We start from the raw sequence: 70,410 nt of genomic DNA on the forward strand, positions 1-70,410 counted from the left end.
GGTGGTATATTTAAAAGTCACATAAGGGCAGCCTGGGTGGCTTAGCGGTTTGGTGTTGCCTTAGGCCTAGGGCGTGATTCTGGTGACCCAGGATGGAGTCCCGCATCGGACGCCCTGCATGGAGCCTGCTTCTCCCTCTGCCTGTGTCCCTGACTCTCTCTCTCTCTCTCTGTCTCTCTCATGAATAAATAAAAAATAATAAATAAAATAAAATAATAAAATAAAATAAAATAAAAGTCACATAAAAAGAACACCTGAGTGGCTCAGTGGTTGAGCATTTCCCTTCGGCCCAAGGCATGACCCCGGGGTCCTGGGATCTCCCACATCGGGCTCCCCTCATGGAGCCTGCTTCTCCCTCTGCCAGTATCTCTGCCTCTCTCTCTGTCTCTCATGAATAAATAAAACCTCTAAAAAAATAAAAGTCACATAAAAAGAATAAATGGGAAAGATAAAGAGGTAGAGGGACGCTATGAGCTGTGCCCCCAGGACATGCACAGGAGTCTGAATGGATGGGCCACACACACAGTGAAGGGAGCCCCCGTTACAAGTAGAGACACCCAATAACAGACGGTCCACATGTCTACATTGACATGGTGCCCCTGACACACACACACACACACACACATACAGAGTCACAGGAGCACATGGGGTCTGCCATTGATATGCATGCAGACATACAGGTGTTTGTCCACCAGGAAGCCTTTATTGGGGGCCTTCTCAGTGGCAGGCAAATGCTGCACTGAGCCTGTGGGGACAGAGGGATGGAGAGCAGCCCAGCCTCTCGGCTGAGAGGACCAGAGGAGGGTGGATGGTGATGTCCAGGGCTCAGCGTTGGGGACACTGAGTGGCACAGCAGCAGTACGTGCAGAAGCAGAGAGGGCAGGGGAGTGATGGGGGGAACACTGTGGCTGCTTCAGGGCCGCATCAGGAGGATCAGCCCAGGGGCTTCTTGCGCGTGGGGTCCTGGGTCACAGCCAGGGCCACAGAGCCTCGCCCTCGCTCCCAGGCATACCTGTGGAGACACAGGTGGGCAGGGGTCAGACAGGTGGGCCCTGAGGATCCCAGGGAAAGGAGGGTGGTCCCACAGCCGGGGGAAAGAGAGGGTCCTTCTGTGCACTCACGCATTCCCAGCTGGCACCAGAAGGCTGTCATCTGGGGCCAGGCTCAGATGCTGTTCCCCCATCGTCACCACAGAGGAGCCCTCCTGGGAAAGAGGAACAGGAGAGTAGGAATGAAGGCTGTTAGACCTCAACACCTGTCCAGGTGTCCCTGAATCTTGACAAGGAGGCCCTGGGAACCACATCAGGCTCTGGGAGTCCAAGGCCCAGGAGCAGCCTGGGCCCTGTGGGCAGGAGGACATGCCACCCTCTCCCAGGGGTCCCACTTGCCAACTGCCACAGCCACACATCCACGTCCTGTCCCGGGTGTTTGCTGCTGCCCTGTCCATGGACGATCACCTGGTAGGAAGTGACATACATCTTTCTGGTGCTTCAGCCCCACACTGGAGATGGCCTTGACCCTGGCGCCCAGACACCAGGCCCATAGCACCAGGCACAGCCTAATCTTCATGTGTAGATTGAATCAAGACCAGGACTTGGAGAGGAAAGCTGCCAGGCCACAGGCCTCCCTGCCACTCCCATGATGAGCAGTGCTGCCTGCCTGCCTTCTAGGACCACGCATGCCTGCCCTACACGCACATGCACATCGGATTGCTCTGCTCCCATCACTACAACTGCTGACCCGACCCATGTGAAGGCATGACTGCCAGGGGCACACTCAGGACACAGGCACTTGTGTGTGCATGGCTTAGTGTGGCCTCATGTATCACAGACACACATAGTTTCCCAAAGAGTGCCCACCTGCCTTCTTCCATGAGATTCTGGCCTGAGGAGGAGGAGGGAGATGAGAGGGGATGAGCCGCCTTGATCTGCATCAGCCTGGCAGTACTGTGTGGGCGGCGTTCCTGCTGGCCCAGAGTGGGACTCAGTAGGTATCTGTTTGCATAAACTGAAGCAGGTGGGAGCAGGTGTGTGCAAGAGGCAGACGGCAGGACCCCGAGGCCAGCTCGGGGCTGAATGCCATGGCTGTGAAGGGCTGGGAGGGGCTTTGTGGTGTGTACCCACTTTCACCACCCTGTGTAAGCTCAGGTGTCTACAGGCCAGGCCTTTCAGGGCAGGTGTGTACCCCATGAGCATCCCTCCGTGAGGGCGTCTCATTCAAACTGCAAGGGATGTGCAGTGGCAAATAGTAAAGTGCAAGCAAGCCCAGGAGAACCGTTGGAACCTGTCAGGACCTGGGCACTGCCTGCTACTCCTGCCATCCAGCAGTGGTGCCTGCTGCCCCCACTCCCCTGCCCTGGCTCCTGCCCACCTCAGCTACTTGCAGTGCCAGGCTATTTCAAGCTTCCATGCCTTTACTCATGCTTCTCTCTTACCTGGAATGTTCTCTCAGCCTCCTTTTCTTCCTTTTGCAAATCCCTATTATTTGCTTTAAAACGCAACTTATACATCACCTCCTCTAGGAAGTCTTCCCTGACTTCCCTCTCAGCCTCGGTTCCTCCTCTATTATCCTATGGCTTTCTGAAGCTTCTCTTACCAAATAACATGCCACATGATTGTGGTAATTGTTGATTAACTTGTCTATTTTTCAGACCATACACTCTTTGAGGCAGTGACTCTTATTTTCCTACCAAAGCCTGAAAGATACTAGGCATTCAATAAATGTTGAATGAAAGCAGGCCAACTTTGTATGGGTGGGTCTCTCTCTGTGCACCACTCTACCCAACCTTCACCCCAGGCACCTCTCTTCCTTCTGGTTCCCCAGGCTAAGATTGGCCAAAAGTTCAGGAATTCCTAGTAGAAGGATAACTCTAGACTCCCAGGAATTGGTCAGCGGATGGGGGAACCCCCTACTCTGAAGGCAAAGAAAGCCTGCTCGAGACCACATAGCCTCCACACATAGCAAAGCCATCACTTTCTGAGTCAGAGGAAACAGGAAGGCCTCTGCTGGTGACACAACCTCTGAAACTGTGTGTGTGTGTGTGTGCTCCTGCGTGTACGTGTGAGTGATTAGTTCCCATTTCTTAGGGCTGCTGGGTTGATGCCCAGGGTGGCCCAGGGCCTAATTACCTGTGTCTCATAGTTGTCCCCAAACAGGCTGAGGGGTGTGCCTGCCTGCAGCTGTCTGCGGTGGCCATCCAGCCAGGCTTCCAAGGACATGGGCTCCATGACAGATCGTGTGCTCAGGGGGAATGGTGGTTCCTTGAGCAGCTGGTCTGCACCCACAGCATAGGCTGAGTCAGTGGCCTCTGGCCCAGCCCACCCAGAGCCCCAGCAGACCCAAAGGGCCCAGTTCTGAATCACCAGGATGGGCTCTGGATCCAGCTCAAGCATCAAGCAGCCACGTGGGGGATGCTCTTTGGTATCATTATCTCATACCTTGAGTACTAGGCAGGGTACTCAAAAGGAGACTGGTACCTTGGGCCAAGACCCATGCTACTCTGGGAAAGCAGAGTAGAGGGAGGGGGAAAGGAGGTTTCCAGGGAGCTCACCAGGGATGGGTTTTCCTGTTTTGTGCTGCTCAGAGCTGAAGAACCTGCAGGGAGAGATAGGGAGGAGGACCAGTGGCCAGTGTTCCTGAATGAGTGGCCAGAGAAACACACAGGGACATGCACACTCATACACTCTTAGGTACAGGAGCCCACATACTCATGGGGCCCTACACAGCTCCATGTAGGTCCACCATCCCCCCCCCTCCAGCCCCATGGAGCAGTCCCCTGTCCTCTCACCCTAGGAGGGGCATGCTCCCCTCCCTCATCCCAGGCCCCAGTGTGGGTGGTACTGCCACAGAGCACTGCTGGGATGGGTCTGCCCCCCACCCAGCCAGGGCAGGGGGCATCAGAGAGCAAGCGGAGGGGCTGGACTGGGGGCTCACTCCTGGATGATGGGGGCCAGCTGTGTGCCAAGATCCTCACAGTAGAACCACTTCTCAAACAGGACATCCATGGTGTCTCCAACGTAGTACCTGCCAAAGCAAAGGACAGGCCACCCAGCTCCCCACCTGGGTAGCCTCAAGTGGAAGTCTGGACCCTGGCTAGCCCCACAGAGCTGGCTGCTTGCTTCACCCTGTTAGCATAAGCTAGTGGCCAATGCTTGCTCACCCCCACCTGGCTCTCCCAGAAGCACTGTAGGCCCCAAAGTAGGGGGGCTATTATCAACCCCATATGCATTCTGGTTCCCCAAACTTGATCATTTACAAAGTGGATAGAACTCTGAGGTTCAGAGAAGCTGGGTAACTTGGCAGGGATTCCACAGCTTGGAAGTCATGGGAGTAGGATAGACCCAAGACAGTCTTAGAAACACAGAAGTCAGTAATGATGGTCTTCGTTTCCCCAAAGAGGAAGCTGAAGCTGAGCCTGAATATAGGGTCTGTGGCTGGATGCTCCACCTGCCTGCTGGAGCTCTAGATCAGAGGGCAAGGAATCTTACAGAATCTTCATGCAGAAGATAGCCCCAGATGACAGATCCTGTTCCTTTAGGGGTCATGGGTGCCTTCAATAATTGGAGCAAAGTGCTAGGGCCTCGCCTCTGGATGAAAGCCCATGTGCATGTACACATAGCCTCCAGGAGACTCTCGGAAGCTCACCCAAGCCCCAGCCTGGCTCAGGGAGTTCCTCTGCTGGCAGATGGGGGCCATGCCTCAGGCCCCTGGGGTGTGCAGCACTACTGTTGACTGAACTTCAGCTCCCAGGGCCAGGCCCGCTTCATCTTTTTCAACTCCTCCCCTCAAAAAAGAAGTGGTCTTGCTAATGGGACATAGTTTACAGACATATAGCTCATGTTAAGTTCTATCCAGGGATGGAGCTGGCCGCCAGAAAGCTTGCCTTCAGAGTGGCATTTTAATGCTGAGTCCCTGGCTTTTATTGAAGGTCAAAAGCAGCCAGGGACTCCTAGCTGGCTGTCACTGGAGTGTGTGACTCTTGATCTCTGGGTTGTGGGTTCAAGCCCCACACTGCATGTAGAGATCACTTAAAAATAAAGTCTTAAAAAAAAAAAAAAGGTCAAAAGCAGCTAGTGAAATTCATTATTGAATTTGCTGTAAAAATGTTACTGAGGACAGGGGTGGAGCCTGGGTGGCTCAGTCAGTTGAGCAACTGACTCTTGATTTTGGCTCAGGTCGTGATCTCGGGGTTGAGATCAAGCCCTGCATTTGGCTCTGTACTCAGCGTGGACTCTGTTTCTCTCTTCCCTTCCCTCTGCCTCTCTCCCCCACTTGTACGTGTGCACACTCTCTCTCTATTAAGAAATGAATGAATGGATGAATGAATGATAATAAATATCTTTTTAAAAAATGTTATTGAGGATAGTGTCCACTCTGTCACTAAAGAGTCCTTTCATAAAGCCCCATGTGAAAGATTTCTTTTGGAATTGGGCACCAGACATCTGTTTCTACAACAGTAGGTTAGTTTACCATGGTGTTTTTGAAAAGCACTGAATTGTATAAGAAATCCTCATGAGTTTTTTAAGGAAAAAAAAAAAAAAGCAAAATTCAACCCTGTGCTTGCTAACACTGCAGTGCTGCAAGATATGGATAGAAAAGAGGCAAGGGATCCTTGGGTGGTGCAGCGGTTTAGTGCCTGCCTTTGGCCGAGGGCGCAATCCTGGAGACCCAGGATCGAATCCCACATTGGGCTCCCGGTGCATGGAGCCTGCTTCTCCCTCTGCCTGTGTCTCTGCCTCTCTCTCTCTCTCTGTGTGTGTGACTATCATAAATAAATAATTTTTTTTAATAAATAAAAATTAAAAAAAAAAAAGAAAAGAAAAGAGGCAAGATGGAGGTTAACAGCTTTGTTAGGTTGAACTGGTAAGATGACAGGGTTTTTTGTTTGTTTGTTTACCCTTTATTATTGTTCATTTTGTTTTATTGAGATATCATTCACCTTCCACAGCATTGTCCCTCTTCCTAACAGTTTTAACCTTGTTTATTTGCTTTCTTTTACTTTTCCTGATTTCAAGATGGAATGTGCATGGCTTTGGTGATTAGAAAGAAGGCAAGTGTTAAAAAATATCCATCATAACGGGAGATCGGGGGCAAAGGATTCTGATCTCAGGAACTTGGCGAGAAATTTTAATTTTCTTAATTTTAAAAAAATACAAAAAATAGTTTAGCTTTTGGGAAAATCCGTGTCCCTTGGAGCCACAGGCTGCATCAGATAATAAGTGGGTGACTGATTGGAACCCACTGGGAACTCAGCCCTGGAAAGAGTGCCCCTGCTAACCCACACTGATGCTCACCCACACTCCTATCTAGATTGTCCTGACCCTGACTCCCCATTTCCCTACAATGCTGCTTTCTAGCAAACTCAACATCTCTGTGCCCAGTTTTCCTATCTGTAGAGATGACAGCAGTGCCTGCCCCTCAGGATCCCTGTGTGGGTTAGATGGATAGATGCACTGGAAGCATCTACCTGGTACCCTAGCCAGTGTCATACTCATGTTAGTGTTGTATGTGGAAAGATCTGGGTTAGAGGAACAAGTTGAGGGCCTCCTGGCAGAGACTGAATAAGCCCTGGGGTCAGAGGCTGGGAAGAGCTGCAGGGTTCCCGGCTGCCCAGGCCAGGGGGGTCTGACTTTGGCGCTCCTCCACCACAACTCCCTGCAGACCTCGGTGCAGGAAGCCCAGGTTCTGGTCCCAGCCAGAAGGCCTTCAGGCTGAGTGGGCTTCTAGGGAGTCACAGAGGACATGCCTCCTGACCGCCGTCATCAAATCCATGCCACCGCTGCCCCTAACCGTCCCCGTTAGCCGGCAACCACGGGATGTGCACGGCCTCCCACCCTGTCCATGGCCACCCAGTGCTTCCTTGGGTCTATCTGGGGCCTACTGCTTGCCCCTGTCTCTGCCCCAGGCCCCCCAGACAAGGCACGTTTACCTGAGCCCATCCAGCTCCGTTTCCAGCCGCCTGCGTTCAATGACCAGTCCCACGGTGTCAGCAAACCTCTGTGGAGAGTGGGGTACACCAGCCGGCAGGAGGAATATCTGCAGGGGTGGGGACAGGGCTGCGACCCCCTCCAGACACCTTGGTGCCCGCAGCGTCCTGGCCTCCCCGGCCCACCCCGGGGTCCAGCAGCCCAGCCCGCCTCTCTGCTGGCCTCGAGCCCAGAGCCGGAGGGGACACCAGGGTGCCAGGATGGCCAGTTCACAGGAGGACACAGTCCACACAAAGCCAGCGCGAGTGGACAGCAGGTCCCCACTCCCGGGTCCTTCACCTCCCAGCAGGAGGCCCGGCCTCACCTCCCCCTGCCGAATGGTCACGTCCCGGTGTTGCCCGCGCTCCAGGACTCGGAGAACCATGTCGCCCTTGAGCTGGTAAAACACCTGGGGGACAGGACACCGGGACAGGCTCAGGCCCTGCGCCCTCTCTCTCCCTCTTCCATGTCCTGGGCCTGAATTCTGACCCCGAAACCGAGAAACTTCCCGAAGGCCTTTATGAGCACTTCTGTCACTCGGGCTCTGAGACCCCAGCCTCCCCTGTCACATGCTACAGGCTGGAGTGCTGGGGACACACAGGATCACATCTTGACACGCGAGTGATGACCGGAGTACCCAGGACATAACGCTTGGTACCTGGTGAGGGGGCAGGAGGCTGGCTGAGATGCCCGCTGGGAAATTCAGCCAGGCCCTCCGTCAGGTAGGGAGAAACGCCCCTGGGTCCCAGGGGCTGGGGAGCACCCTCCTCTACATTATCGGAAAGCTTAGCAACAGCCTCTAAAGGTATTATGAGCCCCGTTCTGTAGAAAATTAACAAACAAACAAAAACCCCACCGAGGCTCAGAGTAAAACAACTTGTCCAAGGTCACACAGTTAGTCCTGGAGCTGCACTTGGGACTGGAGTCTGGTGTAGCTCAGGAGCGTGTGCTGGCTCCTCTGGCCACCGGGAAGCCCTGGCCGGGGCAGGGCGGGGTCTGTCCAAATACCTTTGGAGGTGGGCTGCGTCAACGGTGGCCAGCTGACCCTGGGAGCGGGCTGGGTGGGGACCGCGGGGCCGGCAGTGCTGGCCTCCTGCTCTCTCCCTGGGGATCCCCATATGTTTTTGCTATTCCATCCTAAATTCCTAAATAAGGAAGTTGAGTGTTTACTGAGATCACCCCACGGCACTGCCAGGAGGCAGACACACCATCTCTCCACCAGTCACACACCGCATGGGTGTTCCAAGCTCCAGCCAAATAGCTGAAGGGGTGTTATTAATAATAATCATTATTATTAACCTCTAAGGAGTTAGAGGTTCTTGTCACAGTTACCTACTAGGAGAAATCAAGCCAAGCTCCGGGAAACTAGAGAAATGTGGCTTTACGGTCTGCCACAAGGGGCAAGCTGACACAACCCCTGTGAAGGGCAATGTCGCAACTGGCAGGAAGAACTTCCTGTGCTCCCACCCCGTGGGGTGGCCTGAGGGGCTTCTAGGGAGGCAGGCCCGTCAGTGCTGAAACCAGGCAAGTCCAGGGCAAACCGGGACAACTGGCCACCTTGCACTCTTGACCTTGCGTTTCTATCTCTGGGAAGGCGGCTGCAGCGAACCAGAGATGCACCTGCCTCCTGGAGTGGAGGCATATGTGGCTGTTTGATCTCAGTGCATCATAGCTAAATGCACAGACCGCAGGGTCGCCTGGCCCTCAGCTCAGCCAGGACCCCATGTACCCCTGGTCAATTCAGTTAGTCTTTCTGTGCCTCCAATTCCTCCCCTATAAAATGACAGTATCTACTTAGAATGTTGCTGTGATGTCAGCCTGGGACATTGAGCAGCGTGTACCTGGCACATAGCACTCAATAAATCTCTAGCTATTAATATTAGCGATGGCAGGAGTAGCAACAGTAATGCTAACAATAGAGGAAATGCCACTATTTTATGATTGAGTCCAAATGCAGAACATTAGGTAGCTATTAAAACTACATTTTTGAGTGACTTAATAAAATGGAAAAATGGGAAATGCTAAATTCATGTTAAAGCAAGATTCAAAACCATGACCCCGCAGGATTCTAATTATGCAGGGATACGTGTACAAATGCGGACAGTGTTCACAGTGGGTCTCCTGAGTGTTGGTATTATGAATACAATGTCTTTTCTATTATGAATACATTTGTTTTTTCTTTATTTTCATGTTTTCTACAATAGACAATATTTACTTTTATTAAAAAAAAAAAAAACCCAGGCAAGTTATTTAAAACAAATGAAAAAACCTATTATGCTCTCTTAGGGAGCAATTCTGTGATAATCATGCTCCACCCCACTAGTTGGGAGAAAGCCATCTGTGCTGGGGGGCAGGGAGGAGGTCCTTCCATGGATGAAGGGAAAGGGCCTAGAGAGTTCTAAGGAGAGGACCATAGACCTCTCCATAGACCATTGTAAGCCCTGCAAATATCAGGGACAGCTGGGATGAAAGTGGGATCTGGAGTGATGGTGTGGGCCAGATGCAAGCCCTTTCTAGGCAGGCTGCAAGGTGTCAGTAGCCCTCAAGAAAAAAAAAAAAAACACAGACAGGAAGTGGTGCCTTGCCTCTCTGCCCAGAGGCATTTCCTATGATGAGGGACAGGCCCAGCCTGAGCAGAGGTGCGTTTCCTGAACAGCAGAGCATTCCCAACAGTCATGGGCCAACCAAAAGGAATTATGTTCCATTTGGGAGTAAATGATGTTTGGGGCCTGGGGCTGGTTGGAAGACTCACCAAACCAGCTCAGGCGGATGTTAAATGGAATCTGGCCTCCAAGGCCTTGCACACAGGGTCCAGAGAGTCAGTGTGTATGAAGCACTCTGACTGCCCCAGGCCCCAGGCCCAGTGCATATGCTTACTCGGTGCATGTTGAATCCTTCTACCAGGCAGAGGCCAGTGTCCCCATGCGCTGCAAGGAAACAGGCTCAGAGAGGTGGCATGATGTGACCTGCCTGAGATCACATGGCAGGAAGAGGTCGAGCCTTCAGCCCAGGTCTGGTGGACTCCCTGCCCAGGTCCCCTTGTATCTGTGCACCCCAAGAGAAGGAGGTAAATGGGGTATGTGTGGTGGGTGAAGCTGGGGAACCTGGAGGGCTGTTGTAGAAGCTTGAGTTCAACAAGGAGGAAAATCTGAGTCAGTGATGCCTTTTGTCTCCCCAGGGGTGGCCTGGACAGCTATTGCACAGCCCGGGACCGGTAGACACAGAGAGGATCCTGACCCTCAGCTCTGCAGCCTCCCAGGGCCTGTGGCTGGTACTCTCTCCGACCTCAGGATGAAAACAAGCCATCACACACCCACTTCTAGCTAAATTCCTCCCAGCCACCTGGGTGTCTCTCCTGAGAGGGGCCACCCACTCAGGCCAGCCCTCATCTGTCAGCCACTCAGCTGAGCCACTGTTTGGCTTGGGCCCCTCAGTGGACATCCATCCACACCACCAGAGCAGCTGGGGGAGACCCTACAGGGGGGCATTGGGCAGAGGTGGTAGGGACCAAGGGAAGGCAAGAGGGGATGAGATGAGAAAGGTGGGCACTGATACCAGGGCTAACAGAGCAGAAGCCTCTGGAAGGCAAGTTGAGAGGCCTCAGGCTAATGGAGGCAAGCAGAGAAACTTTGCAACCAGCCTTGTCTACACGTGGCACTGTGGCCATTCCCAATCCAACCCTGTCTTCTGTCCACAGCTTTGGATTTTCCTGCTGATTTTTTGCCACAGAGGGAAACGGTCTCCTGTGAGTTGTGGCAAGAAGCAGGTGTCTGGGAGGCAGCTCCCTGCTGGCCCAGGGTCCTCACTAACCCTGCCCACCGCCCCCATCACTAGGTGCTCTGTAAATATTTGTTGAGTGAGTGATTCTCCTGTGCTCCCTCCAGTCCCTGGCTGTGTCTGAGAGGCCAGGGATTGGGGGTGGAGGCTGGTGACCAAACTGGACTCTGGACCTTGAACCCCTGCGTCAGGGCCCCCTGAAGATGGGTGTCAGTACCCTACTGATCTTTTGTCACCAGAGATCCTGAAAGCTGGAAACCCACCTGTGTCCCTCCTTCTAGGGGTCTTTTTCTTTTAATTTTACTTTTGTTTATTTGCCTTGGGGTAGGTAGATGGTACAGAAACACAGTTCACAATTCAAGGTACAAAAGGGTATTTAGCACAAATTCCCCCCACTCATCCTACTCCTCTGTCAAATAGTGTCTTGGGTCCTCTAGATACCGAGGGGGCCTCCCAGCCCCAACCCTTTCCAGAGAACTCATCTCCAGGTCCCTGTCAGTATTTGGGTCTCATTTTGGAGGCTAATCTTACATGTTCAGATTTGAGGAGGAGGGGACGAGGGCACCTCATCTGGCACATGGATGGCCAGGGGGCGAAGCCCAGCAGCGAGACCCTCCCTTTCAGACCTATAGAGCCAGGGCTCTTTCCTGGGGCTCCCCCAGCAGCGCTAGAGGGCGGAGCTGTCACTGTACGCCCACAACTTCCAGGCAGCAGTTCTGCCCTGGGATTTCAGTGGTGTCCCTTCACCCATCAGCCATCGGACCACCCCCTCTCCTGTCCACAGGCTCCAGTTCTTGCTTGGCAAGTGTCCCCTCCCCCAGGGCTCTTAAAGAAGTGGGAGGTACCAGGCTTACCTCCTCACCCTCCTCAATGTGGTAGTCCTTCCTGATGTTGGGACCTCCAATGAACATGATTTTGAGCTGCTTCTGGTGCCTACAATGAATGAGGGGGAAGAGGTCCCGAAGCGGCTCAGGGGACAGGACAGGAGGTGTCCAGGGGCCTGTGGGTGGCCTGGAAGGAAGCTGGGTACCCCTGGGAGAGGTGACAGGGCTGTTTCTGTCTTATTGTCCCTATAGGCTCTGACATTTGTCCGCCCCCCCCCATCTCAGTATAGTTGTGCGGATCTAAGACTCTGTGTGTGTGCGCGTGTGTGTGAGAGAGACTGTATGTATACCTGTGTCTTTCTGCATCTTGTCTCACTGTATTTGTGTGTGTGTCCCCCAATATCCTCTAACCTAGTACAGGGGAGCAGTGCGGTGGTGGATCAACCCCTTCATCAGCCAGGATCCCTGGCCTCGTTCAAGATCTCTAATTACAGGCCAAGGAGTTCGATCTTGACCTAAAGTGTGCCAGGGAGCCTAGGAAAGTTTTTATTGTTTTGTTTTATTTAAGTAATCTCTACACCCAATGTGGGGCTCGAACTCATGACCCCGAGATCAAGAGTTGCATGCGCTTTCAACTGAGCCAGCCAGGTGCCTGCCTCAGAAATTCTTTTTTTTAAGTCAACTTTACTGGGATATAATTTAGGCACGTACGGAAAGTTCTGGAATGACCCCACTCAATATCTATTTCAGCCAATCATCTAGAGTACCTCAGCCAGATTCTGTCCCTCCTCTGCTCAAACCGCTCCCCAGCAGTCTCATATGACTCCCCCAACCCCAAATTCATCTGTTGAAGTCCTATGCCCAGGACCTTAGAATGTGACCTTATTTGGAAATAGAATCACTGCAGGTTTAACTGGTGAAGCCACAGTGAGGTCACACTGGAACTGGCTAGGCCTCTAGTCCTTATCGAAAGGGGAAATTTAGACACAGACACACTGACAGGGAGAGTGCCCTGTGAAGATGAGGATGGAGATCGGGGTGCTGCAGCAGAGGCCAAGGATGGCCAAGATTGCCACCAAGCCACCAGGAGCCAGGAGAGGCCTGGGGCAGACTCTCCCTGACAGCCCTAGCCAACCTGGTGTGTGTGTGGGGGGGCATGGCTCTGTTCCACCTGGTGGCCCATTGTGCCTGCCTGCCTCCACCCCTTGTCTGCCTCCTCTCACCCGAACTTCAGTGCTACAAGGAAGTGACTGTCAGTTTGTTTTCTACTGCGTCTCCAGTGTCCAGAACAGTGCCTGGCAAGTACTGCGCTCAGGGAACACGTGCTGAACGAATAAAGGCTGGGCCTGCATTTTGTGCCGGTTAATACTGGGGCTGGGCTGGAGGTCTGGGGCGGGGGGGCCTGGAGGCAGGGGCAACACCCAGGGTGAAGGTGACAAGGGTGGAACCAGAGTGGCATCCGGAGGGCTAGAGAGGAGCAAGGGGCGCGAGACTCGGTTGGGGCAGCGTGGGGGACCGAGGCTGCACAGGGATGAAGTGGAGGAAAGGGGTGAGGGCCCCAACAGTGGTAGAGGTCGCAAGGCCCCGGGGTGGGAGGGGACGCTGGCTGTGAGCCGATGATAGTGCTGCGCTGAGAGGGAGAGTTTGGACTTCGGAGTCAAGTTCTTCTAGGGGCTGGAATCTGGACCCGGCCCCTACTAGCTGAGGGACACTGGGGGAGTCACCTATTAGAATCCCACCTCACGGAGCTGGTGTGAGGACTAGGTGAGTGGGTATAAGAGCACCCGGCATGGCCTCTGTTTTGCCAAGGTGTGCAAATGCTGCTGTGTGGTTTGGGGTGCCACACCATTGGGAATGTTCGGCAGACAGGGCAGTGTGAGCCTGGAGCTGGGGAGCACACCAGGCCGGCCACAGGTGTGAGGGCAGGGGAGGGGGGTGAAGCGGCCACGGGGAAGGTCTGCTGGAGAAAGACCGCAGCTGAGCACCACCTGCCCTGCTGGGTGCTGTGGGCCGGGGTGACTCCCGCGCCTCCAGAGACAGGCCCGGGGAGAGCATGGGATGCAGATTCTCCCACAGGAGCTGATCCTCTGACTTCACCCTCTGCCCGCAGGTTCTAGGGCAGTTCTGAGGCAATGGAAAAACCACCCTCCCCAAACTTCTGAGAGTCCCTGGGGGGTTGCAGAGCTATTTCTGAGCCCTGGGGACAGGGGCGGTGGCCTGCCATCTGCATCTCATCTACTCCCAGTCACCCAGCCATCATCGGAAGTCAAGGTCACAATCCCCAGGGCAGAGTCATCCGAAAGAGGAACAGATGAAGGTGGTGGAACCGGAACGGCCTGCCCTCCCCCTCCCCCGAAGGCACGAGAGGATGGCCGGCCCTTTCTGCGGGCTTGGGGGGCTGGAGGGTGAGGGCTGAGGGGTGCAGATGGAGGAGGGAGGGGTGGGCAGAGGGCCGGGGCGGCCGGCGTGCCTGGGACTCACAGGAGCTTGTTGCAGACCGGGGGCAGGAAGGAGGCCCGGTTCTCCTCCACCCAAGTCGTCACCCTCACGGGACGCGCCATGGCAGCCCGGGAGCCGCGGCCGCAGCCGGGTGCCCAGGCGGGTGTCGCAGGGGTGCGCTCCGCCCAGCCGCCCACTAGCCGCGGGGCCGATCGGCCGCCCGGGGGCCAAAGGGCGGGGCGACTCCCGCTCCCCGGCCGCCCCCGTGACCTCGCGGGGGCCCTTCCCGGACTTCGGCCCCGGCCCGCCCACCCCGCGCCCCCGCGCCCCCCCGGGGCCCCTGCCCAGCCTGGCGGCCTCCGCGCGAAGGAAGCTTCGCTCCCTGCTTCCCGCCGGGCGGGGCTCCCTGGGTCGCGGTCGTGCGCGGGCCCCTGTCCGCAGGCTTGGCGCCCGGACCCCGCGGGGGCCCCGAAGTCAAGACTGTGACGGGAGGAAGGCGGGTTGGAGCCCCGGCGGCCGGGATGGAAGCCTCGGCGTCCCCGCCCGAGAGCCCGGGACGTCTGCGCAGCCAGCGGGGGTTGCACAGCGGCCCCCACGGCCCCCACGGCCCCGACGGTGGCAGCCCCGTGCGCCCGCCAGGACGCCGGTCGGGCCAGAGGCCCCGGGTCTGGGGAGAGCCGCTGCCGGGAAGGCCCGGGACGGGACGGGACGGGACGGGACGGGGCGCGCCGCGGGACCCGCCACCCTCGCCGCTTCCCGGTGGCGCCCAGCACCCACGCGGCGCCCGCGCTGTCCGAGCTCGGGCGGGTCCTAGGACGCGCCCACGTCGCAGGGCAACTCGGCGCGGGTCTCACGGGTGCAGAACCTCGGGGTGCGGGGTGGGGCGGGCGGACAAGCCTGCGCCCGCGATCGCAGCCCCGTGACCCAGCCCCTGCCCTCGGGGGCGCGCTGTGAGGTCGGAGGCCCGGAGGAGCGGGAGGGTGCGGAGGCGGCGAAGACGGCCGGACGCCTGCTTTCCTCGCAGGCTCCCGGGCTCAGGATTCTTAGGGGAAAGGTGCGCGTGTGTTGCAGGCGGGTGGGGTGGGGAGAAGGAAGGCGGCCGGGCTCGGACGCCGGAATCCAGGCGACGCCTCGCGCTGCAGCCCTGCGGCCCCCCTGCCCGCGCCCCGCCCCGCCCCTCCGACGCCTCCTGCGCGAACCCGCGCCCGGCCGGAGAGGAGAGGACCGCCACCCACCTGGGCTGGGAGGACCCTGCAGTCGCCTCTCCACGCCCACGCCTTTCCCTCTTTGTCCGCCTTTCCATCTTCTTTTCAGTTATTTATTTAGAGCTTTTTTTTTTTTTCCTGAGCATTTCTTTCTCAAAAATATTGCATATTGTTCGGCACCAAAACAACTCAAACGGTATTCTTGGTCTGTCCCCTGTAAGTAAGCCAGAGGAGACGTAAACAGTGACTCCTGAAGCAACAAGGACCCATGCATGATAGGTGAGGTTTGTTTTGGATGTTTGTTAACTGGATGCTTGGATAGTGGGTGGATAAAGGCATGAACAAATTCCCACCTAAAGAGAAAAATTCTTAGCTGAACAGATGTTCTGTTACATAGTACAAAGGAAGGGATAGGGATCCCTGGGTGGCGCAGCGGTTTGGCGCCTGCCTTTGGCCCAGGGCGTGATCCTGGAGACCCGGGATCGAATCCCACGTCGGGCTCCCGGTGCATGGAGCCTGCTTCTCCCTCTGCCTATGTCTCTGCCTCTCTCTCTCTATCTCTGTGACTATCATAAAAAAAAAAAAAAAAAGGAAGGGATAGTTACCCTGCATTTTAATTTATGAAGTCAAATAAGGTGAGTAATTGAGGCCACAAGTTGGGGTCTGAATGATCCAGATGAACCCTAAACCCAGGCTAAATAATCTGCTGTATGGTCACTGTCAAATATGCTCTCTGGCTTGTACTGTATAGATAAAATATCACATCTGTTCAATTGGCAGTCTTCCTATTCAATTTGAGTGTCTGGCACCATTTATTCGACTCCAGTGTTCAGGAAAATGTTACAGCATGGTCTAGTCACAGCTGGCTGGAATCCTCCTACCTGTCGATCTGTGGACTCTTTCTAGTTTCTAGACCTTACCCCCTTGCAGTAGCCACCTCTCCCCTCTCACAGGAGCTCATTTGCACTGTGGAATCAGAAGCAAACAGGATCTGCTGTAGGATCAGAGCTTGTTAGAACGTGTCCTACCTGCTGGTGCCTTGCTCTGGTCTCCCCTGGATGGCAATAACTCCCCTTCCAAATCACTGAGTTCAGTAGATGCTTCTAGGCTTTGGTGAACCTGGCTGGTGATAACTGTCAAACCCCTACAACCTTTCAGATGGACAGAACCAGTTGCTCCGGCCAATTCCTTTCCCTGAGCTTCTGGGTCTGTCTTTGCCTCTCTGACTTTTATGTAATGCAGCAAATATTTAAAAACAGAGAGCTTTATATGAATGCAAGGGCTAGATTATGAGCTGTATGGGTTACTTGGAAATCTGTGCTCTGGGCCTCCTATCCCTTGAGTTATTTACAAGTCTGTTTTGAAACTTCTAGGCGTATGGTTGGTTTATTTTTGCTGTTGGTTTTTTGTTGTTATTTGGCTATCATTTTGGCTTTTTTTAAAAAAAGATTTTATTTATCATTAGAGAGAGAACATGAAAGAGAAAGAGAGAGAGAACAAACAAGGAGAGCAAGGAGGGAGATGCAGGCTTCCCACTGAGCCGGGAGCCTGATCTGGGCTCCATCCCAGGACCCTGGGATCCTGACCTGAGCTGAAGTCAAGATGCTTGACTGAGCCACCCAGCTGCCCTACTATTTTGTTTTTCGTTTCTAATTTTATCGCACTGTGGTGAATGAAGATGGCCTGGGTATTATTTTGGGGTGGATGGATGTGTTAATATTTCCTTTGCAGCTTAGCCTACGGTCAACTTTGTGAATGTGTATTCTTCTCCTAGAATGCAGTTCTAAATGTTTCTGTTAGGTTAACCTGCTGTGTCACCCAAATAATCATTATCCTTATTTTTATTTTCTTATTATTATTATTTTTTTTTATTTAAGTCTTTAGGTTTATTTAAATAACCTCCAGTGAGAGCTGAGCAGGCCAATTACTACCCCTTCCTCATAATACTCATTAACCAAGACAGAGTAAGCATACCCTGCAGCCAGCCTGCCAGCCACTCTTGTGAGGGATTCTTATTATTTTTTTATGAGAGAGAGTGAGTGGGGTGGCAGTGGTAGAGGGAAAGAGAGAGAGAGAGAATCTTAAGCAGGCTCCATGCCCGGCACAAAGCCGAACACAGGCTCAATCTCATGACCCTAAGATCATGACCTGAGCCCCAATCAATTTCTCCCTATTCTTTGAGCAGATTTTACTTTACATATTTTGAATCTGTGTTGTTAGATGTAAAAATCCTCATGACTATTTTCCTTCTTGTTGTAGTGTTTCTTGATCAATATGAACGATTTCCTCTTAGTTTCTTTTCACCTTGACTTCAACTTTGTCTGATATTAATATTGCTATACCTTTGTGTGCTTGTGTAGTTTCCAGGTATTGGAAGTTGATCAAAAAGATGCCACAAGGCTCCTGGCTGGCTCAGTCAGTGGAGCGTGTGACTCTTGATCTCAGGGTTGTGAGTTTGAGCTCTGAGTTGGGTATAGAGATTACTTAAAAATAAAGTCTAAAAAAAAAAAAAAAAAGATGCCACAATAACTTCTTCCCTTCTCGAATCCATACGCCTTGCAGTATGACTTTGTCACTCCTCAAAGGTGAGTGTGTTTCTGCACCCATGGCATGTAGCTGGAGTTTAAAAATCTCTAGTCTGAGAGCCTCTGTTATTTAAAAGGTGATCAACTCTTTTATGTTTGTGTAATTATTGCTATTTTTTTTACATACTCTTGACATTTTATTTTCTGTTTTCTAATTGCCATGCTGTGTTAGTTTCTTATTGTTGCTAAAACAAATTACTACAAACCTAGAGGAGCTTACAATGACACACATTTATTATCTTACAGTTCTGTACGTCAGAAGTCTGAATGGGTATTGTGAGCTAAAATCAGAGTATTGTCAGAGCTGTGGGTTTTTTCCTGGGGATTTGAGGAGAGAACCCGTTTTCCTTGCCTTTCACAGCTTCTAGAACCCTTCCTCCATTGTGCAATGCCCTTCCTCTATTGCTAAAGGGCATCACTCCACCCTCTGCTCCCTTTGTCACACCACTTTCCTTGTGACTCTCCTGCCTTCCTCTTTCCCTTTAAGAACCTTTGTGATTCCATTGGACCCACTCAGATAACTCAGGATAGTCCCTTCATCTCTAATGACTTAGTATAATCACACCTGCACAAGGCCCTTTCATCAAGTAAGGCAACATAGTCACAGGTTCTGGGGATTAGGATGTGGCGGTCTTTGGTAGGGGGAATGGATGAGAGGATGGGGTGTTATTCTGTCTACACACATGCCTCCTCCTTGTTTTTTCTCTTCTTTCTTTCCTAGTTTATCAGGATGCTGTGGGTAACAGAAACCCCAGTTAAACAGCAGCATAACCAATGGAAAGTTAAACACTTGTGTAACTGGATTCCCAGTGGGAGAATGAGCCTGTGACCAGCAGTGTCATCATGGACCTTGCTTCTTTCCATCTCTCAGATCTGCTATTTGCAGCATCAGCTTTATCTCAAGGCTGCTTCTTTGAGAGGTCAAGGGTTGTAAAGTGTCCATAGGTTTTCCTTTCGGCCGGGACTTCCTGACCTTGGCACCGTTGACATTTTGGGCTGAATAATTTTTGTAGGGGGCTGTTCTTTTGCATTGTAGGATGTTTAGCACACCCATGGTTTCTCTCCCCTAGATGCCAGAGTTCTTCTCCAGTCGGGACAACCAAAAATGTCTCTAGACATTGCCCAATGTCTCTGGGGGTCAAAATTGCCCCCAGGCGAGAACCATGTATGCTTACTGGCAATCTGAGGCTCACATGACCATACTTGAACTAGTTATTGGGGCAAAGGGAGTGGGCTACTCTGATTTAGTCAAATTAAGATTTGTACTTGAAGCTGCTGGTGGAGTTGGCTTCCCTCCAAGTCTGTGGCCAGGGGAAGGGGTGGGATCCTTACACAAAATTCAGATCGGAGGTAGGAAATAATTCTTGGGAGGTAGTCATGTCCATGACACCCGGCTTTTTTTTTTTTTAATTTTTTTTTTTTTAATTTATGATAGTCACAGAGAGAGAGAGAGACATAGGCAGAGGGAGAAGCAGGCTCCATGCACCGGGAGCCCGATATGGGATTCGATCCCAGGTTTCCAGGATCGTGCCCTGGGCCAAAGGCAGGCGCCAAACTGCTGCGCCACCCAGGGATCCCCGACACCCGGCTTTTGATTACATTTTCTTTCATCGATTTTTCCTTTGACACCCTATTCCTATATATCTGGGGGTTATTCTTTAAATACACGCATTTATCTAAATTTGTAGATTTCTAATAATATGTATTGTTAAATAGCATCTATATCCCCCGCCCCCCAGAACCTAAGGCAAGAACAAAGAAATCTGGGCAAGTTTTAACTTCCTTCTGGAATTCCCTACTGGCAACTTCCATGTTGATTTTGTTTAGATTATAATTTAAAAATTTTATACAGGCAATACTTAGATGTTAATATGTTAATATGTTTTCATAACCTATTAACTTGCGATTGCTTTTTATAGTCCAAACATTTTTGGGGAATTATTCTTTGTGTGTTTGTGTGTGTCTGTGTGTCTTTCTTCAGATCTGGGAAATTCTTGGCTTTTATAAAATTGTTTCTCATCTGTTCTATTATCAACTTGTTCAAAAAAATTTTTGATGAATGCTAGAATTTTTAGATCTTATCTGCATGTCGTTGAACTTTTCTTTCTTTTCCTCATTTCCCTTTGTCCTGCATTGTGGGAATATTCTTTTGCCTAGTCTTTCAGTTTACTGTTTTTCTATTCAGTTAAAGTATTCTATGGTTCAGCCCCTCTACTGAGTTTTAAATTTCAATGGTTTCATATTTTTATTTACAAATACTTTTTAAAAGGATTTTATTTATTTATTCATGAGAGACACAGAGAAAGAGGCAGAGACATAGGCAGAGGGAGAAGCAGGCTCCCTATGGGGAGCCCCGATGCAGGACTCTATCCCAGGACCCCGGGATCACACCTTGAGCCAAAAGCAGATGCTCACCACTGAGCCACCCAGGCACCCCTATACTGTTTCTTCTTTTTTTTTTTTTTTAATTTTTTATTTATTTATGATAGTCACAGAGAGAGAGAGAGAGAGGCAGAGACACAGGCAGAGGGAGAAGCAGGCTCCATGCACCGGGAGCCCGATGTGGGATTCGATCCCGGGTCTCCAGGATCGCGCCCTGGGCCAAAGGCAAGCACCAAACCGCTGCGCCACCCAGGGATCCCTATACTGTTTCTTCTTAAAGAGTTCTGCCTCTGATCCACTCCAGTGGGGCTGGGGTATTGTGATGTTGGGGAGCATTTGGTTCTAAAGCTAGTAAGAAGGGCAGCCCAGGTGGCTCAGCGGTTTAGTGCCGTCTTCAGCCCAGGGCTGGAGACCCGGGGTCGAGTCCCATGTTGGGCTCCCTGCATGGAGCCTGCTTCTCCTTCTGCCTGTGTCTCTGCCTCTCTCTCTGTCTGTCTCTCATGAATAAATAAATAAAATCTTGAAAAAAAATTAAAAAATAAAGCTAGTAAGGTTGCAAAAGTTGCATATGGTTAAAATCAGATTAGAACATTCTTTATGTCACTCATAAAGTACAATATGCAGTAATTCTTAGACATGAAAGCTTGGGAACCACTGAGCTAGAACCACCACAGGGAGTAACAGAAGGAAATCAATATGGCAGATGCTTGGACCTTTGGTCTGTTTTGCTCTTAAGATAACCCTTGTCTTTCTGGGTGAACAGAGGATGGGTGGGTTGTTTTCAAAATGTTTCTGTTTGCCTGCAGGGTTACTGCGTTCTGTGCAATATTAAGCCCTTTGTGCCAGTTATTAAATTACTGTCTCTCAGCTCCAAACCCATTGTTTACATTCTGCATTATGATGCACGGGCTGGGATGCTGCAAACTCCATTGTTGCTTCCCAGCTGGTTCTGTTAGGCCCTGCCAGTTGGAGGTAAGGAGGGGAGTCTGCAAGGATGGGGATGGGCAAAGCGGGGGCTGGCTCCTCACTGATTGCTTTCTGTCTGTGCTCTGCTTGCCGGTGGCTCCTGAGCTCCACACCCTGGGTCCTTCCCTCAGCTTCCTTGTCCTGTCCTCTACAACTGGCAGTTCTTGAAGTATCAGCTTTGAAGAGACCCCCATCAGAGAGAGATACCAACAGTAGAAGCTGGTGTGCCCCCTTTGGAGGTCAGAGTTTCAAGGCTGCACAAGTCCTCCCCCACCTTCCAAGTTTTAGTAATTGTTCCTTTTTTTTTTTTAAACGATTTTATTTATTTATTCATGAGAGACATAGAGAAAGAGGCAGAGATATAGGCAGAGGGAGAAGCAGGCTCCCTGCAAGGACCCTGATGCGGACTTGATCCCGGGACCCCAGGATCATGACCTGAGCCAAAGACAGACCACTCAACCACTGAGCCACCCAGGCTTTCCAGTAATTGTTTCATCTTTGGTGCCCTCAGCCCCATGGGTGGTAGCTGCTGCTTCCAGCTGCTATGGTGTCTGTGATACTGCAGAACTCTTTTTTTTTTCTTTTCAGTTACCTAGTTAACTTTAAACCTAGCTAACAGTTCTCTGTAGTAGAGTCTTTGTCAAGACTGGCATGGTTTCTGTCTCTTGACTGGTATATTTTTATATGCTTAATTTTACATATTAAAAGATTTGTTGGGGCTCCTGGGTGGCTCAGTTGGTTAAGTGTCCAACTCTTGGTTTTGACTCAGGTCATTATCTTAGGGTTGTGAGATCAAGCCCTGTATCAGGCTTTGCACTGTGTGGATCCTGCTTAAGATTCTCTCTCTCCCTCTTCTTCTGCCCCTCCCTTACTTCTCTCTCTTAAAAAAATTATTTATAGTTATGATTTGCAACCAAGGGAGGGTTAGATCCTAAGATCAAGGCATCAAATAAAGTGTTTGGCCCTCCAATATATTGCCTCTCTGATGTTATCACAATTGGCTGTTGGCCCTGGGATGGAGCAGCTGAGACCTACTGGACAGAACACGGCAGAGTAGGGCAGCCAAGGAGAAATCCCTTCATCTACACTGTGGTTACTGTTTGCTTTCTGGGGCTCTCTGTAAATAGAACAGGAAGTTTATGTCTCCTGTCACCTCGCAGGTGGAAGGTCCTTGGGGAGACATTCATAGGTTAGCTCTGCTTTCAGTTTAGCTCATATATCTGCTACATTTCCATTTTCTCTGGCTCCAGGGCCAGTGGGCTCTCTTCTATACTTTCCTCTCTCCTCTCTCCCATTGAGATATTCTACAGCTTCTCTTTGCCAGGGGCCACTGAACACTACCCCCTTTAAATCATTGGTAGACACTCCCCACCACCTCACCCCTCCACCCGCCAGCATCCTGTGGCATTCCTTTAATTTTTCCTGGCATGGATCTTACATGCCTTGAATGAGAGTGGGGCTCTTATGAATCCAGGGCACTGTGGATGGTGGCTAACCTAGGCATTTCCTGTGTCCTGGTGGAATTCATGCCTGCTTTCTGCAGATGGAGAAACTGAGAAATATCAGTCACTCCTACAACTTAGTCAGAAAGACCCCACCCCACCCCCAAAAAAAAGCCAACAAAATAATGGGTGAAAGATTTGAACAAAGATATACAAATAGCCAGTAGGTACATCAAAAATGCTCAACAGCATTAGTCATCAGGGATATACAAATTAAATCTACAATGAGATATTATTACAAACCCAGTAGAATGAATTAGATTAAAGAATGAATGAATTAGAAAATACTAAGTGTTGACAAAGATGTAGAGCAATTGGAATGCTCAGCATCGCTGGTGGGAGTATAAAATGGCACGACTACTTTGGAAATAAGGGTCTGGCAGTTTCTTATAAAATACAGAACTTCATCAGGGCATCTGGGTGGCTCAGTAGTTGAGCATCTGCCTTTGGCTCAGGTCGTGAACCCGGGGTCTGGGATCAAGTCCCGTATCAGGCTCCCCGCAGGGATCTGGCTTCTCCCTCTGCTTATGTCTCTGCCTCTCTCTTTGTGTCTCTCGTGAATGAATAAATAAATAAATAAAATCTTTAAAAAAAATACAGAACATCAAAGTTAAAAACTTTTGCACACCAAAGGTCACTATCAAAAAGTGAAAACAAAAATGGAAGAGATTATTGCAAATCCTGTATCTAGTAAGGGGTTAATATCTGGAATATATAAAGAAATCCTAAAACTCAATAACAAAACCTTAAAAATCTAATCAAGAAAGGGGCAGCCCGGGTGGCTCAGCAGTTTAGCGCCGCCTTCAGCCCAGGGCGAGATCTTGGAAACCTGGGATCGAGTGCCATGTCGGGCTCCCTGCAAGGAGCCTGCTTCTCCCTCTGCCTGTGTCTCTGCCTCTCTCTCTCTCTGTGTCTCTCATGAATAAATAAATAAAATATTAAAAAAAAAAAAGCAAAGGGCAGAAGATTTGAAGACATTTCTCCAAGGATATACAAATGGCCAATCAGGACATGACAAAATGCTCACCACCACTAAGTTGGGAAAAGCAAATCAAAACCACATGAGGTACTACCTCACCTCCATTGGAATAACTGTTACTAAAAAAACCCCAAACAGAAAATATGCATTGGTGAAGATGTGGAGAAATTGCAACTCTTGTGCATTACAAGTGGCAATGTAAATGGTGCAACTGCTGAGAAAAACAGTATGGTTCAACAGAATTATCATATAAAGAAGTTCAACAAAATTCTCATATAATCCAGCAATTCCACTTCTGAGTATAGATCCAAAAGTGAAAGCAGGAACTCAAACAGATATCTGTATACCTCTGTCCATAGTAGCGTTATTTGCAACAGTCAAAAGGTGGAAACAACCTAAGTGTCCATTGACTGATGAATGAATAAACTTAATGTGGCATATATATGAATATCATACTAATATTCTATATTATACTAATATAATATTCATATATGAATATTATACTAATATAAGGGATGAAATTTTGACACATGCTGTAATATAAACCTTGAAAACAGTATGCTAACTGAACCCAGACAGAAAAGGACAAATATTGTATTATTCCATTTATGAGGTAACTAGAATAGTCAAATTTATAGAGATAGGAGGTAGAATAGTAGTTACTAGGCGCCGAGGTCGAGGGAAATGAAGAAGTACTTTTTAAAAGGGGAACAGATTTTCAGTTTGGGGTAATGAAAAACTTTTGGAGATGGACAGTGGTGATGATTGCATAACAAGGTAAATGTACTTAATACCACTGAATTGTACACTTAAAAATGGTTAAAATGGTGAATTTTACGTTTACAAGTTTTACAATAAAAAATGCGTTTATGAAAACTATACACAAAAATACCTTCTGATCCAGCAATTTCACTCCTGTATTTACCCAAAAGAAATGAAAACAAAATACTGTGCACAAGAATGCTCTTAGCAGCTTTATTTATGATAGGTCCAGGCAAGAAATAACCCAAGATGTCTATTAACAGGAGAATGGCTAAACCATGTGTTGTTAACCTTACAAATAAAAACTGCCAGTTTATTTTACCAGCAAAAGATGGATTTACTTGGGAATAAAAGAGAACAGCAATCTAGGGCAAGCAAGCCGAACAAAACCATAGGCAGGTCTGAGGAACAATGGAGGGGTGCACTCTTTTAAGGAGGAAAGGTGTAGAGGCACCTGTGTGGCTCAGTGGTTGAGCATCTACCTTTGGGTCAGGTCATGATCCTGGGATCCTGGGATGAAGTCCTGCCCCAGCCTTCCTGCAAGGAGCCTGCTTCTCCCTCTGCCTATATCTCTGCCTCTTTCTCTGTTTCTTTCATGAATAAATAAATAAAATCTTTTTTTTTTTTTAAAAAAAGAGAGGAAAGGAGTAAGTTGGAGAAGCTGTTATAAACTAAAAGTCCTCTGGCTATAGTAGTAGAGTAGTATGCAAGGTCAAGTCCATCTCTTCCTATTGGGTCTGCAGTTGACTATGAGTAGTGGGTGTGAGAGGTCCCCCTGCTGGAATCTTCCAACTTCATTTTAGTGAGGTTTTCCAGTTACTATGTTGCCCTTCTGATTTTTCTTGAAAGCATCACTAATCAATAGGTCCTTTCTATTTAGTGTTTTTTTCCCCTCTCACATAACCAAGAAGAGCCTTTCCTGGTTGTCATGTCTAACATCGAAGGGAAAGTGCCTAGCAGTTGAAAACCACTTAAGCCACCTTGGAACAACAGTGAGCGTTAGAAGGAAGCTCTCAGGCACTTCTCATTGCAAGTCTGGATCTTCAACATCATTGTATTGGGCACCTCCTTCTGGCAAAAAGATTGATAGACAAGTATAGAACCAAAAGCAACGCGACGATTCCAAACTGTATGTTGGTTTTAAAATATTTATTGACCCAAAGTCATGTATACCTTCTGGAAGTCTCTTAAGGTGTCTAGGAGGCAAAATAGTGAAATACTATAGGAGCGCCTGGGATGAAATAACAGAGCACATCTGGGAAGATACAGTACACACATAAACAGGAAGAACAGTTCATGAATTTTTTTTTTTGCAAGAATAGCAAAACTTCTAAGATAGCTGAAAGAAAAACTATTGTTACCTCAAAAGAACTGTTTAGAACCATGTTTGTTATCAGTAATAGTCTGTAAAGTTGCAAATTCAGAAACCATCAACTTGGAGAAGAATCCAGAGCTAGTTAATAGTTCAGATAAAAGACTTTTGTGAATTCTGAATCTTGTAACCCTTCAGAAATACAGCATCATAATGCCATGGTTTCGGAAAAGGTCATAATCAAAGATTTCCTCCTTTTTTTTCCCCCCAAGAGATTGGGAAATGTAGATAAAGGCATTTTCTTTCCACAAAAGAGGAGAGGCAATGGGCCTGTTGCCTGGTCCGGACATCTTGAGAAAAGCGTTTGCCCAGGTGTTGTCTGTTTCAATTCCCAGAAATCTATACTTTCAGGTCATCAGATGGTGTGCAGGTCCAGCCAGGGTTTGGTGCTTTCTTTAGATATGTCATAGGAAGGAAGCCAAGGGTCTATTCTTTATTTATGGTTTATGTATTTATAGCAGTGCAAAGGAGGCTAGGATTAGGGTTGCCATGTGTTTTGGCTGTTCATGACAGTCACGAGTTATGGTCCTTGATCAGTGTCACTGACAGTGCCCCCTCTCACTCTCAGCAATGTCTCTGTTTGGAGGATGAATTAAGGGGCGTTAACTCTTGCCGTACAGTTTTCTATCAAGCTACTCCCACTGATAGTGGCTAGAAGTACAATACACACACACACACACACACACACACACATATCTGCTTGAAGGCAATGAAGAGCTATGGAGGCAGTCCTGTGTCGAGGAGCCACAATTCAGGGAGAAGTGCACTGAGATGAGTGTGACACCCTGAGTGGCTTTCCTCCCTGATGCGTTGGCCCACAGGTCAGTGGGAGGAACCAAGAGGCAGAAAAGCTGGGCAGAGAGCAGTACTTCTCAAGAGTAATACGTGATTTTTTAAAATGTCTGAGTTTAAATAAGTTCATTTTTAAGTTTATAATAAAACGTCTACATAATATGAAAACACGGCATCATAGTTGAAATGGCAGCATTTCTTATTAATGGTACATAAAATAATATTTCTCAGTATAGGGCATCTTAGAATTAGTGAAATATGGTATATTTGTTCCCATGTATCAGTGTCTCTAGAGGACAGATTCCTAGAGGTAGAACTGCTGTGTCAAAGATGTATGCATTGGAGAGATTCTGTTGAACTGTCTCAAAAACAAAAACAACAGTGTCCATGTGCCACACGCTTACCAGTGTTGGGGGTTAGCAGTCTTTTAAGTTTCTTCTCATCTACGGGCTCTTATCAGGTCTTCACTAAAGCTTCAATCCAGAGTGAAGGGATCTGTGGTTCCCCAAATTATCTGGCTCCCTCCTGTGTGTATTCGCTTCAGTCTGCATCACACTGTCCTAGAGGTTGGGCCATGGGACCCACACTTCTTTCTCCCCTAAGGGAAAATAAAGGGCCATTTCCCCACGTGGTGCTGGAGAGGACTGTGGGCTAATTAGCATAAGAGGGGATCTCAGAAGCTCCCTGATCTCAGGGGTTCTGGAAGGCATTCAAGGTGGTCTGCACTGTTACCGGTGGCAGCGCATCTTCTAAATTTCTAATTTGAAAAAAAGTAATTAAAGTAATTCCTTGGGGGCGCCTGGGTAGCTCAGTCAGTTAAGTGTCTGCCTTTGGCTTGGACTGTGACCCCAGGGTCCTGGGATCCAGCCCTGGGTTGGGTGGGCTCCCTGCTCAGCAGGGAGTCTGCTTCTCCCTCTCCCTCCACCTCTCCCTCCAGCACATGCCTGCGTGCACTCTCTCTCTCTTACAAATGAATAAATAAAATCTTTTTTTTTTTAAATAAGTAATTCTTCAGACAATCTCTTGCCCCACAAAAATGGGATCACTGTGGGAACCTCCCAGCACCTGCAGATGTGTGCATATGACTCAGCCACTCCCATGGATCCTATGTGAGTTTTTTTTCTTTTTTTTTTTCTATGTGAGTTTTGACTACTCCATGGCAACTTTTTTTTTTTAGTCCTATACTGCTTAGTATACGCTTATATTGGAATGCTGGCTAAAAATAAAAAATGTGAAAAGTTTGCTGAAATAAAGCAAATGAAGACCATAACATGAAAACTCTACAATATGACTCAAGATGATCTTCATTTGCTAGACATGCACATTGCATCCAGCTGATTAAAATGTTTATCTGGCTCATCCTGATATCTCTTCTATGTCAGAAACCAAAGCCAAAAAAGAAAATAGAGTGACCATTCTATCCAATACAGTCTTTCATTATTAGGAATAAACATGAGCCAGGCCCACTTCATAATATTTGCAGAGTGGTGCTTGTATATAGTAGCCTGAACCTGTCTGTTTTATCTCATTGTTTGGACACAAAAACATGAAAGTAATAAAAATAAATGCATTTTCTTAAAGTGCAAGAAGCATGAATTCCAAACATTCATTTAGAAAAGCAGTTTTTGTCTGTTTTTGATGCTATGACTCATTAAATTTCATACACTTTAATATACATTTGTGCCAGTATCAAATATAAATGTTCTTTTAAAAGTTATTTGCTAAACAGCACTGTTGGTGGGAATGCTAACTAGTGTAGTCACTCTGGAGAACAGTATGGAGGTTCCTCAAAAAGTTAAAAATTGAACTACCCTATGATTCAGCAATTGCACTCCTAGGTATTTACCCAAAGAAAATAAAAATACTAATTCAAAGGGGTACATGTACCCTGATGTTTATAGCAGTATTTTTTTTTAATTTTTATTTATTTATGATAGTCACACACACAGAGAGAGAGAGAGAGAGAGAGAGGCAGAGACACAGGCAGAGGGAGAAGCAGGCTCCATGCACCGGGAGCCCGATGTGGGATTCGATCCGGGGTCTCCAGGATTGCACCCTGGGCCAAAGGCAGGCGCTAAACCACTGCGCCACCCAGGGATCCCTGTTTATAGCAGTATTATCTACAGTAGCCAAATTATGGAACAGCCCATTGACTGATGAATGGGTAAAGAAGAGTAGTGTATATTTATGAGTGTATCACTCAGCCATAAAAAAAGAATGAAATCTTTTTGCTATTTGCAACGGCATGGATGGAGTCAGAGAGTATTATGCTAAGTTAAATAAATCAGTCAGAGAAAGACAAATACCATATGATTTTATGCATATGTGGAACTTAAGAAACAAAACAAATAAGCAAAGAGGGAAAAAAGAGAGGAGAGAGAGAGAGGCAAACCAAGAAACAGAACCTTAACTACTGGTGGTAGTACACCTGAAACTAGTATTACTCTGTATATTAGCTAACTGGAATTTAAATTAAAACTTCTAGAAAGTTATTTGTTAACAAAGCATGATTTTTCCTTACATAAATAAGGTAAATCAATTTTGCAACTACATGGCACATGGAAATAGGTTGAGACTAGCCTTTATACTGTAGGCATTACTTGAGATTGTTTTAAAGTTACACAGGAGCACCTGGGTGGCTCAGTGGTTGAGCATCTGCCTTTGGCTCAGGTCATGATCCTGGGGTCCTGGGATAGAGTCCCACATTAGTTCCCTACAGAGAGCCTGCCTTCTCTGTGTCTCTCGTAAATAAATAAAAACTAAAAAAAAAAGTTATACATACATATCAAATGTTTTATATTTTACTTTTTTAGAATTTTATTTTAAAAATAACATATACATCACAAAAATTATTAAATGATTAATAATCTCAAGGTGTTGGGAAGTATATACATGATAAAAAGAGTTCTCCAATCGAGATAGGCGGGAAAGCTCTTATTTGGTCTAGATCCCCTAGATTTTTTTTTAAAAAGATCTTATTTATTTATTTATTCATGAGAGGCACACAGAGAGAGGCAGAGACCTAGGCAGAAGGTGAAGCAGGCTCCCTGTGGGGAGTCCGATGCGGACTCGATCCCGGAATGCCAGGATCATGACCTGAGCCGAAGGCAGACGCTCAACCACTGAGCCACTCAGGTGCCCCTAGATCCCCTAGATTATGAAGGAAGCTAAGGTCCAGAGAGGGTAAGAGATTTACTTAAGGTCACACAACCAGGGAGGGTCATGGGTCAGACTCTTAATTCATGGCTCTTCAGAGTCAGTCTGTGGAGTTTAAGTGATTTGAAGGTCTCTAGAGACTTCTTGCTGGAAAAATCTCTCGGGTAGCAGATGTCCTGACACTGCCCCCCTCTCCACGTTCTGCACTGCCTTTACTAGATGCTTCCTTCCCAGCCCCACTCTCCTTGGGGATTAAGCTATTTTAGTTTCCAAAGTCCATAGGGGGTGCTGTCTTCCCCTCCCATGCAACCAGGATCAGTTAATACCTGCTGAACCAACAAAAGAGGAGATCCAGGATGGGAGAAGTGAGAGGCAAGGTGGATCACCTGAGGCCAACGTTGCTGCTCAGGGTTTACCAGGTGTGTTCTCCCTGAGGGACTTGGAGGCCGGAAGAGCAGACTCTGCAGATGCTACTGTATTTGAGAAGACACTATGTATAGGTCCATGACTTACTTTGTTTCCCAGGAAATTAACCCTTTTCAATTTAAAATTCAAAATCTGGGGCGCCTGGCTGGCTCCAACGGTGCAGCATGCAAGTCTTGATCTTGGGGTTGTGAATTCAAGCCCCACACCTGGTGTAGAGATTATTTAAAAATAAGGTTACTTCTCTCTCTCTCTCTCTGTGACTATCATAAATAAAATTAAAAAAAATTAAAAAAAAAAAAAAAGGGATCCCTGGGTGGCGCAGCGGTTTGGCGCCTGCCTTTGGCCCAGGGCGCGATCCTGGAGACCCGGGATCGAATCCCACGTCGGGCTCCCGGTGCATGGAGCCTGCTTCTCCCTCTGCCTGTGTCTCTGCCTCTCTCTCTCTCTCTCTCTCTGTGACTATCATAAATAAAAAAAAAAAAAGAAAAAAATTAAAAAATAAGGTTACTTATTCCCCCACACCCTGCCCTATTTATCTCTTCCACCTGGCTGTTCCTGAGTTGTATCCTGTTGTAACAAATTGGCAATCTAGTAAAGAAGAAAAGAAAAAAAAACCTTAAAAGAAAAAAACATTTAAAAATAAACAGATAAAATTTAAAATTTTTTAAAAAGCATTCCCACCTCAGGGAAACCATGCAATTACCTTCACAGCCTGTTCCAACTTATTTGTTTCAAAGTCTCACTCTCTGCTGTCCTGGATGTACCGTGGACTTGGCCAGGCATGCTCCAAGAAGCCCTAATCCTGCTGTGTTGTAAACAACCTGCATCCCACCGCCCACCTGGTGCCTCATGGGATCCTGCAGCTGTGTTGACCATCCTCCTTTCTGAGCTCTTGCTCTTGTTCAAAACTATCTGGAGCACCTCGCTTACCTCCTCTGGGCGGATAACCCAGCAGGCACAGGGCCCTGAGCTTCCTACCAACACCATGTTCAAGGCAGGGGCCTGTTACTGCCTCTTCATTGCCTGCCCGGTCAGTCTGATTGATTCCGCTTGAATCTGAAGCCTCTATACAATCCTGCTGTTTGGCACGGTCACCCTACCACAAGCTGTGACTGAGCAGTCACCGTCAGAGTGACTACATACGTGATCTTTATTCTGTCTCCCATCACTTGCTCCTAGCAGTTCCCCAGCCTATTATCACAGCGTTCTGTTGTTTGTTCTTCCGGCTCTGGTCAACCAAACGGGGTGACCAACATGCCAACAGAGGCCCAGCAGACAATCCAGGGTGGCAGCCCTGGAGGAAGACACGGGGAGGGTGGTGTCTGCTTTGTGCAGCGAGGTGGCTGCAGCTGACCTCGCAGGGGGACGCGGGTGTCCCGCGGAGTTATCAACGAGGGACAGCAGGCACAGTGTCTAGAGCCCGTCAGAATGCTCACATTTTAAATTCTTTTGAAATCAGAAGGAAAAATAATATTGTAACAACAAATCCAGCCTGAATTATATGTATTTTTATTTTGCCGTAATAAAATACCATTAAAAAAATTTTTTTTAATGGAGGAAGGGGTCCAGGAAGACGAAAGTTATAATTAGGCTCTAGGTACAGTGTGACATTGTCTATTTTTTTTTTTTTTTAAGAAATGGGGTATCCAAACCTCTTGATTTTTAAATACTGGGAACTCGTTTTAAAACGAAAACAAACGTGTAGTGGCCCAGCAAAGCCCGCGGGCTGAGTCTGCACCTGCCGCAGGTGCGGGCTACGGTCCCGTCCCCGGAGCGGCCTCGGGGACGCGCTGGTGCCTGCGCTCGGGCGGCCCAGGGACCGCGCGGCACCTCGGGGGCGGGCCGGGCTGGGAGGCCGAGGCCCCGCCCCCGCCCCCGCCCCGCCCGGGGCCGCCCGGCTCCCCGCCGACGGCTCGCGGGCCTGCAGGGCGGCGCGGCGGCGGGTCCCGCGGGCCCCGGGAAGCGGCCCCTGCCCTGCGCCCGCCCGCCGGCTCCCGCGGCGCCCGCTCGCGGACGGAAACTCCCGGGAGGAGCCGGCGCGGCGGCCGCGGCTCCTCCTCCCGTGCGCCCCCCAACGGCCCGGTGGCCTGGCGGTCGCGGCCCCGCCAACCTGCCCTCCGTCCCCGGGGGGGACCCCCGCGGGACCCCCCGCCCGCGCCACCCGGGGCCGCGGCGCCCGCCGCCGCCGCCTCGCGGCCGGAGCCCACGCCCGCGGAGCCGCGAGCCGCGAGCCGCGAGTGCGCATGCTCCGCCGGAGCCCGCACCGGGCCTGGGTGAACCCTGATAGAGCCATCGCGAGGCCGGCTCAGCGGAGCTCCAGTGGCGCAATCGGTTAGCGCGCGGTACTTATACAGCAGTACATGCAGAGCGATGCCGAGGTTGTGAGTTCGAGCCTCACCTGGAGCACGACCCTTTTGGACACCGCCGCCCCCTTTTATCTCCTCGCCCAAAGGCGCCGGTCAGTCTCTCTTTAGCCGGCCCAGCTCGCGTCGCTGCCTGCGTGCGCCGGTCGCTCCGCCGCCGGCAGGGAGCGGCTCGCCCTGGAGCTTCTTACCCGCCGTGCGAGCGACCTGCTGCCCCCACGCACCACCCCGCCGCGCGAGCCGGGCCCTCTGCGAACCCGCTTCCTCCTGCTTCTCTTCCCCGGCCTTTCCTTTAACGGCACCCAGTCCCCGCCACGGTACCGGCTGTGTGGAGGGGAGAGCCAGAGCCCGGGGCGCCGCACCGTAGGGGTTGGGGCGGGGGGGGGGGTCCGCCCGGGCACCGAGGTCGCCAACCTGGCGGGCGTGCCCCCAGCTCCTGGCGCCTGCGCCCGGACCAGGTCGCGGTCCCCGTCCCCCGTCCCCCGCCCCCTGGCCCCAGCCCGGGCCCCGTGGGGCGAGGCGCGGCGTCGCTGGGTGGCGGGTGCGAGCCGGGCGACCCCTCCTGGCGCGTGGGACGGAGGTGGAGCAGCTGCAGACACCCCGAGACCGCGGGCCTCCCCGCCTCCCCGGGCGCACAGGCCTCCGGGGCGGACGGGCAGAGTTTGGGAACCGTGCCCTGGGCGTGCCCCTCTCCCCGCCGTCCGTCTGCACTAGCGCGGTCCGCGGGCCCGAGAGCAGACGTTTTCTGGGGACGTCCTTTGATGCGTCCACCGATGCCAGCTTCAGAAGCCCTCCCGGAGGGACAGGACGTCTGGTTTTTGCAGCCAGCACGGAAACACTCCTCCGAAGCGCGGGGGCTGCTTTGCCTTGGGGTGGGATGGGTGCCCCACATCCGCAGAGGTGTGGGCGGAGCAGGGGACAAGTTTAGTCGGGTGACAGTCGTCCCACACGCGTTCTCCCCGAAGAGTGGTTTCTGCTGCTTTTATGGACAGGTTGGTAGTTAAATCCTGGGATGGAAATACTACCTGGAATGGGATGGAGAGCCCCACGCCCACTGCAATGCCAGAAAGTCTGCCCTCCTCACCTAACCCACCTAACCCAGGGCCAGGCCCCTCCCAGGGGGAGCCTTTTGCTCACAGGCTCATTCATCCTCAGCAGATGGTGGGAAATCTAGCCTAGGCCTGGAGACAAGTATCTATATAATAATAATAATAATAATAATAATAATAATAATAATAATAATTGCTTACATTAAAGTTTTAAGAAATGATTTGCATACCATTTTAAAGTATATAATTCAATGGATTTTAGTATATTCACCGAGGTGTGTAACCATTACGAGGGTCAATTTTAGAACATTTTCAGCACCTCAGTAAGAAACCCCATTTCCTGGAGCTATCACTGCCCTAGCTCCCCACTCTAGCCCTAAGCAATCAGGAATCTACTTTCTATCTCTATACATTTCCGTCCTGTGGACTTTCATATGGAAGTCCTGGTAAAAATCTACTCCTGGGGGATCCCTGGGTGGCGCAGTGGTTTGGCGCCTGCCTTTGGCCCAGGGCGCGATCCTGGAGACCCGGGATCGAATCCCACGTCGGGCTCCCGGTGCATGGAGCCTGCTTCTCCCTCTGCCTATGTCTCTGCCTCTCTCTCTCTCTCTGTGTGTGTGACTATCATAAATAAATAAAAATTAAAAAAAAATCTACTCCTGGTAAAGATGCTATGACCACTGTTGAAATAACAATAAAGGATTCAGAATATTACATAGACCTGCTTGATAGAGCAGCAGCAGCAGTCTGAGAAGACTGATTTCAATTTTGAAGGAAGTTGTACTGTAATCATAGAACCTGTGGTCCTGGGATCCCTGGGTGGCGCAGCGGTTTGGCGCCTGCCTTCGGCCTAGGGCGCGATCCTGGAGACCCGGTATCCAATCCCACGACGGGCTCCCAGTGCATGGAGCCTGCTTCTCCCTCTGCCTGTGTCTCTGCCTCTCTCTCTCTCTCTGTATGACTATCGTAAATAAATAAATAAAATTAAAAAAAAAAAAAGAACCTGTGGTCCTTTGTCCATTTAATGCTTTCAAGATTCACCGTGTCCTACCCTGTATCAGTACCTGATTTCTTTTTATAAGGTAATTAATACGCCATCGTATGAATTCTCTTCCTTTTTGGACAATGGTGAAAAGGTTGGCACTTTTATAGGAACACTTGCTGAAAAGTGTTGTTTAAAAGGGAATTAATTTTGAAATATACAAAGCATAAAAAGGATCAGACTGGCCAAGTGTATATTTCTGACTGTTCGAGGGTACTCACTGCAAGAACTGTTCAGATTTTATTTATTTATTCATGAAAGACAGAGAGAGAGGCAGAGACACAGGCAGAGGGAGAAGCAGGCTCCATGCAGGGAACCCTATGCGGGACTCGACCCCGGGACCGCAGGATCATGCCTCGGGCCAAAGGCAGGCACCCAACCGCTGAGCCACCCAGGTGTCCCTGTTCAGAGACTTCTGAGAGCTGAGCACCCAGCAGTTTCTCCACATGGACAGAAATAAATGAATGTAAGATCATTCTGCCTAACTTCCCATCCAAGTCAGAATGAATCCCTTTTAGGGGGTACCTGGGTGGCTCAGTGGTTGAGCATCTACCTTTGGCTCAGGTGGTGATCCCGGGGTCTTGGGATCAAGTCATGCATCAGGCTTGCCACAGGGAGTCTGCTTCTTCTCTCTCTGCCCATTTCTCTGCTGCTCTGTGTGTCTCTCAGAAATAAATAAATTAAAAAAATCCCTTCTACAAAACCCCAGCTCCCATTTGAAAATTTCTGGTATCAAAATGTCTTTTTTTTCATAAGGCAACCCATTCTACTTTCTGTCAACTCTCAAGGTTAGAACTTTGTCTTAAATATTGTTTCTGTCCCTCTTGGGTATTGCTGGAACAGTGGTGGTTTGGGGACCTATTTTCTGGTTAAATGGTGAGGTGGGAAGGAAGGAAGTGAAATTAGTTGCCCTTTCTCTATTTGCCCTAGAAATCCCCTTCTAGGAAATCAGTAATGGGTCAAAAAAACAGACTACTGGCAGATTTGTAGTCCAACATCTTAATGTGACTTTGATCGAATTTTTAAAGATTGTGATAGGTAACAAAGATCAAGTGGGGATATTATGGGAAAATGCTTTAAAAACCATACAGTGCTATGCAGATGGGAGGAGGTGGCATTATTAATGCCACAAGATTGGTGGATTAGTCCTGTGTATGATGTAGCATGGCTTTAATGCAGAAGATGTAGAAATACGTGGTGGATGAAATCGGAAGGGAGGGCGAAATTATAGGTGAACAGTTGGAGAGCTCTAGCAGGAGAGAAGCATGACACACCCCAGGCTAGCATTAGCTTTGTACTTACTTTGCATGAAGACAGGCTTGTGGTGCTCGCTGCAAAGCTGCTCGGGACTGCAAATTCAATAGAATTTGGAGGACAAGTAGAGACAATCCAGAGACAAATGTTTCTGACAATTGACAATATGCAATTTGATAGAGATAATTGTGTGCCTGTGTTCAGTTCAGAGCGCAGTCCGGGGATGCCTGGCTTGACAGCTGTTTGCCTGTAAAGGATCTGGGGATTTCAGATGTATGCAACCTCAGTTGTCCCAGCGTGTGACCCAACTGGTAAAAATGTCAACAATTATTAATGCGTCACAGCACTGTATAATGCATTACATGGTGTGGTGTCAGAGATCACAAAACAGCAGCCTGTGGAACAAATCTAGCCTCCTGAGAGGTTTTGTTTGGCTTTCTAGCACTGACTGACCAGGCGTTTGAAACATTTTTCATCATTGGCCTACATATTGGGAGATTTTACTGAAACGTCCAGATTTCAACTTTCTAATAAAAAATCAGAAAAGTTGACCATCTGGGGCCCCTATTCCCACATGGCAATGTTAGCTGCCCTCTTTGGATTGGGCATGTGATCTTCCATTCTCTAGGGTCCCCCCGCTTTCCATGAAGCCCCAGCACAGGGGTGGGTGCCAGCTGCCACTTCTTTCACCTGCTTGCTTTGCTGTTTTCTTAACCCTTGACTCATTTCTCTCCTGTTGCCCTGCAGACACTGAACATGTGGTCTCCATGTGGATCAGGGAGGGAATACTTCTGTTGAACAGCCTAGAAGAGCTGGGATATGTGTGGATACAGCCTATGTAAAATTCAACAGAACAAAACCCCAGTTCTTTATAATGGAAGATATATCCCAAAGTAGGGGAGATAGCATATTTACCCCCACCCCATGTATCCATCCATTATTACTTCCAAGACTTATCAACACTGTTTCATCTCTGGATTTCCACAACATTCTTCCCTTACCCTGCATGATGGTCACTGGAATATTTTAAAGGAAACCCCAGATATGGTTTAATTTAACTTGTAAACACTTTAGTAGGTATACCCAACAGCTAACCATGGAATCATTATTACACCTTGTAAGATTAATAATAATGCCCCTGCATCACCTAATACCTAGTCCGTGTTAAAATTTCCACACTTATCCCTGAAAGGTATTTTTGCTTTTGGCTTGCTTGAATCAAGATCCAAACAAAGTCCACACATTGCATTTGGCCAACATGTCTTTTGAATTTCTCTCAACATATCTTTTGAGTATACCAATTCCTTCTCTCCCCACTCCCTTTAATGATATTTGTTCATCTGCAGAATTTCCCACAGAATTTGGCCAATGGCACCCTCAAGACACCCTTTCACAAACTCTTTGATCCCTCCTGACAATAGCTCTAGAAGCTTGATAATATTCAAGACTCAATTTTTTTTTGCAAAAATATATTCTAGGTGGTACTATGTGCTATTGCATCACAAGAGAAAGTACATAATGTTCCACATTTTATGATGTTAATTTTATTGGTGAGTTCAGACGTGGTCAACCTAATCCATCCATTATTAAATTCCCCCTCAGCCTCTAACCTAATGGTTTCAGCAGCCATGGATGCTCTTTGTCTAGATTTATTATTTTATTAAGGATTACACAATAGTGATTTTCTAATTCTATTATTCATTCTACATTTATGATTGTGATTCTTAAAAAAACAAACCTTTTTTCTGCATTGACTGATTTTCCTCAAGCACAATTCATGTTAGAAAAGCCTGGATAATATTGTTTTATATTTTTCCTTTTTCTTTTTTTTTTTTATTATTTATTTTTATTTTTATTTTTACGATAGTCATACAGAGAGAGAGAGGCAGAGACACAGGCAGAGGGAGAAGCAGGCTCCATGCACAGGGAGCCTGAAGTGGGATTCGATCCCGGGTCTCCAGAATCGCGCCCTGGGCCAAAGGCAGGTGCCAAACCGCTGCGCCACCCAGGGATCCCTATTTTTCCTTTTTCTACTAATCTTCAAGAAGAATGAGTTGATACCCTCACAATTCCCAAAGGTGAGCAATTAGTTTTTTATTTTACAGGGGTTTTTTTTTGGGCAATAGTTTACATACAACAAACAATAGTAATAATGTTGAGTAGCCTTTTGAGTTCTCATTAGACATTCATGTATCTTCTCTGGTAAAGTGTCCATTCAAATCTTTTGCCCTTTTTTTTGTGTGTGTGCATGTGTGGTTGTCTTTTCATTTTATTTATTTATTTAAATTTATTTATTTGTTTATTTATTTAGTGAGTTAGTTTTAGAAAGAGGGTGCACCTCTGCTCATAAGAGCTGGGGTGGGGAAAAGGATGGGGAGAGGGAGAGGGAGAGGGAGAGGGAGAGAAAGAATCTCAAGATTTCATGCTAAGCACAGAGTCTGACCAGGGGCTTGATCTCATGACCCTGAGATCATGACCTGAGCTTAAATCAAGAGTTGGGCACTTAACCAACTGAGCCACCCCGGTGCCCCTGTCTTTTCATTATTGAGTTGTAAGAGTTTTTAATAAATTAAATTTAGTAAATTATTAGTAATTTCTAATTATTATTTTTAGTAAATTTAATTTAGTAAATCATTAGTAAAGAATTTCTCCTAGTTTGTGGCCTGGACTTTTCTTTTCTTTTTTAAAGAGTAGGTTCTTTTCCCAAGGTGAGGTTTAAACTCAACACCTTGAGATCAAGAGCCACAGGCTCCCCAGACTGAGCCAGCCACATGCCTGGGTTTTCATTTTCTTAACTGAGTCTCTTCAAGAACAAAGTTTCAAAATTTTGATGAAACTCAATCTATTGGGCAGCCTGGGTGGCTCAGCGGTTTAGTGCTGTCTTCAGCACAGGGCCTGATCCCGGAGACCCGGGATCGAGTCCCGCATCGGGTTCCCTCCGTGGAGCCTGCTTCTCCCTCTGACTCTGTCTCTCACGAGTAAATAAATAAAATCTCAAAAAAAAAAAAAAAGAAAAAGAAACTCGATCTATCATTTTTTTTTCTATAGTATTTTTGGTGTCATGTCTAAGAAATCTCTGTCTAACCCGAGATCACCAAGATATTATTCTATGTTTTACCTCTTAGGAGTTAATTTTTGTGTAAGGTGTAAGTAAAAGTCTAATTGTGTGTGTGTGTATATGGATATTCATTTCGGCACCAATTATTGAAAACATATCCTTTTCCTGATTGAACTGCTTTGACACTTTGTCAAAAATAAATTTACATTTTTACATTTGTGAAAATGTGTTGGTCTTTTGCCAGACTATCACTCTATTCTATTGACCTTATGTCAGTGTGGTGTTATGCCAACACCATACTGTATTGGTTACTATAAATTTGGAAACCAGATAGTGTAAATCCTCCAATTTTGTTCTTTTTCAAAACTGTTTAGGCCATCGTAGGTCCTTTACCTTTCCATATAAATTTTAGGATCAGCATGCAATTTTCTATGAAAACATCCTGGGATTTCTACAAGAATTCCATTGAATTTGTGATCAATTTGAGGAGAATTGTCTACCTAACAATTTTGAGTCTTTGGATTCCATAAACAAGGAACATCTCTCTATTTATTTAAGCCTTTAATTTCTCTCTTTTTAAGATTTATTTGTTTATTTGAGAGAGAGAGAGAGAGGAAGGGGCAGAGGGAGGGGGAGAGAAAAACTCAAGCAGACTCTGTGCTGAGTGTGGAGCCCCACATGGGGCTCCATCTTATGACCCTGAGATCATGATCTGAACTGAAACCAAGTGTTGGATGCTTAACCGACTGAGCCACCCTGGTGCCCCTAGGTCTTTAATTTCTTTCAGCAATGTTTTGTAGATTTCAGCATATAAGTCCTGTCCTGTACTATTTCTTTGTTAAATATTTGGCAGAAGTCACTAGTAAAGCACTGTGGGTCTATAGTTAGGAGGGTTTTTAAAAAAATTTTAATCCTATAAATTCAATGTCTTTATTTATTTTTTTTTAAATGCTAGCTCCTCTTTATTTATTTATTTTTTTTTTAATTTTTATTTATTTATGATAGTCACAGAGAGAGAGAGAGAGAGAGAGAGGCAGAGACACAGGCAGAGGGAGAAGCAGGCTCCATGCACCGGGAGCCCGACGTGGGATTCGATCCCGGGTCTCCAGGATCGCGCCCTGGGTCAAAGGCAGGCGCCAAACCGCTGCGCCACCTAGGGATCCCAAATTCAATGTCTTTAATAGATGTGAGACTATTCAGATTATCTATTTTTTAAAAAAAATATTTTATTTGTTTATTCATGAGAGACACAGAGAGAGGCAGAGGGAGAAGCAAAGCAGGCTCCCTGCAGGGAGCCCGATGCAGGACTTGATCCCAGGACCCAGGATCATAACCTGAGCCAAAGGCAGATGCTCAACCACTGGGCCACCCAGGAATTCCCTAGATTATCTATTCTTGAGTGAGGTTTGGTATTTTGTATTTTTCAAGAAATTTGTCTATTTAATTAAAGTTGTTCAATTTATTGGCATAAAGTCATCCTTAATATCCCTTCTTGTCTTTAGGATCTATAGTCATGTCCTTGCAAGTTTTTGAAACTGGTTAATTTGTGGGGTTTTTTTTTTTCCTTTTCTTCCTGATCAGTCTGATAAGAGGTTTTTTGCTTTTATTTATCTTTTTCAAATATCCAGCTTTCAGTTTCCTTGTTTTCATTTCAGTTTCGTTTCAGTTTCTCTATAGTTTCCCTGCTTTGCACTTGATACTGATGTATGTGTATGTAGAGAATGGATCTTGGGCTGTTGCCGGGCAGAGTGATCCATTAATGTCAGCACTATCAAGTTGGCTTCTAGTGTTGCTCAAGGCTTCAACAGTCTTGATTTTTCTCCCTGCTTGTTCTATCATTGACAGAAGGGTATGAAAATAGCCAATACACTCACAGATTTTTCTGTTTCTCCTTTTAGTTTTGCCTCTTCCTGCTTCATACATGAAGCTTGGAGCAAGAAGTTTGAAGCTCTGTTCTTGGCTGCATAGGTGTTTAGGACTCTTAGGTTCTCATGATTCGTTGGCCCTGCGGTCACTGTTGATGCTTGATCTGTCTCTTGTTTGGGCAGGGAAAGTGCCATCAGGTTGGCTTCTGGGTCTTTCTGACATAATCTTAGAACTTTGATAGTCTCCTTGTTCCCAGCATAACAAGATATTTCAGAGCACATTTTATTTTTATTTTTTTTATTTTTTATTTTTTAAAGATTTTATTTGTTAATTCATGAGAGACACAGAGAGAGGCAGAGACATAGGCAGAGGGGGAAGCAGGCTCCATGCACTGGGAGCCCGATATGGGATTCGATCCCGGGTCTCCAGGATCGCGCCCTGAGCCAAAGGCAGGCGCCAAACGGCTGCGCCACCCAGGGATCCCTCAGAGCACATTTTATATTTCTATTCCTTCAATCTTGGAATCTGCCATTTCTCCTAGGAGTCTGATTTTTTTTGTTGGGAAATGTTACTTAAGAGACCACAATCTGTGTGTTAGAGTTGATTATTGCTACTCTCTGGTTATTATATTTCAAGGCCTTTCAGTGAACAGAACTAGGAAATGCATACCTTTTAGTTTTTTAAAAAAGATTTTTATTTTATTTATTTGAGAGACAGAGACAGAGATAGTGAGCAAGATAGCACAAGTAGGGCAGAGAGGGAGAAGCAGACTCCCCACTGAGCACGGAGCCCAATTTAGGGCTCAATCCCAAGACCCCAGGATCATGACCTGAGCTGAAGGCAGATGCTTAGCTGACTGAGCCACTCAGGTGCCCCAGAAATGCATACTTCTTAAAAGGAGAAAAATAAAGTCTGAGTTTATAGTGATATTTCCATTTAAAATTTAAAATTACAAAATTTATGCCATTGAATTTTAGATTTGGATGTTTCTCTCTCTCTCTCTCTTTTTAAGATTTTATTTATTTATTTATTTATTTATTCATGAGAGACACAGAGAGGCAGAGACACAGGCAGAGGAAGAAGCAGGCTCCGTGCAGGAATCCCAGTGTGGGACTCGATCCCAGGACTCCAGGATCACATCCTGAGCTGAAGGCAGACACTCAATCACTGAGCTACTCAGGCGTCCCTGGATATTTTTCTCTTGTTCTGAAAATATTCTTTACATCTCTTACATAATTGTTTAATTTACTTATTTGCTTTATCATACTACACACACACACACACACACACACGCTAGTTTCAAAATAATACTATTGGGGTGCCTGGGTGGCTCAGTCGATTAAGCATCAAACTCCTGATTTCTAATTTCTCAGGGTTGTGAGATGAAGCTCCGCATTGGGCACCACGCTGGACATGGAGCCTGCCTAAGATTCTCTTCTTTGTCTTCTGTCTCTCCTGCTCCCCACATGCACATGCTGTTTCTCTCTCTCTCTCTCTCTCTCTAAAAAGTAATAATATATATAATATCAATATTATTTCCAACAGTAAGATTATTGATTGAAGTTTAAGATTTCTTTGTGATTCCATTTATCCTTAATTTATATTCCAAATGTAGTATTCAAGGTATTGGGTTTTCTTTTTTATTATTATTATTTTTTAATTTTTATTTACTTATGATAGGCACACAGTGAGAGAGAGAGAGGCAGAGACACAGGCAGAGGGAGAAGCAGGCTCCATGCACCGGGAGCCCGACGTGGGACTCGATCCCGGGTCTCCAGGATCGCGCCCTGGGCCAAAGGCAGGCGCCAAACCACTGCGCCACCCAGGGATCCCGGTATTGGGTTTTAAAATCAAAGTAATTTTTCTATTATGGCTATGTTACCAACTTATAAACAGTGAGGCCCATTCAGTTCAGTTTGTTTTACATTTTTAGGAATTCTTTTCTCTTTTCTTTTTCATTTGTTTATCTAAAATATTTACATGCTTCCCAACTCAAAACTATAAAACAAGGTTTATTCAGAGAAGTCCAGCTTATATCCTTTGTCCCTTACTCCTGTTTCCTCCTCCTCCTTATACGTAATAATTTAAAAATTACTTTTTTAGTTATCCCTTTATTGTTTCTCTTCCAAAATATAGGCAAATACACACTTATGTTTGTGTTCCACTTCCTTTTTTTCTTATTCAAAAGCTATCCAGCGGGATCCCTGGGTGGCTCGGTGGTTTAGCGCCTGCCTTTGGCCCAGGGTGCAATCCTGGAGCTGGGATCAAGTCCCGCATCAGGTTCCCAGCATGGAGCCTGCTTCCTCCTCTGCCTGTGTCTCTGCCTCTCTCTCTCTCTGTCTATCATGAATAAATAAATAAATCTTTAAAACAAAACAAAAGCTATCCAGGGCAGCCCTGGTGGCTCAGCGGTTTAGCTCCGCCTTCAGTCCAGTGTGTGATCCTGGAGACCCAGAATACAGTCCCACGTCTCCGGCTCCCGGTGTGGAGCCTGCTTCAGAAGCCTGCTGCTTCTCCCTCTGCCTGTGTCTCTGCCTGTCTCTCTCTCTCTGTCTCTCATAAATAAATAAATAAAATCTTAAAAAAAAAGCTATCCAATTTCTCACTGATTTCACTAACAGTATATATATTTTTTATTCTTTTTATTTGAAGTAGGCTCCACACCTGATGTGAGGCTTGAACTCAAGACCCTGAGATTAAGAGTCACATGCTCCACCAGCTGAGCCAGCCAGGCACCCCTCACTAACAAAATATTCTGAAGATCATTTTAATGTTGCAGTTAGAGCTCTTCGTCCTTCCTTAGTACAGCAGCTCGATATTCTATTCCTGTGGTCACTCCTCTCCTGATGAACACTTGGATGGTTTTAGTCTTCTAGTTTCATAGATAATGCTGCAATGAAGAGATGTGTTCACATCGCTTTGGATTTTTGGTCAGTATCTCTTTGAGATGGATTCTAGATGTGGGATTGCTGGCCCAAGGGGTAGAGATCTATCTATAAAATATATACAATTATGTATACAATAATTTATATTATATATAAGATACAATGTTATATATAATTTTCAATGTTATATATAATATATAAGATGTATCTTCTATATCTGTTTTATGTAAGTGTGAAATGTTGCAGATGTGTGAAATCACCTTTCTGATGTGGTAAACCATGAGCACTAGGCCTCTAGAATCCACCCCACGTGTACAGTGGCTGAAACACCTGGGTTGACTGCAGTGAGTGGGGCATACACTTGCTCTCCAGTTGCAGGGGAGACCCCACTTGAATGCCTTTCCCCAACAGCTATTTGAGGGTGGCTCAAACTTCCTAGAGGCTCTGACATAAGGCATGGCTGGCTCGTCATAGGTGCCCCTGCTTGCAGGGGTGGCCTGAAGACAACCCTGAGACCCCAGCTCAGCCCTACCTGCTGCTTCTCCAGCCCTCGACTCTAACCTGTTGCCTTCAGCCTCACCTTTTTAGCCTTATCATGTTTGAGGTCATTTAAAAAATCTTTTTATTCAACCCATCGTTATTTTATTATCTGAATATTCCCTAATTATTCTTATTTTTTAAACAAAATTGTTCTGTCATAACCACTTCATCCCTTTACACGCCCCTTTTGTTACAGAAGTCGTGCTTTCCCTTTAAAGCTGTGATGCCAACTTCTCTCTGTACTTCTTTGATTTTCCTTTTAGCCTTCGTTTAATTTTTTTTCTGAATTTATTTTTATCTCATCTATTTTCTTTTTTTTTTAAGATTTTATTTATTTATTCATGATAGAGACACAGAAGCAGAGACATAGGCTGAGGGAGAAGCAGGCTCCCTGTGGGGAACCCGATATGGGACTCGATCCCAAGACCCCGGGATCACACCCTGAGTGAAGGCAGATGCTTAACCACTGAGCCACTCAGGCTCCCCTATTTTCTTCTCCTTCTTAATGAAAATAGTAAAACTGGATTCTCTGCCAGTGTTTTTATGTTCCCTGCTGGCTGGCTGGCCCTTGGGAGCCCAGGCAGGCAGCTGGGGTGGCATCCATGCTTCAGGGAACCCAGTGGGCTGAGGAGAGTTCCTCCCTCTGTTGGTCCCCTGCCTTTCCCCCTCAAGTCCTTGATTCAACAACCCCTGACCTTAATGATCTGGAGGACCAGATGCTCCTCCTACTCCCGTAACTATGAGCCACCTGTGAAGACTACAATTGAAACACCAAGGAATCCGGATTGTGGAGAAGAGTGGGCTGTAGAGGGATGTGCATGCTGCTTTCGAATATCTGTGAAAGGACTAGACTTAACTATTTTTTCACCTTGTATATTTTTTAAACTTTATTTAAGTTCAATTAATTAACATATCATGTATTACTGGTTTCAGAGGTAGAGGTCAGTGACTCATCAGTCTTATAACCCAGTGCTCATTACATCACGTGTCCTCCTCAATGTCCATCACCCAATTACCCTATCGCTCCATTCCCCAACCCTTCAGTGACCCTTAATTTGTTTCCTATGATTAAGAGTCTCTTATGATTTGTCTTCCTCTCTGATTTTGTCTTTTTATGTTTTCTTCTCTTCCCCTATGATCCTGCTTGGTTTCTTAAATTCCACATGAATGGGATCATATGATAATTGTCTCTCTCTGAGTGACTTATTTTACTTAGCATAATAACCTCTAGTTCCATCCACATCATTGCAAATGGCAAGATTTCATTTTTTGATGGCTCAGTAGTATTCCATTGTATATATATGTACGTATACCACATCTCCTTTATCCATTCATCTGTCAGTGAACATCTGGGCTCTTTCCATAATTTGGCTATTGTGGACATTGCTGCTATGAACTTTGGGGTGCAGGTGCCCCTTCAGATCACTACATTCGTATCTTTGGGGTAAGTACCCAGTAGTGCAATTGCTGGGTCACAGGGTAGCTATATTTTCAACTTTTTGAGGAACCTCCATACTGTTTTCCAGAGTGGCTGCACCAGCTGCATTCCCACCAACAGAGAGGGATCCCCCTTCTCCAAATCCTCACCAACATCTGTTGTTTCCTGTCTTGTTAATTTTAGCCATTCTGACTGGTGTGAGGTGGTATCTCATTGGGGTTTTGATTTATGTTTTCCTGATGTTGAGCATTTTTCCATATGTCTGTTGGCCATTTGTATGTCTTCTTTGGAGAAATGTCTGTTTATGTCTTCTGCCCATTTCTTGATTGGAAAATTTCTTCTCTGGGTGTTGAGTTTGAAAGTTCTTTATAGATTTTGGATACTAGACCTTTATCTGATATGTCATTTGCAAATACCTTCTCCCATTCTTTTGGTTGTCTTTTGGTTTTATTGACTGTTTCCTTTGATGTGGATGTATTCACTGTTGACCTAGAGGAAAGTACATGAACTTAGAACTACAGCCCAATGATGACAAAGAGGCAAATTTATTTTTAAAAGGATCAGCCCTGTCGAGAAATGGAGTGGGTTGACTGGTGAAGCATCCCAGCTGCACAAGTGATGGAATAGGAGCTTGGATGTTGTCAGAAGAGAATCTTGTGGTGATTGGGAGGGGGCTGAGTCTTCCAAGATCTCTTTTAGCTTCTTAGTTCTGTTTTCAGAAAAGTGGTGCTGTGCAGTAGATTCTGTTCCTTCCCAGCGTCTATTTCCTCTTTCTTCTAGTTAGAATATACTGTGCCCTGCTGCACAGGGTGAGCACATGACCAGCCCAGACCTGTCATACTACATCACCCCAACTGCATGCTGGTTGGTTCAGAGACAGACACATGACTCTGAGTGACCCAATCAGAGTTTCTACTTGAGTTATCTAGGAAGAGTCCTTTTCTGTTAGTTTATTTAAAAAAAATTTTTTTTATTTATTTATGATAGTCACACACACACACAGAGAGAGGCAGAGACACAGGCAGAGGGAGAAGCAGGCTCCATGCACCGGGAGCCCGACGTGGGATTCGATCCCGGGTCTCGAGGATCGCGCCCTGGGCCAGAGGCAGGCGCCAAACCGCTGCGCCACCCAGGGATCCCTGTTAGTTTATTTTTAAAAAGATTTTATTTAAGAGCCAGAGAGAGAGAGAGAGAGAGAGAGAGAGAGCGCACAACCCAGGGGGAGAGGAAGACGGAGAGGGAGAAGCAGACTCCCCACCCAGCAAGGAACCCAACACAGGGCTCCATCCCAGGACCCTGGGATCATAATCCAAGCTAAAGGCAGTTGCTCAACCTACTGAGCCACCCAGGCATCTCTCTCTTTCTGTTTAGAAATGTAAAAATTATAAATCTAGAGCTTCCTGCTGTCCCCAGCAGGTATCTTTCTAACGGGCCTCCTTCTAGCTGAGCTACTTGGCCTGGGAGAATGAAGGCTATGTTTAAGGAGACTGCAAGAAGAGATAAAGAGGTCTGGAAGAAGTGTTTGTGTCTCTGATTCTTAAGATTAGCTTCACCAGTTCTCCTTTTGTGGTTTGATTGTGTGCACCAAAAAAGTGCCCCCCCTTTAAAGAGGTTTTTTTTTTTTTTAGAGTCTTATTTGTTTATTTGAGTATTTGAGAGAAAGAGAGATCATGAGCAGGAGTGAGCAGGAGGAGGGGCAGCAGGAGAGGGAGGGAGGGAATCCCAAGAGACTTCATGCTGAGTGCAGAGATGCTGAATGTGGGGCTCCATCCCATGACCCTGAGACCATGACCTGTGGAAACCAAGAGTCTCACACTTAATCAGCCAAGCCAACGGGTGCCCCCAAAAGTGCTCTTTTGCATTAGCCAGTCAGACTTGGGTTTCTGTCACTTGTTTTACTGATGTGTTTGTTATTGTGCAAAACATTTTACACTGATGACCTTATTTCAAATTTCCTTTTTTTTTTTTTTTTAAGATTTTATTTATTCATGAGAGACACACAGAGAGAGAGAGGCAGAGACACAGGCAGAGGGAGAAGCAGGCTCCATGCAGGGAGCCTGACATGTGACTCGAACCCAGGTCTCCAGAATCACGCCCTGGACTGAAGGCGGTGCTAAACGGCTGAGCCACCTGGGCTGCCCCATATTTCAAATTTCTTAATGAGAATTCCTTTCAGAAAGAAAAGGCAACATCCATTTCTAGCTAAACTAAAAATGACTGTAATCTTTCACAGTATGAAGCTGGCCTGGGGATAGTTAACAGATGCTTCCCTATGCCTTTGTACAAAGCGCAGCCCTCGCTATCAGCATACCCGCCATCTCAGCTTGGATGACTCATTCAAAGAACAGCATATGAGCTTTCCCCTTTCAAACCTGCTCCTCCCTTAGTCTTTCCCAACCCACAAAATGTCTCTTTTATCCATTCACCTGGGTTCTAAGTGAAACAATTAGGAGGCAGCCTTCATTGTACTCTTTTGTTCCCCCATATCTAATCCACCAGCAATTCCTATGTGTCCCTCCAATATTTCTCTCCATCTGCACTTCCTGTCATGTCCTGCTTGGACTATTGCAGTACCCTCTTAACTGACTCCCCACTTCCACTTTTTGTCCCTCTCCGGTCCCTTCTTTACCCAGATTTTTAAAAAGATTTTAATTATTTATTCATGAGATACAGAGAGAGAGAGAGAGAGAGAGACAAAGGCAGAGACACAGGCAGAGACACAGGCAGAGGGAGAAGCAGGCTCCATGCAGGAACCCGACGTGGGATTCGATCCTGGGTCTCCAGGATCATGTTCTGGGCTGAAGACGGTGCTAAACCGCTGAGCCACCCAGGCTACCCCTAAAAATTATTTTTAAAATTTTTTAAATTTATTTATGATAGTCACAGAGAGAGAGAGAGAGAGAGAGAGAGAGAGAGAGGCAGAGACACAGGCAGAGGGAGAAGCAGGCTCCATGCACCGGGAGCCCGACGTGGGATTCGATCCCGGATCTCCAGGATCGTGCCCTGGGCCAAAGGCAGGTGCCAAACCGCTGCGCCACCCAGGGATCCCTAAAAATTATTTTTAAATAGATTTTATTTATTTATTCATGGAAGACACACACAAAGAGAGGCAGAGACAGACACACAGGCAGAGGGAGAAGCAGGCTCCCTGTGGGGAGCCTGATACGAGACTTGATCCCAGGGCCCCAGGATCATGACCTGAGCCAAAGGCAGATGCTCAACCACTGAGCCACCCAGGCATCCCCCAAGTGAGCTTTTAATAACACGAATCAGATCCTGTCATTTCCTTGATCAAAATCATTGATGACGTTCCATTGCATGCAGAATAAAATGCAAAGGCCTGCAGTGGTCCAGAAGGCTCCACGTGCCTGAACTGGCCCCTGCATACATCCCCATCCTCAGCTCCTATCACTCTGACCCTGCTTGCTATCCTCCAGTCACTCTAGTCTTTCTATTCTTTGTTTCCTGCCTCGGGGCTCTTCCTTCTCCTGGAACACCTTTGTCTAAATCTTAGGGTCACTAGCTCCTTCACTTTCAGGGCTCTGTCACATATCACCTTCTCAGAGATGACTTTTTTCCCCCCCAAGATTTTTACTTATTTGTTCATGAGAGACACAGGGAGAGAGAGGCAGAGATGCAGGCAGAGGGAGAGGCAGGCTCCCTACAGGGAGCCCGACGCAGGACTCGATCCCGGGACTTCAGGATCATGCTCTGGGCCGAAGGCGGCGCTAAACCGCTGAGCCACCCAGGCTGCCCTCAGAGATGACTTTGAACGTGGTATAGTAGTATTTACTATTACATATAGTATTTACTGCTACTATTTATTATCTAAAATTATTGTGCTTATGTAAATCAAAATTATTTATTTTCCATCATTAGGATATAAATTCAGAGGCCAGGCCAACAAGTGCTCAACAAATCCTTAATGGATGAATGGAAGAATCATAGAGGAGCAACACACAGGTGTAGCCTGTGAAGCTGAGTAGGAGTGGGTCCTGTTGCTGCTGGTTTGCTCTGCAGATCTAGGTCCACAGCCTGGTTTTTAGAAAGTTCTTTGGAAAAAAAAAAAAAAGAAAGAAAGAAAGTTCTTTGGAGTCTTTCCAAGGTCTTGTCACTGCGTGTGTATTGTGCCTCAGGTAGTTTCCTGCCTAGTTGATGAGTAGTGTTTCAGCCAGAAGCCAATGAAAAAACACAGCATGTTGGGGTGGCGACTGGTGTTTATAAGAATCACCCTGGGGAGTTTTATAATGCGGATTCCTGGGCCCAGCGAAGCCCTGGGACTGGCCTGTGAGGAAAGGTAAGAAGGGGTGACCAACTCATCCAGGTTGGCTGGGGACATCCCCAGCTTTAGGGCCGAAGGTCCCTACTCTCTGAAAGTCCCTCAGCCCCTGGCAAACCAGGCCGCTTGGTCACCCTAAAAAAGGTGTTCGGAGAGAGGCAAAGAGCATCTGACGAAGTAGTTTGGAATGGTTTCTTGGAGTTGCTGAGGTAGAATCCTTTCTCATCCTAGGCTGTGGGTTTTGGCTGTCCCCTCAACCCTGCCTTTGAGTAAGTCCAGGTTCTCCAGGCACCAGGCCCAGACAGAAAGGAAAGGAACCCATTGTTTCTTGAATACCTAGAGAACCAGCTGCTGCTCTAGGGCCTTTATTACCTAATATATTCCTTGGCAGCCTTTTAACTGCTCCCATTTTAGAGGCAGGACACTGAGGCTCATGAGGTTATATGATTGCCTGAGCTCAGACATCTGCCCAGCAGAGGACACAGGAGTACCAAGTCTCCCTGACACAGAAGCCCAGGCCCTTTCTAGGTGTTTTGCTTTGTGTATGTGTGTGTGCATGTCAGAGATGTGGCTGGGACCTCAGTTTGGCAGTTGTCCCCCAATCCTCAGGGATGGGGCCCTCCTGGGATCGAGGGAAGACACCCCCCCACACACACCACCACTACCAAGGACTGCACAGTGAAATAGTTAAGGAAGGAAAGAAGTTTCTTTGGGCTGGCTCTGGCCTGGCTGTGCATGTGGCTGTCCACCACGAGGTGGTGCTGTGGCTCTGCCTAGAAGGCTCCCCCAACACTGGCGCTGGTGCAGAGCCAGACACCTACGGACCATTGAACTTTATTTAATTTGCATCCTGTAGGCAACCTGGGGCCTGTCCATAGCTTTCTGCCTTTCCTGGACTCTGGCAGGCCAAGAAGAGAGGGGAGAGAAGGTCAGAAGGTCGATCAAGAGAGGGGGAGGCTTGGGTCAATGCAGAGTCTTGACAGTGAGGGTGACCGATGAGCACAGCTGTCAGGAGGAGGGGTAGAGACTGCTGTACTGGAACTAATGGGTTTATAACACCAGCCCGAATCATTGCCCAGTGTGTACAGAACACATCAGGACAAGTGGGCTTGTTCCCCTGATGGGAGTTGGGGGTAGGGCTTGGGCAGAGAAGAGGCACCTTTAGTGTCCCACAGACTCTTTTGGTCAAGGGAAGGCCTCGGGTGGAAGGACGGGAGGGGGAGATGGCCTGGGTGCCCCTAAGCTGGGAGCCTTCTCTGCTGGCCATCTGCCTGTCTGTCCCCTGCTGACCACAGGACGTCTTCAGTGGGGGGCCATAGATAAGGTCCCCATCTGTCCTCCAGGAGCCCTGGCCATTTGGGAAAATAGCTTCAAGAATGCTGGCCCTTCAAGGACTCTCATCACCTATTTTGTACATAAGGACTCAGGCTTAGATTCTGATCAAAAAACATAAGCACAACAAACTTTTCACTCTTGAGGTACCTGGTGGCTCAGTGCTTGAGCGTCTACCTTCAGCTGAAGTCATGATCCTGGGGCCTGGGATTGAATCCCACGTTGGGCTCCCCGCAGGGAGCCTGCTTTCTCCCTCTGCCTGTGTCTCTGCCTCTCGCTGTGTGCCTCTTATGAATAAATAAATAAAATCTTAAAAAAAAAACACAAAACACAAAAAACTTTTCACTCTTTTCAAAGTCCACACCAGCACCAGGCAGTGACTTGCTGTGTCTCAGCTCCCTAATAGTGGGCTTGGCCTGCGTGTTGATGTCAGAATGTGACATGGTGTCTGTACCATAAGGTCACAAATGCATCCTTGGCACCTTGTTGCCTTGGCACGAGGGGGTTGAGCAAAGTGCCCCCCCCACTCCGATGGATACAAACATAATCAATTTTACAATTTTGTTCTTTCTCTGCCTGGTCTCTGGGCTGAACGTTATGACAGAAATTCCCCTTGGGAGTTTTTTCTTAGTATTATATTTTATTAATTCATATTAAGTTTTTATTCATCAGCTCTTCACATGGAATCAATTAAAATATTTTGTATCATTTATATTTTATTTTTATTTTTTTATTTATGATAGTCACACACAGACAGAGAGAGAGAGAGAGAGGCAGAGACACAGGCAGAGGGAGAAGCAGGCTCCATGCACCGGGAGCCCGACGTGGGACTCGATCCCGGGTCTCCAGGATCGCGCCCTGGGCCAAAGGCAGGCGCCAAACCGCTGTGCCACCCAGGGATCCCAGTATCATTTATATTTTAGTGTCATTTTTCCTCCTTTTTAATTCAGTAGGTAATACACTCACAGGTTCAAATTTCAGAAGGTTCAAAAATAAGTAACCTTTCCTGTTTAATTATGTAAACAGCCTGAGAGTCCCAATAGAAAAGCAATAAGGACCTTAAAAGACAATTCATGGGAAAAAAAGGTGTTTACCTTATTGTCATAAAAACTCGGCCCATAGCTCTGTTTGCCTTTGGTTTTGAGAACTTTTTGACACACAGAAGTTTCAACTTTTTGTTAGGCCATGTCTTTCCCTGTCAGATGGATTCTGTGTGTGGAAAGTCGGTGCCCATCCTGAGGTAAGTTAGATGGTCTTTGTCCTCAGTTCTTGGCTTCATAGTTTGCTCTCTGACCCCCTCAGAGATGTTTCTTTTAGTGAGGCAATTATGAGGCAGAGCCGAGGGCCGCTGTGGCTGCCTGAGGGTGGTGCCTTTGGAGGCCAGTTGGCCTCAGACCCCAGCCCTGGCTCTGAGGCATCATCTCCCCATGTGGCAATTTTTCATGGTGGCAGGACAAGGCTTTGAGGGATCAGTCTCTGGAAGTGGATCCGTCTGTAGGAGAAGAGGACCTGGAACTGACCCTGCTGTGGGGACTCGGGACGAGGCAGACTCTGGTCACTGTCTGAGTACCCTTGTCAGCTGGTCCCTGGGCATAGGGACTGAATGTGGGCAATTCTGCAGGACAGCCTGTCACTTGAGGGGTCCTGCCCACCAGGCTGCAGGACAAAGCTGGAATCAGGCCTGGGAACCATGGAGACCATAGACTGGGGAACCTGAACAGGGACCAAGGTGGGCCCGGTGGGGAGGGTGGGCCATCTGGGGGCTGGAGGAGCCCAGTGAATCAGGACAGGCATTGGTCGGGGTTGCCCCGGTAGCCTGCGCATGCATCCTGGTGGCATTTCAGAAAATGGAGCCAAAGCAGCTGAAATGATCCGTGTGGTAATGTGTGTGTGAATCCAGAGGAAACAGAATCACCGTGGGCATATATCAGGCCCTGAGCCACCTGCAGGGCTGCCACTACTGCCCGGTGCCTTGGTCCCAGCAGGAAGACCCAGATGCCCCCTCCCTCCCTCACGCCATCTCCCTGGGTGTTGGAGATGGCCCTTTCAACCTCGCTCTTAAGGGGGCCCCTCTTGTTACCTGGGACACCCTAGTCTGAGCACCGAGGAGGGGCCAGAGCTCTGGGTTGGGAGGTGGGAGACCAGATGTTGCCTTTAAGCCATTCCTGGTCAGGTGACTTCAGATGGCCTTCTGCTCTTGGGCATCGCTTTCTTCATCTGTAAAATGGGATGGTGATCTTGCTCCAACCTGCAAACCAAATGGCCAAATGAGGGAACAGGTGGGATATTGTTCTGGAAAAAGGAAAGTGAATCACTTGAGTGCAAGATTTTTTTTTTTTTAAGATCTTATTTATTTATTCATGAGAGACACAGAGAGGCAGAGACACAGGCAGAAGGAGAAGCAGGCTCCCTGCGGGGAGCCCGATGCGGGACTTGATCCCAGGACCCCGGGATCACACCCTGAGCCGAAGGCAGAAGGACCCCAGGATCACACCCTGAGCTGAGGGCGGGCGCTCAACCGCTGAACCACCCAGGCGCCCGAGTGCAAGATTCTGAAATGGTTTCACCCAAGCCGGGTGGAACTCGGCTCACAGCTGGGCAGCCTCTCCCCAGGCCTCCAGCAGGTGGCAACATCGTCCTCCCTCTGTGCTTATCTCTCCCCTTCCCCGTCCCCCACACCCCCACACCCCCTCCTCCCAGACACCATGTGTAGGACCTTGGACCTCACTCAATCACACCCCACAGTCTCACCTCCCCCCAGGGGTTAGGAGGGATGTGAGCAGCCTCTGAGACTGCGGCCAGGGCTGGGAGCCCAAATGCCCCTGACAGGAAGGGCCTGGAAAGAGAATTAAAACCTTGTTCTTTCCTTCAAAAAAGCACAGACAAGCCAGGAGGAGGGGAGCTAGTGTGCGTGAGCCCAAGAAGGCTGATGTGCACACTTAGCGGGAGGGAGACCTTGGCCTCCTCTGCCATGACCAGTCCACACTGCCTGGAGGAGGCAATTTAGGATCCAGACCAGGACTGGTCCCCTGCCCAGGTCATTGTCTTTAGCTGGAAAAGTCAGCTGGCATTTTGGCAGGGGGGTTAAAGGTGGGTGGGTCCCCCATTTTTTGTGTGTGCAACCGGGTTGAAAACTTAGCTCACACTTCAATTCATCTGGGCAGAGAAGTAATTTATTTATTCATCTCTAATGAATCTGGCCTTTCTCCCAGCCCCTACCTGATGATTAGTGAGAAACGCAATAAAATACTCAACTTGATTTTAACATTGCAGGGCCCAAGGGTTTAGCTTGTCCTGTTCAGTGATGGTTTGTTTTTCTTGGAGAAAGTGCTCAGTTCTCAGACTATCTTTCCTTCCTTCTCCCACTAAAATGGTGTCAAGTTCGATGGGCACGCAAGGGCAGCTCATGCGATATTTGGTGGCAGCAAGGAGTTGCCTGGAGTGTGGCATCTTCTTGTCCTGGCCAACCATGGATTGCCCTTGAAGCTGACTTCATGTAACTCCTGGTCTGGTCCTTCTTCATCTATCTGCCCAGGGCCCCAGGGTGTCCCCAGCTCACCAGCCTGCTGGACACAGGTTCATCCCCACTGCCTCCAAGAGGGCCTCCCAGCCATCCAGTATGCCACCACTTCTCCTGTGGCATCTCCTCATTGTACCACTGGGGCCCTGGCCCCAACTTGTGTACCGGCTCACAACTTGGCAGCCAGGCCTGTGGCAACTGACGTTTGCTTATGAAGCCGAACTAACTGAGATCACTTCCTCTGCTTCACCCCAGAGCCCTGGTGTCAGAGGCAGAGGCCAGGCAGGTTCAGAGCAGCCTGGGATGCTGTTCCTTCCAGAGATCCAAAGGGATACCAGGACAGGTGTCCTTCTCTGGAGTGAAACCAGATGAGACTGCTTAATTTTCCTCTCAGCCCCTTCCTGCGGTCCCCTGGGCAGGAAGGAGGGGACCAAAGCCCTTTCTCCTCTGGTCTGGGCAACTGATACATAAAACACCATGGTCACACCCAAGAAGAGATGAAGGAAGGCATCCAAAAATCAGGCTCTTAATAGCGTGGTTTAGAAGACTTTTGACCTAACAATCCTATTTTGCATGTCAGATGCCAAACATCACAGCATTTTTTTTTCCCTATTCATTCTGTCTACATCAAACCTTCATCCTTGTCTCTCTTTAGGCAGAGATGGATGCCTCGGGCCAAGGAAGATGAAGGTCATGAACTCATGAGAGCAGGAAAGAAAAGCACATTCATACATTTTCAAATATCCTTTTATGCTTGAAATGTTACTGACACTGGACAATGGAAGCAAAGGAAACATGACAGGTAAAATGTGAAGGCTTCCTCCACAAGCAGGATCCACCATCCTGCCCGTGTTGGACGCTGTCCTTCCAGGGAGGATAGTGAGTCAGAAGAAGATGCCCCTCAGCAAAAAGTGGGACACACTGTGGAAAGGAGGCCCGGCCCAGTGGGAATTGTTCCTGAGCTCAGCCAAGAGCAAGGCTGGCCTCTGGTGAGAGGAAGCCTGTGATTGGTGGGCTCCTCTTCCGGCTCCTCATTTGCCCTCTCCTGTTGGAGGAAAGAAGATGCAGACAGTTCAAGCTCGCTGGGAGCTGAGGGAAAGGAAGTGGGTGGCGGGTGTAAGTCACTGCCCCCCTTCAGTGCTGGGGGCAGGCAGACCATGGTATGAGCCTTCATCTCTCACACAGCTTACTCACTGGGCAGGGCCGATGGGCCACGCTCACAGATACTCACTGACACATGGCTGGACATGTGCTCAGCTGTTCACATTCACGTGTATTTCCACGTGAATACCTGTAGAACTCTTAGAGTGCTACCTGACACAGTAAGCACGCAATACGTGCCAGTTGTCATTACCATTGGGTGCACCAAAGGGTCTCTCACACACATACACACAGACACCCAGATGTGTACGTTCTCATACTCAAAGACATATACACACCCATAAATCTTTACACGGGAGCACTTGAATCTACGCTTGCACATGTGGATCCTGTCATACGTGGTAATGCTGATGAACACCTATTGGAAATTTACTACCTGTTGGAAATTTAGGAGGTATTGTTCTAGCACCATAAAGAGAGTTAAGCCGTTGATTCCTTACAACAACTTCGTGGATTAGTATTGTTATTTATCCCAATTAACAGATGGGTGGATTGGGTCACAAAGAGGTGACAGCTCAAGGTCATATGGCTAGTAATTGGTAAACTTGGGATTCCAGCCTAGGCTGTCTGGCCTCAGAGCCTGCACACTTAACTGCTTGCCGTTCTGCCATCTTTCACACAGGTGCCCCGGGCCCTATCACAGACCTTCCCACAGATGTGAAGAAACCTCCGCATGCAGGTTGATGCACTGCCATAGTCATAAGACACGACACAAGGCATGGGGTCCCTGCAACATGAATGCTGAACCATGGCTCTGAACCTTGCAGAACCTTCTAGTCTTCTGAGTCACTGGTGTAATATGATGTTCTTAGGGAGTGAGCTTTCAAGTGGCTCCAATAGTGCACCTGCTATAGTGGGGTTGGGTTCACAGCTCCTACCCATTTGGGGGCTCAGCATGGTTTAGGGGAGGAAGGCAGACTTGCCCTCACCTCCAAGGGCCAAATCACATTTTGGCCTTTCCTGAGATCTCAGCCAAATCATATTTTGGCTTCCTTTCATCCTCTTGTCCTTTGTGAGTGTGGGATACTTCCCTGGACCATGGTCTTAATTCCTCTGTGCTTGCCCAAGCCAGAGGCTTGTTCTTGTTCTTCACTTGCATCCCAGAGAGAGGTGTTCCCTACTGGAGGCTTTGAGGTGGGCCCAGCTGGGAAGTCCCTGGGCTTCCTGGGCCTGGGAGAGAGCTCTCTGCAAAGAGGAGGGCAAGGAGGCTCAACCAAGCCCCATGGGCCACCTTGATGGCTTTCCTTGGCATGTTGCTGTGTGGACACCGTGCTGGATGTGGGCTTTGGTCCAGGACCAGGCTTGGGCAGGTGGTGAGCAATCATTGTCCCAGAATGTTAGAGTGACCTGGGGACTTTGAGTATCTAGTCCAGCCCTTTCGTTTTATAGACCAGAAACTGAGTCCTTGAGATGGGAAGGGATGTGCCTGAGGTCACCCTGCAAATCTTCAACCTCAAGTCTCAACTTCAAGTCCACTATTCAGTGGGTCATAGAATGAGGCTCTGTAGGGGGGAAGACAAGGCTTCCTAAGTGTACAAGTTACAGAAATCCACGACAAACCAGAGTCACTGGTATCCAAGGTCACATTTCCTTGCCTTGGGTGGCTGACTACAATTTTAATCTGGACCCAAGGAGACCTTTTAAAAAATATGTTGGGGGATCCCTGGGTGGCTCAGTGGTTTAGCACCTGCCTTTGGTCCAGGGCATGATCCTGGAGTCCCTGGATCGAGTCCTGCATTGGGCCCCCTGCATGGAGCCTGCCTCTCCCTCTGCCTATGTCTCTGCCTCTCTCTCTCTCTCTGTGTGTGACTATCATAAATAAATAAAAATTAAAAAAAAAATATTGGCCTGTGGAGCAGTAATTGGCTCTGCAGATGGGGCATGTGGGCTTCTCAGCACCCTACCCCACCCCACCTCACCGCCCATGCTTCTCTCTGGTCTTTTCTGGAGTGATTGTTTAGGTGTTCCTCCCAGCCCAGTTAAGTGTCCAAGTTCCCTTGTGGCTACTGCAGTACCTCTGGTTCCCACTTGGTCAGGCACCTGTTATATTGGTTTTAGTGATATCCACTCCTGGGGGAAGGGTGTAAGCAGAGGCCCACAGACCATATGTCTAAATATGTAAAAGTTATAAATCAAGCTAACAAAGTATTCATCAAAGGATTTCTATCCCTCAACCTTGATGGATTTACCTTCAAAATGACAAAATTGAAACTATGTATATAGATATGATTTTTGTATGACTGAAAATTTACAAAATATTGAAGGCAACATAATTGAATTATTATTGAAGGCAACAAAATTGAATTATTATCAGGGGTTCTGTTGATGGGCAGTGATGTTTGGATGAATAATACAATAAAGACATTTATGATTCACAAATTAGCATGTATTTATTCTTAGAAATTTATTTTCCTGTCTTAATTTCAGCAAAATCAGTCATCATGCTTTTATAATAGAGAACTCATATTTGTGTTCTAGCAAACAGTAATGACCTAAGGGATTAAAAACAAAGTTGACCATTTAGAGCTGTTTTAGCTAGCTATTGCTGTGTAACAAAACTCTCCATAACTTGGTGGTTTAGAGTAATATTAAAGATGATTTTATTATCTCTCATGGTTCTATGGGTCGACTAGGTGTAGCCGAGCATCTCCTCTGCTGCTTTGCTTGGAAAGCATGTGACTGTGGCTAGCTGGTGGATGGGGCTAGAGTCCATAAAAGGCTCAACTTGGGTGTTGTGATGGCTGGTCCTTTCCTTCTTTTCATATAATCCTTGGGTCCTTCTGCTTGGAACTGACCTTAGACATATCACAAGTTCATTAGCAGCCCTTCTAGGCTGAAAGTACTAATTGGCTTCTTCCAGCTGATTCTGATAAAACAGGAAAAGATCAAGATGAACTAAAGAAGTTTTGGAGCAGAATTAGTAAAGCTAAGGAGGCCAGGTCTATATTCCATCCAGCAAAAGGCTCAAAAAGTAAGAACTGGCCTCAGAGCAAAGAAAATCCAGGGTGCTGCCAGTAAAATGTGGTCTCAGGTGGAGGAGTCAAGGGTGTGGCTGTAAGACCCTTTGTAAGACCTCCAAAGTATTTAAGGACATGTCTCTAGACCAGGACTTCTAAGAACACACACCAGGATACACACCAGGACTTCTAAGAATGTAAGGGTGTATCTCTTAGGTCCTCTCTGCTGGACAATAGGACTGAGAATCTCACCACTACCTCAAAGGTGTGAGGGGGTGAGAGGGGCCTCTTCTTTAATAGAGTAGGTTTTTATTTGTTATATAAGAAACCCACACATTTTCAATTTTTTTTTATCTTATTAGATTGAAAGGGACAGAGACGGTTCAAAATGAAGAGTCCTTTTTACGGGCAAGAGACAGGTTGAGAAGTCAATTTGGCTACAAACACAGACCATTTCTTCTAGAAAATGAAGGATAACTCAGAGTATGGCCGAGAGCCATGGACACCTACTCTCAGAGAACAGGACTAGCTCCTAATTAAGGAATTGGCTTGATTTCAGAATTTCTCTGCACAAGTTTCTCTCCCTTATTGAATGAGAGTGTCTATTGCAGCTATCCTATGCTACCTCCTTACAGTTTGTTGGGTTTTGGGGGAAGACAACTCATCTCTTTTTTTCACAGATCTTCAAGTCAAGAGGAGCCATCTCCAAGCACCCATACCTCCTCTGCTTGGATGTGATGTAGATGTTGAAGTCCCAGATGAGACTTCAGGGGCCTCACAGGGTGAGTGTACAGTCATTCAGATATGTGAGGGAGGTAATTTGTTGGGATGCCAGAGGGCAGCCTGCGGGAGCTAGTCTTCAAAGCTAGCCCCCAGTGAACTGCCTCTCCTGGCATTCGTGACCTTCTGCAGACATCTCTCTGGAGTCTGGGTTGTCCCTGTGACTCACTTCAGATGATAGAAAGCAGTGACAGTGTTGCTGAGTGATTTCCGAGGACAGGGCATGGGGAGCCTTTTAGCTTCCACCTGGGTCTCTTACGATGTTTGCTCTGGAACAAGCCAGTCATCAGGTAAGAAGTGGGATTCCTCTGAGACTGAGATGTTGTGAAGAGGCTAAGCTAGTCATGTGGAAAAGTCACAGGAGAAAGCAATACAGTCAGCCAGGCTCTACTTGTTCCAGCCGTCCCAGCTGAGACCAGATATGAGGGTCAAGATGCTGCCATCTTGGACGTAGAGCCCAGCTGGACCTGCGTTTGAGTCTCGACCTTGCCACTGTTTGACTGCAACCATGTGAGACCTCTCCCCTTCCCCGGCCACCGAGGATTGATTACCAAGGCAGTTCATCTACAGAACTGTGAGAGAGAAAAATAATTGATTTTAAGCCACTAAATTTTGGGCTTTGTTATACAGCAATGGATAACTGAAGCTATTTTAATTTAAATTAACTAAAAAATTATGTGTGTTTTAACTTTAAAAATGCAAAATAAAAATTTTATTTATTTGTCAGAGAGAGAGAGAGAGAGAGAGAACAAGCAGAGGAAGTGGCAGACAGAGGGAGAGGGAGAAGCAGGTTCCCCGCTGAGCAAGGAACCTGAAGCAGGGCTTAATCTGAGGACCCCCGGGATCAAAGCCCAAGCTGAAGGAAGACTCTCAACCAACCCACCGACCCAGGTGTCCCTAAAAGACTCCCAGGTGTCCCTAAAAGAAATGCAAATTAAATTGTTAAAGATCAAAACATTTATTTAAAGATTTTATTTATTCGTGAGAGACCCAGAGAGAGAGAGAGAGAGAGAGAGAGAGAGAGAGAGGGCAGAGACACAGGCAGAGGGAGAAGCATGTTCTTCGCACGGAGCCTGAGGTGGGACTTGATCCCAGGTTTCCAGGGTCAGGCCCTGGGCTGAAGGTGGCACTAAACCACTGAGCCACCTGGGCTGCCCTCAAAACATTTTCATGTAAGTTTTTAACAAGTTGTTTTTCTTTAAAATATTCAAAATTATCTATTGAGATTAAAAGGCAAATATAACCAATAGTATAACTTATGCATTTTACCTAATACAAACATTTCAATAAAATATTTAAATAAAGCTGAATTTTTAAGTTTTGTAAATTTATTACATCTTAGCTAAAATTTTTGTGAAAATAGAATCCTATGGTTGTTCCATGTCTGTCTAGTTGCCAATGTAAAGAATCGGCCTCACGCTTTATGCATGTTCTATCTTGACCCGCATATGTGCAAATGTGGGGGAATTATGAATTATTTATACTGGAAAATGTTCTTCGGCTGCCATGTACAATTGTAGCATTGCTAATTTGTGGGTACCTCTGGAACCACAAAAAGAGAAGCAAGCAAATGCATGTTTGCCGCTACCGAGACACGCTACTTAAATTAATCTGTCTTCCTTCTAAGTGCTTCCACCATTCAGTCCTCCAGAGCAGCAGGGCCATGTCTGTGTCAGTAACAGCATGACCCACAAGTTCTTACGGCATCTGAACAGTCTCCTCTTGATTCAAGGACATAACATGAATGTTGGGAGAAGCATTTCCCCGGGGCCTGAATGGTGCTACATGTGAGAGTGGGTGTTTAGGGTTAGAGGTCATGCTGTGCTAGTGCTGAGTGCCCTCTCTGCAGGGACGGAGCTGACGTGTGTTCTTTAACCGTGCATGTGCGTGCATTCATGCATGCGTGTGTGTGTGTGTGTGTGCATGTGCATGCGTTCATGCATGTGTGTGTGTAAAATGGGGGTCCTCTAAAGAGTGAGGCTCGGAACAGAGGCTGGTCATGTCCACCTTTAAGGTCATGCTACTGTTTCCGGCCATCCCGGGTGGGTCTGGCAGGGACCTCTTGTGCCTGTCTCCTGATGATCTATGGAACTCTGACCCTTGGGTGCCTCATGCTTACTCTGATTTAGTTCTTTGGTTTGAAACATTTCATAGTCCGTTATTAGCCTGGTGTATCATGGAGACATTATCAGCTGCAAGCGACGGAAAACCAGTCCAAACAGGCTTAAAAAGAAAGGGAATATGTTGGCTCCCACCACAAAGTCTGAGGGCACAGATAGAAGGTTGAAACTTTGTTTTGGGGGGTGGGGGTCAGGGTGGTGGTTGGGGAACCCTATGATTGTCAGAGAGCCCACTGGGACACCTAGCGCTTGGAGGGTGGGGGAAGTGTCCACGGTATAGGTAGCCAAAATGCAACGTGCCTTCCACACCTGGTGATCACCTTTGCGAAATTCCCTTCTCCATCTATTGTGCTGGGCACCTGAGCCTGATTTCTCAAGCAGCCAGGTGGTAGGCACTGTTTTCCTGACGCTGGCTCCTGCCTGCAGCAGATTCTTCACCCACTCTCATTTCAAAGCTTTCCATCCCTTGCCAGGACCCTGGTGGAGGTGTGACAATTACCAGCAGAGCAGACGTGACTGGGCCCAGGGAGGGCAGAGGCTTTCTGGGTGCAAATCACCTTTTCTTCAGGTTTGCTTGAACACCAGGGACCCCCCAAGGATGCCCCCCCCCCCCAGGATTGGGCCACTGCAGTCGTGCACAATAGAAATGTCTACCCAATAAACATCAAAGACACCATTTCTGCCAGACAAGGGGGGGGGGTACTTGTCTCCCCCAGAGCTCTACTGACAGGCTCTCCGTGGCTGGAGACCTGATGGACGGGCTCTCATAACATTTCACTTCACACAGCTGTTCCTCTGCATGGAACCCCCTAGAAGCCTGGCAGGGAGGACAGATCACCCTTCCCAAGGCCCCAAGGGGGCCCTCCCCCTTGATTCACTTTCCACTCACCCTGGCAGCTCAGTGTGACTGCTGCCCCCTCCTCCCCCACTCCCACTATTTTCTGACACATGCTCCCTCTGCAGAGTCTGCTGGAAGCCGACCCTGAGAGGAAAGGAAGGAGGGGCTGGGCGGCACATCTTTGGGGGTCCCCTTGCTCAGGTCCATTAGGTGCGATGCCTGCTAGCAGTGCATCTGTGGGTGTGGGGGGGGGGCATGCCTGAGCCAATACCTCCCGAGCCCCTGCTCTGGTCTGGTCCTCTCCCAGCTTCTCTGTCTCCCTCTCCTTTTCTCCTTTCTCTTCTTTGGATCTCCCCACACCCCTCTGTCCTTCTCTCTTCCTGCACATACTCTTTCTCTCCTGGACCTAAATGAGGACTGGTTGAACAAACCTTAGTACATCCAGACTACAAACATCATAAACCAGATTATGTTTTAAGAATGTTCGTTGCAGGTGGGGGGTGGTGGGCGCCTGGGAGACTTATTTGGTTCAAGTGTCTGACTCTTGGTTTTGGCTCAGGTCCTGATTGTAGGGTCTTGAGATCTCACCCCGTTGGGCTCCACACTGAGCATGGAGTCTGCTTCTCTTCTTCTGCCTCTCACTCCCCTTCATGCACATGTGCATGCACGCATTCTCTCTCTCAAATAAATAAATAAATCTTAAAAAAAAATGTTCTTTGGATGAGACGACCTGTGGTATAAAGTGTACAGAGAATCTCAAGGGCATTACAGGAGTCTGAGCTCAGTTTTCTGACCCCCCCCCCCCGCCCAAAGCAGTGCAAATCACACAACACAGAGTCATACATATAACACCATAGTGTCCACTTCCTTTCACCTCTGCCCGTTGGGGTGTAGGCCCTGTCCCTGGGTCAAGGCCCTTTGAAGACCCACGGAATGGCAGGTCTGGCCAGAGCCAAGAATGCATTTCAAAGGCGGGCCCATCTCTCCTCCCCCTTGCCTCACTATGGTGTTTGTTACTTCTTCCCTTTGGGAGTATCCGGGGGCCCTGGCCTAGGGGAGAGATGAAGGCATAATTGGTGGATCAAAATCCAAACACATACTAAAAGCATCTCCCTGCCCCACCTAAGGACATGATAATGCGCGTTTACTTGCACACAAACACAGAACAGCGGGCTGGCCCACTGAAAACCTCTTATTGCAAAGTCGGAATCTTTTCCATCTGTGTTTGACCTGTAGCCTATGAAATAATGTCTATAAAAATAAGATTGGAAGCAAAAATATTAAATGCAATAAATTATGGCTACATTGTGTTCCCTCCTGAGGGATGTCCTGGCCAAGGAGCCTTAGATATTTCTATCTAGGGCTGTGCTTTGTATTTTCTCATAAAGCATTCCATTTGTTGATGGGAAGAAAGAGCCTGGGCCGCTGAGCTTGATTCAATAGAGTGATGGTGCTTGGCTGGCTGTACCTTCCTGGCATCTTAATTTCTCTTCCAAAGCAATGACAGCCCTGCTCTTATGGAACTGCAGAATGAAAGCCAAAAGGGAGGCTGCCCAGGGGCAGATTTGCTGACCAGTTGCCATCACTACCCACAGCCCCACCACCATACCCCCACCACCATCATGACCACAAATCCAGACGCCATCCCCACCTTCCCTCACAGATTCAACACACCTATCATATCCCAGGCATTGGTGAGGGTCTGGTAGGGTGGGGGAACCTGAAGGATTAATATGATACAGATCTGAGGGTTTAGAATCTCTTGGTGGATGGACCACAGAGACAAATAACTTAGAAGAAGAAGGAAAGTCAGCAGCAAGGAATTGAAAATTTCTCTCAGAGCTCAAAGGAAGGAAAGACATGAAGAGGTGGTTGAGTTGAATCTGGAAGGGTCGGTGGGAGCTGGACTTGAAGGACTGGAAAGGAAGGTCTTCTTGGAAGAGGGATTGAGGTTCAAGAAAGCACAACATTCTAACACATTGTTGAGGAGGGGAGGAATGCACTCAGTCTGGCTGGACCCCAAGGTGCATGAGGGGCTGTGAGGGAAGTCAACTAGATGAAGAAGTAGGATGGATGTAGGAGGAGATCACTTAATCTAAGGATTTGGACCTTTATACGATGGCAAGTGAAGGATCAATAGAAAGTCTCTGAGATGTGGGCGGTGGAGCTGGTTTTGATGCTAACCATTGTAGTGCCATTTTGGGGCCAGGGAATATTCTCTCCTTTCTCTCCATACTTGCTTCCCTGAAAAGATCGCAACTCTTTCCCCTTCTTGGCTGATTCAGAAGTGCAACAAAGATTATTATTATGAGCCATTTGCTCATAAGATTATGAGCATTAGCCATTTGCTTTAAATCTTACCACTTCATACTTTGTCCCTTTGCCTTAAGCATTTGTGGCAGAGGGGAGAGAAAGAGGGATGAAAAGGGGATGCAGAGAACCATTAACTGTTACTCATACCTCAGGACAAGTAAGTGCTTCAGATCCTTTCTAGAAACTGGATTTGGCTTGGGAGAGGTGTGGGGGATGAGGCTACTTGGTGAGTTGGCAGGTACCATAAGAAGCAGAGAGGACAGATGTGAGTCTGCTCCTATGGCCCACTCTACCCTTCTTTATGGGATCAGCTAGATGGGGCTCCAAGGTGTTCAGCTCAAAGGAGAGAACCCCAGGGCCCAAGGCAAGGGCATCCCTGAAAGCCAATGAGAGGAAGCCCAGACTCCCCATGTGATGGATGGACGATGCTGGTGTCACCCTCTGTGGCCTATGTTCTTGGAGTGGGGGTGGCACTGCCCTCATCCCACTTTCCTGTGATGATTCTCATGGGCATCATGGGAGTCGTATCCAGGAGGCATTTCTATACTTTTTAAATTTCTCAATTGGCTTTTAGTTAATAACCCAACCCCCAGCACAACTATATCCCTTTATTTGTTCCTAGTCTTCTATTCTACGTAAAGGGAGGATGGTGGACCAGTTGTCCCGCCAGGGCCAGCCCTCAATTCTCATTCTCTGGCAGATGTTTAGGATGGGGCTTGGATCTCTCCTTCCACCTCACGGCACATGAGCGTGAATCCACGGAGCTGGGACTATGGGAGAAGAGGCGCCTGTGACCAGTCCCTACCTCACTGCCTTGAGGATGGGGGAGAGGACTCTTCCAGCCGCACTGGCAGCCAGGCCAGCGCCTGTGGTAGGCGGTGTTTATGAGAACGCACAAATGTTTATGCGAGATTGCCAACTGGTTATTTATGAGTCTCTCAGCCCTTCCCCAATAAAAGCTGTTCCCTCAATGTTCTGACAGGCCTTGCATCTGTAACTAATGTGTCACTCGCTCAGCTAATGCAGTTCACTTATGTTTATTTTTGCAGAAAAGCAATTTATCCAGCCACTCTGGAAAAAAAAAAATGGCCTGTCAGGAGCCTCCTTTGGAGCAGAGTGTTTTTCCTCAAAAGAAACTCAAATTGTTCTCAATGTAGGGCAGGCTTTGGGTGTGTCTCCTCGAACATGTCCAGGGGTCTGTCCTGTGTGCGGGAGAGCGTTGGGGTGTCTGGCGTGGGCCCTGGCTTTGTCTCTAGAATGTGGATGTGCATCTTTGGGCTCTGTCCTTCCCTGCCTGCGTGGGTTTGAGATACTCTTACAAAAGGTACTGGGGGTGGAGCTGGATCTAACTTTGCATTCCCTCTGGTGGAGATAAATCAAAGCTGGGAAAGTAGGTTGTTGGCAGTTGAGGGGCCTGGAGGAGGAGGTTGGGGGGAGGTGAGGAGGAGGGCGAAGGTTAAAAGGGAGGATGATTGGCTTCGTGGTGAAAGGAGCATTAGTGCTGGCGGGCCAGGCCCGTTAGCCATAAACCTGCAGACGACGGCTGGCTGCGCATCGGTCCCTTCCCGAGGCTGTTCATTTTATCATTCCCACTCTGTTTTCCTTCAGGATTGGCAGTCAACCTTTAGAGGGAAAAGGCTGCTCTGTGGGCTTGTTTTGGGAAAAGGAGCCGAGAGGTCATTTCCTGCCGCACAAGCTGATTTCTGGGAAAAGGCACCAAGAAATGGGTGGGGGAGGGGTGTGGTACACCAAGGCCCAGGGGGGCAGGGGGCAGGCTGAGCTTGGGGAGGGGGGCTGCCAGAAGGCAAAAGGGACACCCATGGGCTGGGGAAGGGCCTGACGGTCTCTGTGGTCCTCATTCTCATCCCATAGATTGTTACTCTGCCTCTGACCGGTCAATGACCCAACCTGGGCTGGGTGGGAGAGTCCAGAAGGTTCCAGGCAGATCCCTCCAGCTGCTGGGAAAGCTCCTGGCTGTTGTGGCGGACGATGGCAGGTCAGCAGTAATGACACCATACTAGGACGGTGGGGCCGGAGCTGCTGGGGAGCCCAAGCAAGAGGTCTTCTCACAGCTCACACCAGGTCTCTGCTGCTTTGTCCTGATTGCAGGCAGATATTAAGTACACAGTTTGAAGTGTCTCAACTTTGAGTTTTCTCCCAGTAGGATTTCATTAAATCTTTGGTGCCCACTGAGTGATAAGTCGGTCAGTTGACATTTATATAAATACAGAGAAACAGAAAATTATGCTCTTCCCATAAACCTGTTTCTTATGGCCCGGGGGCTGTGGTGATGGTGATTTTGTCTGGCGTCTGTCCCCTGGCTGTGATGTGAGATGACCCTCAGGCCCGAGGCGCAGTTTCTCTGGCGAGGTGACATCCACAGGCACCTTTGTGTCCCTATGGCCTGAGTGAATTTGACCCAGGAGTCTGCTTTTCCTTTTGGTCAGGCTGCGTGCTTGTGGGAGGAAGGTGAGGCGCAGATGGGTGTCTACACTGCACTCTGGTTTTCCAGGGAGGGAATTCGAATGGAGGGGAGCTGGAGGTCCGGGGAGGGGGTGGTGGTGGAGGTAGTTGAACAGTCCGATTTGCTTTTTTGATCTAACCATCTCCTTCGAGGGGTGCCCGGGTGGCTCAGTGGTTGAGCGTCTGCCTTCAGCTCAGGTGCTGATCCCAGGGTCCTGGGATCGAGTCCCTGCAGGGAGCCTACTTGTCCCTCTGCCTATGTCTCTGCCTCTCTCTGTGTCTCTCATGAATAAATAAAATCTTAAAAGGAAAAAAAAAGGACAGAGGGGATGATCTTGTATTAGGGAAAAGAGGCTTGCTGTAGAATCTGCAAAGGAAAATGCGGGCACACAGCACCCACTGGTTTGAGGGCTGCCTCCCCTCCCAGCACAGCTGTCTGTGCGGCTCCCAGAGCCTCTCTGTCCCCCACCACTGAAGCTCGTACAGCAAAGCCGTCTTTCCTGCCGTGGCTCTTCTATCCCTCTCGGGCTGGCAACTTCCACTTTGGCTCCTGCGGGCCAGGGATGGGCTGTCCCAGGAACATACACTTCACAGCGCCGTCTTATCCCACTAGCAAAAATGTTCTCAGGTCCTAAAATGAGGGTTTGCAAACTCCAGTGTGCACAGGGACCCAGGAGGTAACGTAAGGAGAGGAAAGGCAGGGCCCAGGAACCGTGGTCAGAGGGCCCTGGGCCTCGGGGTTGGGAAGCAGGGGTAGGGGTCGGCACCGCAGCTACCTACCCAACAGTGCATGTTCCATCCCAGGTGGCAACACCTTTCTCAGCAGGAAGATGTGGCAATAGGGCAATGCCCACCCAGTGAAGCCAATTCTCCTACTTTCAAATCTGGACTTGGATGTGAACTGTCCAAATCTTATATGTTGGCAGCAAACCTCAATCTAAAATGTCATGTGGGCCAAGCAAAAAAGCATCTGCTGGCTGGCTGTGGCCAGTGTGCACCTCTGCTGTTGTGAAATGTGGTGGAGCCATCATTCTGGATGTTGGAGATGTGCACCATGACTTCCTGGCCCTCACCCCAAACTAATTCAGGGATGCCTGTGTCAGGTGGCTATGAGGGCTCCTGCTCAAAGTCGAACACAGCCTGTTTGCTGAGAGCAGAGCTTTAGCCTAAGCTGTCCTCGGGTAGCACAGGTTTACTTTTTCTCTAGGCAGAGACACGGACCCCTGTTCTTTCACTGAGTATGATCCTATTGAAGACCCCTCTGGACCTGGCCTCTGGTAGCCTGGGGCAGGGAGGAGAGGCAATGGTTATCCTGGGCCAGGGCTTCTTATCCAGGCAGGTGACAGATGGAAAGTCAAGGACATTCTAGCTTTCTGGTTTGTGCAGTGAAGGATGTGGCCTCCCCAGAGAGGGAATGCTGGAGAATCATTGGATTTGGCCCTGTTTTCCTAGGTTGGAAGTAGGGGGAGGGCAGGGGCAGGGCAGCTTTTGGCCTGAGATGTGGCATTGTATGGCCTCAGCATCTCCCCATGTGTAGTCCCAGGTTGAGGGCATGTTCTGGGCTCAGCTGGGTCCCCACAGACAGCCTGGTGATGACCACTGAGCTCAGGAGGTACACTCATAGTGGCCCCAGGGTCACTGGGGCTCCTGGGACTATCTAATGACATGGAAAATGCTTAGATCTCAGCTCTGCACTTTATTTTTTAAAAAAATTTAAGATTTTATTTATTTATTCATGAGAAACAGAGGCAGAGACATAGGCAGAGGAAGAAACAAGTTCCCCACAAGGAGCCCGATGCAGGACTTGATCCCAGACCCTGGGATCAGGACCTGAGCTGAAGGCAGACACTTGACCGCTGAGCCATCCAGGCATCCCTCAGCTCGTCCCTCAGCTTGGTACTTTAGAATGTGACCTTGGGCAATGATGTCACCTCCTGGGTGTCAATCTGTAGAAGAGTCTGGTTGGTTGTTCTCCAGTGTCTGGGCAGCCTGCAAGTTCTCTGACAGTTACTCTGTGGAGCTGCTACCATAGCTCAATCTGGCACGTCTTTCAGAGCAAGGATGGCACTTTACCACGGACTCCCTAGAGTCCAGGAAGGCACAAGGTAGTGGGTGCTTAATATATGTGGAATGAATGAGCAAGATCCTTGGCAGCAGAGACCTAGTCACACACCCAGAAAACAAGCAGGCAGGAGACCCCTGGGGGAAGGGAGCACTTTTGCTGTGACTTCATCCTGGCTCCTGGTGTCAGGGGACAGTGTGCACACTGGAGTTTGCACTGTAGGCCAAGGGCTACTTAGGCCTTGAGACTGCAGCCTGTCTCCCAGCCCAGCAACTCCTACAGCCTGGCTGGTGCATGCCACTGGGACCTGTCTCCCAGTGACCACCTTTCCAAGTCCTTCTGTGTCTCTGGATGTTTAAAGTTTTTTTTAAAAATGCAAATCTTTGGCAATGTCACAGGAAGCCAGGCTGGCCTATTAGAGAATGAGACAGTCAGCTAGGCCACACCCAGCTGTCAGTTCTGCTGGAGGGCAGGAAAGGACCAGGACCCAGGCCCAGACTCCTAGTTCTCAGAGGAGATGGAGCAGAAGTAGGAGAAGCTGTAGCCTGGGCCACTCTGTATGATTTTGAGGTTTCAGCTGCAGCTGTGGCCCAGGCCTGGGTTCTGGGCCAGCACAGTTATGGGGGCCCCTGGTTTATCTATGAGGCCTGTTTGGAGGGAGGGGAGAGTCTAGGGTGAGTGAGGGTTGGGCCCTCTGGGAGAATCAGTCTATAGGTAAACTCAGACAGGAATCTTGGGGTACATCCCTTCACCCTGGCCTCAAGCATGGTGGGGGCTTCATGGTTGCTTGCTATCACCCTGCTGAGTGCCTGAGCCCCGCTCTGGGGCAGCCAGAGGTCTCTCATGAGTGCCTCACGAAGCTCATCCCTGGGTGATGCAGGAATGAAGTGAGATCCAGGGTTGGCTGTGGGTACATTTTCTCCTCCACGGGGTGTGGTACCAAGTGGCACCAAGTGGC

The 70,410-nt window shown here is 48.2% G+C and overlaps 2 protein-coding genes and 1 non-coding gene across 3 annotated transcripts; 2 read left to right on the plus strand and 1 right to left on the minus strand.

Moving 5' to 3' along the window:
* Positions 1-687: 687 nt before the first annotated feature.
* Positions 688-14,217, minus strand: HAAO (3-hydroxyanthranilate 3,4-dioxygenase). Its single transcript, XM_055327802.1, has 10 exons — positions 14,048-14,217; positions 11,597-11,675; positions 7,291-7,374; positions 6,929-7,035; positions 3,934-4,023; positions 3,551-3,594; positions 3,129-3,274; positions 1,389-1,457; positions 1,122-1,204; positions 688-1,012 (listed from the first exon to the last, which is right to left on the minus strand). Exons 1-10 carry the CDS (start codon positions 14,125-14,127, stop codon positions 934-936), a joined length of 861 nt encoding a protein of 286 aa, XP_055183777.1. The 5' UTR covers positions 14,128-14,217; the 3' UTR covers positions 688-933.
* A 309-nt stretch (positions 14,218-14,526) lies between these two features.
* Positions 14,527-32,409, plus strand: LOC129512177 (collagen alpha-1(I) chain-like). The gene is made up of 3 exons (XM_055329442.1): positions 14,527-14,670; positions 14,820-14,985; positions 31,880-32,409. The coding sequence occupies exons 1-3, from the start codon at positions 14,527-14,529 to the stop codon at positions 32,407-32,409; spliced, it is 840 nt and encodes a 279-aa protein (XP_055185417.1).
* Positions 32,410-32,445: 36 nt separating this feature from the next.
* Positions 32,446-32,538, plus strand: TRNAI-UAU (transfer RNA isoleucine (anticodon UAU)). The gene is given in 2 exon segments: positions 32,446-32,483; positions 32,503-32,538. It is a non-coding gene; the product is annotated as a tRNA-Ile (tRNA).
* Positions 32,539-70,410: the final 37,872 nt, after the last annotated feature.

This window comes from Nyctereutes procyonoides, unplaced genomic scaffold (assembly GCF_905146905.1).
Source record: "Nyctereutes procyonoides isolate TBG_1078 unplaced genomic scaffold, NYPRO_anot_genome, whole genome shotgun sequence".
In the NCBI taxonomy this organism is placed as follows: Eukaryota; Metazoa; Chordata; class Mammalia; order Carnivora; family Canidae; genus Nyctereutes; species Nyctereutes procyonoides.

What these genes read in the sequence shown, in the direction of transcription:
- HAAO (XM_055327802.1), bottom strand. Translation starts at nt 14,127, where the DNA reads ATGGCGCGTCCCGTGAGGGTGACGACTTGGGTGGAGGAGAACCGGGCC. An exon ending in CCGGTCTGCAACAAGCTCCT is followed by an intron (nt 11,676 to 14,047) that starts GTGAGTCCCAGG and finishes CATTCATTGTAG; the next exon opens with GCACCAGAAGCAGCTCAAAA. An exon ending in TGACCATTCGGCAGGGGGAG is followed by an intron (nt 7,036 to 7,290) that starts GTGAGGCCGGGC and finishes CCACCCCTGCAG; the next exon opens with ATATTCCTCCTGCCGGCTGG.
- LOC129512177 (XM_055329442.1), top strand. Translation starts at nt 14,527, where the DNA reads ATGGAAGCCTCGGCGTCCCCGCCCGAGAGCCCGGGACGTCTGCGCAGC. An exon ending in GGTCGGGCCAGAGGCCCCGG is followed by an intron (nt 14,671 to 14,819) that starts GTCTGGGGAGAG and finishes GGCGGGTCCTAG; the next exon opens with GACGCGCCCACGTCGCAGGG. An exon ending in AGGCCCGGAGGAGCGGGAGG is followed by an intron (nt 14,986 to 31,879) that starts GTGCGGAGGCGG and finishes CACCTGCCGCAG; the next exon opens with GTGCGGGCTACGGTCCCGTC.